The following is a 64,230-nucleotide window of genomic DNA, read 5'->3' as shown; positions in this document are numbered from 1 at the left end:
GTGGGGAGGAGGGGGATTCGAAGTCATTCGCAATGTTTTGCAACGGAGCCCGTCATTTAGGAAAGAGCCACCTGCAGAATAAAAGGCCAGCACGGCTGATCAGGGAGATGACCTGCTAGCCTACCTCTGCAGTGACGGTTTAAACCCAGCAATCCAAGTCCCTGCCCGTGAACCTGCCGTGTTTTCCAGGAACACGCCTGCCCGGGCAGTCTTTGAACCTAGCCAGTCTTGTGCCAGAAATCGGTGGCGGATGAGCTGGGTGTTTGCGGGGAGGGGAGCAGCCGGGCGTCTTTCGAAAAGAACAGGAAAAGGTTCTGATCTCGTTAAACCCATGCTGATTCTCAGATGTCCTGTAGCTCCCCCCCTCCCCTGGTGGGGATGGCAAAACCCCCCTGGGAACAACTGAGCTAACACCCCTTTAGAAGCATAAGCTAGGGGCGGGATGTTCCATTCGAAGGAGCAGCGGGGTTACCCAGAGCAGTGGGCTGGCTGGGCGAAGGCTGATCTGCTCCTGGGATGGCCACTCACCTGGGCCAAGTGGAGATGAAACGCTTCCCAGTTGGATGGGAAACCCTGGGCCCTGGTGATGGAGAATCAGGCCTGAGGGATGAGCACCCAAGGTCTGGCATGGTACCGCATAAACAGGGGTATTGGAGATGCTCTGGGTGCTCTCAGTACACCCCAGCTCTGTCTCAGCTTAGCATGACAGGGCTCTGGGCCTATTGCAAAGGGGGCACACCCCTGCCCACAGAAAGAGGCATGTGTGGCTGATCTTCTCAGAAGGGGGCGTGGGGCCAGAGGACTCCTTGCCGCAGGGATTCTGTACCCTGCCCGTGCCAGATCCCCCATGCCCCCAGCACATCCGGAGACTAGAAAGTGGTGGGGATGGGAATGTCACTGATTTGCTGCCCTTTTCAGTGCCATGGCAATGGTTTGTGTAGTTAGTACAACCGCAGCTGCCGGGTCAGATTCACGGGCGCGTCAGCCACAAGTGATTCAGCACTCGCTGCCTGGCCACATGCCTGAACATGAACCTGGAAAGCCAGGGGAGCCCACAGGCGCCTTTCCCTCCCCCTCTCCCCTTTCCAGCTTCAAGGAGCTGCTTCTAGCCATCAGCCTCTTGACTGTGCCTCTGGGAGCAGGGGGAGGGGATGGGAGCATGGGCCCATCCCTGGGGATTGCTGCACATCCACCTGAGGGGGGGGGGGTGAGGTGGGCATCTTTCAGGAGCCTGATGCATGCCGTCAGTTTTGAGGGCTGCACGTGGACCAGCAGGGAGCTCAGCCCATCCGTGAGCAGAGCATCTGGGAGGGATTAGCTGCACCCCAGGGAGAGCTTGCTCAGAAGGGAGGGTCCGGGAGAGCCGCACCGCAGCTGTGAGGGGCTCACACAGGCAGGCAGGGAGGAGAGGCAGCTGTCACCCGATCTCCTCTCACTTGTGTTCCTGCTTGAATTGTGGGTTGGATTTAAACCCCAGGCAGTTTAGAGAGCTTGCTAGAGTCAGGTACTATGAAAGCACCCTAGCCCAGACCCACAGTCTCCTGCTGTTTCCATCCTCAGCTCCCCACAATGCTGCTGCCAGCCCCGGGCTCCTCCCATGCCAGCTGCAGCTACTGATCCCCTCCAGCCAAGAAGAAAAGCGAGAGGGAGCAGCTGTCGTTCCTCCCCCCTTCCCAGCCATTCCCAGGTGGGCTGGGTTGGTGAGGACACTGGAAATACCCACAGCGGGAGGTCGTGTCCCGCTGTCTCATTTTGCTGAATGATCCCCATGACTCCAGTCCAGCATCTCCCCATCCAGACAGCAGCAGAGTTGACCACTTCCTGAAGCTCCCACTGGTTTAAAACCCAACGCCTCCCACAGAGCCTTTAACCTCTAAAGCACCAGCCTGAATCCTAGTGAGTGACTGGGCCAGTGTGGGGTGTCTCAATGCATTTCCTAACAGGACTGTGTCTGTTTTACAACCCCCACCCTCAAAGCTGACACTAGACCACTTCCCTGGCAGCCTCAGCAGAGAGGCCAAGGCTGGACTGGATCGTGGACACATGACTGCCCTCTCAAGCTTTTAGGCCGTGATCTCTTGGATAAGGCACTAGGCTTAGAGTCAGGAGATTCCTGCCTCAGCTGCTGATGCAGCCCCGGAATACTGGACATTCTGGTACTTCTGGGAACCGCCGGGGCCCACCCGCACCTGTGTGATCCCATCCATCCAGGTATGATCTCAAGCGGCGCAGGTGAGACCGGACAAAGCCACACCTGGTTTTGTCTCAGGACTGGACACGGGACAAGCCAGAGACAAATAGGGCCGCCCAGCTTACCACAGGACAAATGGCCGGCCTATTGCTGGAAGACCTTTCGTCTCGTGGAGAAAGGCAGAATGGAAGTCCAAGCCGGACGAATTCAACTGAGAAATACAGCACCGATTTGATTTAACAGTGCGGGTAATCAACCATGGGGAACCAACTCCCTTGGGAAGGTAGGTCGTGGGGTCTCTGTCTCTTGATGGCTTCAGATCAACACTGGCTGCCTTTCTGGACGAGACGCTTTAACCAACCACTAATTGTGGGGCTTGATACAGGGATAACTAGGAGAAATTCTCCGGCCTGTGTGGTTCAGGAGGTCAGACTCGATGATCTAAAGGTCCCTTCTGGCCAAAATCTATGAAATCTCTGACCTTGAGCCAATCACTTTCCCTCTCCGTGCCCCCCACCCCCTCGCAGTCTTGTCTATTTAGACTGGAAGCTCGCTGGCGCAGGGACTGTCTCTTAGACCAGGTCTACTTTGGCTGGTATGATAATGTCGGCTGGGGTGTGATTTGTTTTTAAGGACCATTTTATATCCGCAAAAGCCCTAGTATGGACAAAGTTATACAGAGAAAAAGTCCTTTTACTAGGATAGCTAATTTTGTTTCAAGGAACTGGTATAAACTATATCGGCAAAAGCACACTGCTGTCTGTAGACGCTGCGTCTGCTCTAGGATGGCTTGAGGGTACCACCAAACCTTTTTTAGGGTAGGCTAGACCTAAATCATGGCCCCCCGCCCCCGCCAGCTGATTTAGCTATGCCAGCAAAGTCTCCAATGTAGACACAACTGTGCTGACAGACCAGAGCGTCTGTTGGCTCAGCTGATGTCGTTTAGGGAGCTGGCATTGCTAAGCTAGCAGAACTCCTTCTGTCAGAGCATGCTGTATCTACACTATGTAGTGTAGACGTGGCCTAAAAACTGTATGTCCAGCACTTACCACAATAGGTGCCACAAATAACACACATGCTGTCTCTATCCTGAGGATAAATACGGGACTCCAGGGTCATTAACCCAGCACTTAAAAGCATAAAGGAGAATTTGACATTTAAAGGGCCTTGCTAGGTTTAATCCTCCTTTTGATCATCCCTGTAATACATTTCCTCCTTATCTGCAGCAGGGAAGCAGCCTGTCGCCTCTCAGCAAGAACCCTTCCCAACCCCATAACTCCCTACAAATGGCTTTTATTGTTCCCGCATCAGCATAATTGCTCGTGTCTTACCCCTCTGTAGAAACCTCGCCATCTCTGAAGCGCTGTAGGCAGGATGCGTGAGCTGGGATGAGCTGTTTTAAATACGTCCCTTTCTGTTGGGGAAAAAATGCTTCCCACAAGAAAGCATTTTTTTTTAACCTCCTTAATTGGGTAAAGATGTTCTCTTGGCATATGAAAGAAACCACCAGCTGCAGAGATATAATAATGTGGGGTTTGTGGAAAGCAGAGGAGAAATAGGCAGGAACTGTACAGGGACCTTGCTCTCCAACTAGAAGTTATTTTGTAAAAGTGATGACTGGCTTACAGGATTGGAAAATGAATCTCATCAGCATAGTTGTAAATTTATTAGAGCGGGATCCTTGTCTTTAAACCTTCCCACCCAGCAGGACCTTGGCATTACACTAATAATATTCCCTGCCTGAAAAAGCTACATTAAAAGAATGTTAAAATTTACAAATCAATGAATGCCAAAGATTGCCTGTATCTCCTTAACTCTGCCCTGGCCCCTTTGAGACCGTGTTCTGCGGCTGTCTGGAAAATGGTGCCCCAAGCTGCCATTTCTTTGTTTTGCAAATTCCATACCAAAAACTACATTAAAATAATGTTAAAGTTGCAAAGTCAAGCTCTTGAAAGTCAGGAAATCCCAAAGAGAAGGTTGCCTGTAAAACTCTGTCCATATCTATGTGCATTGTGTGATTAGGGCAGGTCAAAAGTTTGCTGCTGACAGGTTATTTTGGTGGAAAATTGGGTTTTTGATTAAATGATTTTTTTTCATGAACAGTGTCTGCTTCCCTTGGAAAATTTCATTTTTTTAAAACATAAAACAAATGTCCCCAAACCAGAAAGTTTTTCAGCCAACCCAGGAAATATTTTGATTCGGAAATACTGCTGCAGTGCTTCATGGGTTTTGTAGCCCGGATGCCTCATGTCATTATTCTCCGCTAGGGGCTGGCCTCCCCGGTAAGACAACATCGCCCATGGTGTACCAGGGCCAGGGACTCCCATCATGCAGCGAGGCGACTGCTGTGCATGCCCCAAAGAGTTTACAATTTAAGCTCAAGACATCAGATGGAGACATCCCCTTCTCATTGTCCAGCATGTGCACTGAGTGAGGCAGGAGGCTTGAGAAAAAAAATGGAATGTACTGATGCAATTAAAGATGGTCTCAGTGTATAGATCAAAATGGGCAGAGCTGAGGTTCCATGAAGGGGTTTTCACACAGGTTTTTGTATCAAATTTCTGAGGTTTTTGATTTGTAAAAGGAAAAGCACCAAACCAAAACGATCCTGCCGGGTTCACTAAACATCGCAGTAGAACAGCGTAGAAGGGACGCTTGCTGTGGTAAGGGATCCAGGCTCAGATCTGCTGCATGGCCTCAAAGATCCTATGGAAGGACAGAGGGAGCCTGAACCATGAAACAGCTGAGCTTCTCGGGGATGAGCTGATGAGAGGTGAAATGTCGCTACAACGCCAAAACCTCACCATGCTTAGGGTTACCAGATCACAACTGTGAAAAAATGGGACGGGGGTGGGGGGTAATAGGAGCCTTTGTAAGAAAAAGTCCCAAAAAACAGGACTGTCCCTTTAAAAATGGGACATCTGGTCACTGTAACCAGGCTGGGCCTTGAGGAGACCCCTAGGCCGAAGCCCATGGGCCCCTGGGGCTTGAGGTGACTCCCCCCAGCTCTGGCTTCCTGGGGCCTGAGGCAACCCTCGCCCCTGGCTGGAGCCCATGGCCGAGATGGCCTTGGGGCGGCCCAGAGTCCATGGCTCCCCAGGGCTTGATGCAACCCCATGCCCCCCCGTTGGCCCTGGGCTCTCACAAGGCTCCAACCTCTTGGCTGAGCCCCTCCCCCTCAATCCCCCCTCCAGGCTAAAACCTCCCTCGCCCCCTGACTTAGCCCCTCCCCCTCAATCCCCCCTCCAGGCTAAAACTTCCTTCCCCCCCCCCCCGGATTTAGCCCCTCCCCCTTAATCCCCCCTCCAGGCTAAAACCTCCCCCCTCAATCCCCCCTCCTGGCTAAGCCCCTCCCCCTCAAGCCAGCGGGCCCCCCCCCGGTGAGCCCCTCCCCCTCAATCCCCCCTCCTGGATAAAACCTCCCTCCCCCCTGACTAAGCCCCTCCCCCTCAGTCCCCACTCCTGGTTTAGCCCCGCCCTGAAGCCCCACCCCCTCCTGGCTGAGCCCCTCCCCCTAACTCCTCCCACCGATGAGGGCTCCGCCAAGGCCTCGAGCGAAACGGCCCCTGCTCTTGGTCAGCCCGCCCCAAGCCAGCAGGAGACACCAATGAAACGCAGGGTTCGAGGCTGACCTCCAATCAGAGCCCAGAAGCGGACAGGTTGGAGCAGGAGGGCGAGCCGAGGAGTTGACAGGCAGGCAGATGAGCCAGTGAGCATGGCCAGAGCACGGAGTCGCCGGTGAACAAATAGCTAATAGGATTAACAGGCAGGAATCCGAGCCAATCTTAGTGAAGAATTTGTTGAATGACGTTGATCTTAACCAATAGAGTGTTGGAAGCGGCAGAAGAGCTACGCGGTCAGACCAATCAACGCCCAGAGTTTATTGACTGCCGTGCAGACTAACCAATGAAGTGTCGGAAGCGGCATAAGCGTTGAGGAGATAAGCCAATCAGGATCAATGGTGTTTTGAGTGACGTTCTGACTAACCCATGGAGTGTCGGAAGCGGTTGAAGAGAGCCAATGGCTTTCGGTAGAAGAAGGCGGAGTCTGTGAAAGGTAGTGAAGATGGGCGGGAAGCCGTTTAGATAGACAGCAAGCTTAGCCAATCAGCTCGGTGGGCGGGAGGACGGACGAGATTTGCAGCCAATGGAGCGTGGTGAGGGCTATGATAGGCAGGAGAGCGGCCGAAACAGCGCGGCGGGCAGGAGATGGCTGAGCCAATGGCGACGGAGGGCGGGGTGGCAGTTGGCCAAGCGAAAGGACTGGCCAATGAGCGTCGAGTGGGCTCTGAGTGGCGTGGGGCCGGCCCAATAGGGGCGTGTCCGGGCACAGGCTCCGATTCAGGCGCCATGTCGCGGCGGCGGTGGCGGGGTCCGCAGAGCGCGGAGGGCAGCGGCCGGGGTGGGGAGATGGTGAAGATGGCGGCGGCCGGGGGCGGCGGCTCGGGCCGGTATTACGGCGGCGGCGGGGGCGCCGAGGGCGGCCGGGCCCCGAAGCGCCAGAAGACGGAGAACGCGGAGCAGCAGCAGCAGCAGCATGGCCCGGGCGGGGGCGGCGGCGGCCCCGGAGCGGCCGGAGGGGTGAGGGCAGCGAGGGGGCTGGCCAGGGGGATAAGTCCCGGGGGCGGGGACCATGGGGGGTGAGTGGGGAGGCCCCTGAGGGGCGGGGCTTCATGGATGGGGGAGGGGCGGGGGGCCCGAGGATGGGGGGGGGCCTCTGAGGGGGAGGGGGGGCCGAGCAGCGAAGGGGGGGGCTCTGAGGAGGAGGGGGGCTGTTGGGAATGGGACCCAGATGGTTGCTGGGGGGGGGGCAGAAGGGCAGGGAAGCGGGAGAGGGGAATTGGGATGGGGGGTGATGGTGGAGAGATGGTGGGGCCAGTGGGGGGGAAGGTGGGCAGGGAGATGGTAGGTGGGCAGATGGGGGACGGTGGGGTATGGGGCGAGTTCAGGGCCAAGAGGGGGACTTTGTGTCACCCTCCAAACCCAAGGGAGAAATGGGGGGTTGGGGGGAGGATCTGGGCATCTTGGTACCTGCTGTTCTTGGCAGTGCCTATAGGCCAAGACCAGACCTCCCCAAGGCCTGCAGGGGAAGCTTGTGGGGATGGTGGTGTCTGGCAGCACACAGGCTCCCTCCCTCCCTCCCCCATATACACTCTGCAGGTCTTTGTGTAGCGTTAGGTAGAGGGAAATAAAAAGATCGTTTGCCCAATGCATTGGGGGCTCAGTGCCTGGCATCCTCTCTAGGGTGAAGGCATGATGCTTCCCTGCCATGTAGGGATTCATGGGGCTGTCCCTCCGCATTCTGGAGTATCTTCACTGACCCTAAAGCAGGGCCTCAAGTGGAGCTGGCAGAAGGAGAGTGTCTCAGTCTATACGCCTCCAGCAGTCTGGTCTCTGCAGGGTTATCATCTCTGAATCCTCAAGGTCTCTCTTGGCAGTCAAAAAGGGTGTGTGTTTTCTTGTTTCAGTCAAGTTAGCTTAAAGTTCTCGAAAACCCCTTTCCGAGCTTAAGGTGCAGACTAATGCAGGTGCTTACATATTAAGGCTATAAAATGTGAGCTTTGAGTCAGAGAGCATAAAACATCTTTTAAAATACTTATTTGCCTTGTGCCTTTAGGAAAACTATGATGATCCCCACAAAACTCCTGCTTCTCCAGTTGTCCACATCAGGGGGCTGATTGATGGTGTTGTGGAAGCTGATCTTGTGGAGGCCCTGCAGGAGTTTGGGCCCATCAGGTAAGGAAAACACGTATTCATCAAGCAGGAAATTTGGATCCATGTATGATTCTTTACTAATTTCAGCCTTCACATTTCTTCTTGCATTAATTTTAGCTGGACACTGAAAACAATAGTAGTTAGTACAGTTAAATGTTAATTAGCCAGCTCTCCATTTGCTGTATGTTTGAAAGCTAACTTAAGTTCTCTCCTCCCTAGTTATGTAGTGGTGATGCCTAAGAAGAGACAGGCCCTGGTGGAATTTGAGGATATTCTTGGTGCTTGCAATGCTGTGAATTACGCAGCAGACAACCAGATCTACATAGCAGGGCACCCCGCATTTGTCAACTATTCCACCAGTCAGAAAATATCCCGCCCTGGAGACACAGATGATTCAAGAGGAGTCAACAATGTGCTGCTCTTCACTATCCTAAACCCCATCTATTCGATTACAACGGTGCGTGGTGGTTCTAATTCCAGGTTCCCTTAGTGTGACAGACCTCTCTAACCCTGGGCAATCTGAGTCCATCCTTGCAGAATGCATCATAGCCCAAGTACTTGATTGCATATACCAATGCAAGAGGAAGTTTGAGACATGTTGGAGAATTAACCCACATCTGTTTGTGGTCTTGCTTTAAGTATCTGAATTAGTTTGTGCAAGCCCGCCTAACTTAGAAATGGGATATTCTAAGATAAATGCAAGGGAATAATGATTACACTGAATCGAAATGAGAGCGTATATTGCAGATTTGGATGAAGAAAAATTACTAGCTAGCCATGTAAAATATCTATGCATGCTGTGCAAATTTTGTAGCTATAAAACCTCAATCCTCAGTTGCAGTGATCTTGCTATCCCAGTGCTTTTGAATGCAGACTGTCAGTTGTAGCCACATCTTGTGATGATGCTGCAGGAAAGGTCTGCTGCAGTCTGCTTTCTAGAGCTGAAAAGCTAGGCTGTTATTGCAATGTCATTTCTTAAACTCTTCTTAAAGTGTTTCCTATACTATCTTGCCTCTTTCCCTTCCACAGGACGTGCTGTATACCATCTGCAACCCATGTGGTCCTGTGCAAAGAATTGTTATCTTCAGGAAGAATGGGGTCCAGGCCATGGTGGAATATCCTTTTTCACATGCTCTTCAATGTTTGTCCATATTTTGCCCGACTAAAGATGATCCTAACTCAGTGTTGAGTTCAGACTGAACTGTTGAAGTGCGCAGATTCTAGCAGATTAGAAACCCTCTCACTCCAGTGCTTTCTTGTCAGAATGCTTATACTTCAAGTAAGAAGTTATTTTGAGTGTAGGCACAGGGGACTTGCATCTTGTATGTCCTTAACAAAAGATGCTTAATTTAGAAATAATATGAAAATTTACTGCTCTTATTGTGGGTGTCCCTTAGTGACTACAGCAAGCAGCTGAGAGCAAGAATGTTCTGTACTCGCTTCTACTATTGACTATTTACTCTGGACAAGAGTACTTTGATCCCTCTGCCTTTAAATCTCCAGCAACAAAAGAGAGATGATAATTATACTCGGGGGGGGGGGGGGGTGTATGGTTTGTAAATTTTATGCAAGCACAAAATAGTATATGGAGCCCTTTTAACAGCAGAAAAAAGCAGGAAGCAGACATTAGCAACCTTCATATGTGAGGCTCTCCTCATGATTGGATCAATTATCCTGCTCTTAAAGAATTGCTACGCATGTCTGTACTAAATATGCTAAGTATTCTAAAGATTTCCTTAATGTACTAAACGTTTGACTCTGTGCAGAGTGCGCAGAGAGCCAAGGCATCTCTGAATGGTGCTGATATTTACTCTGGGTGTTGCACTCTAAAGATTGAATATGCCAAGGTAAGTGTAACTGAAAACACGGATAGGTACTTGATGAGTTGTGCCTGTCAGTATGTTGGATTGAATGTAGAGCATCTTCACAAAATTATATAGCAGAGTTGTGGAAGAGCTAGCTTAACTCTCTCGAGCTCCAACTTTTTTCACAATTTTGTCCTCATCGAAAATACAGACCTGTACCTCTGTGTGGATGTAAAAATAAACAGGGAGACGTTAGAGCAGGAAACTTTGGACTCCTGTTTTCTCCTTACATCCTTGGGAGGAAGAGTTTTCTTCTAGTGGTTAGATCAAGAGAACGGGATCCAGGACTTGTGGGTTCTGTATGTGGTTCTACCACTAACTTCCCATGTGAGCTTGAGCAAGTCACTTCTCTATTTTTTTTAAAAAAATGGGAATAATTATCTAACTTTTGAGGAAGCTGTAAGTGTGAAGTGTGCTTATTTAGTGTGAAGATTGCTTTGAGATCCTTGAGTGAAAGATGCAGTAGCATGGCCATCTACTGTAGCTTTTTAAATTGTTCTGTCCTGCCTAGAACTCTCACCATGCAAAATTGAGTAATGGTAGGGGTGGTTGTTTTTGCAGCCCACACGTTTGAATGTGTTCAAGAATGACCAGGACACCTGGGATTACACAAACCCCAATCTCAGTGGACAAGGTAACCTTGATGGACTGCTTTGTAACTATACACAAACTTTGCTTGTCAGTTGACTCGCGCACTTCATATCTGACTCATGTTATGTAATGCCATTGGCCTGCCTCCTAACTTCAGGTACCTAAATTCAAACATGATGTAAGCCAATGCAAAATAGGGGGAAGAGTGCTTGTTCAGTTTCTTAAAATCAAACATTTGTCACCAGGGAGTCTCACAGGTGGCTTATGCTATGTATTTGCTGCCTAACTTCATCAGTTAAATGTTAGGAATTAAGGAACCCTATGCATAAGTGGCTTAAGGAGTTTCTGGGCAAGGGTAGTCTTCAGGGGCAAGCAAGGGCTTAGTGCCGCTGCTTTCTTACATGGGAGATTTACAGCTTGTCAACTGATGCAGCTACAGGCTGTTTGTGCCTCACTTTCAAAACTGAGCTGTGTTACTATTGCTAGTCTTTTCATTATGCTGGAAAGTAACAAAAAAATTCTCCTTGAGCTGTTGGATAGTTATCACACAGCTAAAGGATAGTGGAATGTGGGGCTGGGTTGTAATTCACAGGTGTGTGGGTGAATATTTTATACAAATGTAACTTGAACATGGAGGGAAATGCAAAAATCTGGAGAAGACTGTCTGCTCCCATCTTTGGAAGCATTGAGGAACAGATCCCTTTCCTTTCCAAATTGAGTGCTGCGAATTAGTTACACAGAATCTGTGTGATGCCGAAAGTGATATGTATTATTCAGATTGCAGCCATAGATCTCTACTTCATACTGTTACAGTTATGGTCAAAGCTTATCTAGAAACCCCTTGCTTGGGTTTTTGAAACTTATGCATACTGTGCGGAGGAATGTGAAATAAGCAGCTCGTGTTGAGTTACTGTTTGAGCAGCTCTTGCATCAGTTGAAGTGGTTGCATCTTTTATGTTTCCCTGTATTTTTTTTTAAAATGGTACAATCTGCTTGGCAGTATTGTCTTGCTTCGTGTTTTAAAACCAGGGTGTGGAGCTATTTGTGGTCCCAGCTGATACGAGTTTAGAGGGTCCCTCCAGAATTGGGTGTTTTCCCTTCAGAGAGGTTGCTTTTGTCCCCTCTAAGGAATCTTAGGAAGGCTACTTAGAACTCCTGCCAGTCCCTACCATGCTGCATTATTGCCTCAAAAGGCAGTTCTTCCTACTCATTTCATGAGACGTGCAGCCTCCAAGGGCCCCTGCACAGTGTGGCCCAAGGTGCTGAGTAAGTGCCTGGCAGGCTGGAGTAACTCCCACGTGGTGGACACCCCTGTTTTTAAAAGATGAAAACTTACTAAGATACTGAAGCAAGCAATGGCATTACATGACTTAACAAAAACATAAACAAATTTCTCCTCCAAGGTACATAACTAGAAGATGTGCAGAGCCGCAGGGGCTAGTTGCAGGGCTGTGCATTTATTTAGATGCATCTTGGCTTTCTTGACATGAGGCTGGGAAACGAGGGTGGTGTATTATCCTGGCCTTTCCCAGCTCTGAGCAGTTATTACATATAACCCTGGGGGACCGTACTACAGTGGACGTCCCGAATTGGCTGTGGCCTGCCTCTGCACATTCCTCACACCACACAGTGTAGAAATCTCACTAGCTCTTCTTGGAGAAAACATGCATCATCCTTACGTACCAGAAACAGCAGCAGATTGAGCTCATTACATCAAGAACACAACACCGTGATCCAAGAAACATCTACAAGCACAGAGAGAGAGAGAGAGAAAGAGGCGCACCATGCCACAGCAGACATTATTCTTACTAATCAAAACCAAACAAAACTCTGAACCCAAGAATGTACACAGAACTAGGAAACACAGAACAGAGGGTTCTCAAAACAAGTCCACCAGCGCATTTCGGAGAATGGAATAGATCTCAGTGGCCATCCAAGACATAGGATGCTCTCCATATCAACATGGTTTGGTTTGGGAGGGCAGTCTTTTTGTTATACTGCTTTCCTGCAGTCCTCAGCTGCCAACATATCAGCGCCAAGTGGAGACAAAAAAACCAAAAACAAACCAAAGGCACACAGATACCTAAGAGGCTGTAGCTGGGGTGTGCAGTCTGGTGCATGCGTGCATAACGGGGGCATTTGACCCAAGGCACATTCCATTACAGAGGAGACACGCACACTGGAGAACTACACAGAGCCAGAAGCACCATTTTGTTACAGCACCACACAAATTCAGGAGATGAAACATGGAAGGAACACTCTCATTTATACACCTTTATGTCCTCTTTCTTGATATCTTCTGAGGACAAAACATCTGTGAGACCTTTTAAAGATTTTACTTTAAAAAAAATTTTGTAGCAGTTTTGTGCCTTTGACTTGTATTTATGACTCTGAAACCATGTGATGCAGGGTCGCAGTGTATGTTTGATGGGACGCCATCTTTCAGAACTGTGCTAACTCACTGTTGAAGCGTCCAATGGTAAGAGAAATACAGAATTTTTATGTGACAATGGACATTGTACTGTGTACTCCTGCTGTAAGTAGCCCTTTTCAATCTTTGTAATGACTGATTGTTGGAATAAACCTGTATGAAACTCAGTTGTGTTTTAAAAAACAAAGAAACTGTACGGTTACATGAATGTTCCGCATTGTATATGATGGCTCATTTTAACTTATTACTACTGTTGCTTTGCTACCATGCTTGTATAAGTCTCTCACTTACTCCCCCTTCCTGTGTTTGGGTGGGGAGATATTTTGCCGCCTTTTTTTTTTCCATTGCTATAAAGAACTAGCAGTGTCCTGGAGGCAGGTGTACTTCAGTATTGTTTCAATCACGAAATCAACTGGGACACTCTTCCTTTTGTTTTTTTTCCCTTGTCAGTCATCCTTACTTGTAATCCTCTTTGAAACACGCCCAGCTCTCTAGTCAGGTGAAGCTGGGAAGTCCTGTATTTGTTCTAAGCATTTAACTCAGACACAGATTGCGTTACAAGATGCTGTAACTTGTCTGTGTAGGTTCAGAAATAGGAGTTGTAGTCATGACTGTGTGGCGGTAGTTCTAACAAATGAAACTGCAAATGTGTGTCCTACAAACTAACCTCTTGTTAAAATAGGCCAGTCTGGCCCATTAGCCTAGGGCAGTGTCATGTGGTAGGTCCGTGGCTGGGATCTCAGCAGAGACGGCGCTGCCCCAGCCAGAGGGGTCTGTAGTCTGTGCTTGAAGCAGGGTAGGAAAACTGGAGGGAGCTGGATCCAACCCTCCTTGGCTTTAGAGGAGAGTCAAGCCTCATAATACCAGGCCTTAGGTGAAGTGGAGGCCCTGTGGGAGAGAGGAGTTTCGTCTCCCCCTGCCAGACGAACCTTAAAATGTTGGAGGCAGTTGTTGGCTAGAAAATAGTTTAAACCTCCTGGGCAGCAGGGGTCACACTGTGATTTAAAAGAAGCTAGGGACTTAAATGACTCTGGTAGCGTACAGGTAAATCCCAGGTGTACAACCGAGTGAAGCGTTGTTCCTCTCTGGTTACATTTTTAACCCATCCTTCTTTCTCTAGGGGATCCTGGTGGTAACCCTAACAAGCGTCAGAGACAGCCCCCTCTCCTTGGGGACCACCCTGCAGAATATGGTATGGATCTGGTGTGCAAGCCAGCTTCAGTGGGAGTGTCTTGCTCTAATGTTAATGGCTCTCACGTGTTGCCTCTGCTCCCGGTGTCTCCACAGGAGGACCTCATGGTGGATACCACAGTCATTATCACGATGAGGGTTATGGCCCTCCGCCACCTCACTATGAAGGGAGAAGGATGGGCCCTCCTGTTGGTGGCCACCGCAGGGGACCAAGCCGCTACGGCCCTCAGTATGGACATCCTCCTCCCCCTCCTCCGCCCCCAGAGTACGGCCCTCATGCTGACAGCCCTGTGCTAATGGTGTACGGCTTAGACCAGTCCAAGATGAACTGTGATAGGGTCTTCAATGTCTTCTGCCTCTATGGGAATGTAGAAAAGGTGAGAGGGGGAAATTAATGGCTTGTTCTCGTGGTCTTGTGTATTCTGATATCTTTCATCCTTGACACGTGTCTGGCAGAGTTCTGGTTCCTGTGCTCGGGCTTGTGATTTCTGTTTCTAGGTAGCCTTACTTGCTTCCCACCAAGTCTGTTGGGCTTGGCTTTGAAATTGGTGTTGTGCAGTTTGGCTGTGAAACCAAACTCCTTTACTTTACTCCTTGCTCCTTTATTTGAGCAAACAGGGCTCAAATAAGCCAGAAGCGTAAATCTGTTATGCTGGGGCTATGGGATAGCTCCTTGTTTGCAAACAGTCTCTAGCAGGCTAATTGAAAATACCCCCAGCCCCTGGAGACATAAGGTTGACTGGAAGAGTGCAGTGATCATGGAAGAGTTTGCTTCTTCAAAGTGGTGGGACATGGGGATTAAGGAATGGGTGGAGCAATTCACTAAACTCAAATGAAGTGAATTAAGAAGCAGAGCTTGAAAGCTGGCTCTGAAATGGATCAGTCTGAAGCAGTTTAGTTTAAATGTGTAGAACCCAGGTTGTTTGCAGCGTTGTAGCAGTGTTGATCGCAGGATATTGCAGAGACAAAGTGGGTGACATATCTTTTACTGGACGAACTTCTGTTGGTGAAAGAGACAAGCTTTTGAGGTTACACAGACCTGAAGAACTCTGTAAGTTCAAAAGCTTGTCTTTCACCAACAGAAGTTGGTCCAATTAAAGATATTGCCTCACCCACCTTTTCTCTCAAACTCATGTGATCTTTCTAAATTTCCCCTCTAATGAATGTAAACATCCTGTGCTCACATCAAGAGTGTGTTGTATCTTAGGTGAAGTTCATGAAGAGCAAGCCAGGCGCAGCCATGGTGGAGATGGCAGATGGCTATGCTGTGGATCGAGCAATCACCCACCTCAACAACAACTTCATGTTTGGACAGAAGCTGAACGTGTGGTGGGTCTCTTTCCAGATGCTTTGTGGTCTTGATGTCTGAGATCTTAGTGGGGCGCTTGATCCCCAGCAGAAAGCTATGCATATAGTGACAAGCTGTGCCTTTCCCTGTAGTGTATCCAAGCAGCAAGCCATCATGCCTGGTCAGTCGTACGGGCTTGAGGATGGCTCGTGCAGCTACAAGGACTTCAGTGGCTCTCGAAATAACAGGTTTTCAACCCCAGAGCAGGCAGCAAAGAACAGGATCCAACATCCTAGCAATGTGCTTCACTTCTTCAATGCTCCTCTGGAGGTGACAGAAGACAACTTTTATGAGGTAAACTTTATCAGACTGTACAGTTGCCCTCAGCTCTTCACTGTCTGATTAACATTCTTCCCTCTTCTTCATGGTACAGTCTCAGATTTAAGTCTCATACCTTGTTTTTGCGTACAGTTCCTAGTTTGGTGTGGAGCTCCATCCTGATGGACTCTCCTGGGTCCTAGAGGAAAGGATACATTCAGTAATGAGCTTAGAATGTAGATATTGTTCCTGTGTGGCTAGAACATGAGATGGGACCCAGTTTTCCTGGGTAACCCTTTTCCACTGAATCATTATGACTTGCTCAGTGTCACTTCCCATCTCTTGTCTTGCCAAACAAGAATTTTGACCTCAAATGGTGGTCAAGGCTTAATTTGATGAACTACTTTGAGAACTTGAGGGGATTGTCACTCAACGAGCATGTGTACGCACCAAGCAGAAGCCTTCCATGTTGTGTCTTAGTGAGTTTTGCTCTGTGTAAGTGGTGTTCTTTCATAAGGCACAGCATGCGGGGTTACGCTGTAAATTGTGAACGTTTCCAGTGACCCATAGCGTGTGTGTGGTTTTAAAAAAAGCAAAGGTAAAATTCTCATACGATAGCTGTTTTGAAATGATGCCCAAACTAGTCAGTGGTATCTTTCTGAACTGGAAAAACTTTTGCAGCTTTTTAACTGGAGCATTCTGATATAGGTACTGTAATGAGCAACCAAAGTGTCTAATTAGTTGGAGTACATGGAAGGGTGTTAATTATTTGTATTAGCATAGCACTGAGGAGCCTGCTCATGGATCTGGATCCCATTGTGCTAAGCAAGTGATAATTTTGTAATCTATTGGCCTTGATGAAGTTTGGCTTATAGATGATTGAGCTGTATTTATGCTTTGATTCTCAAAGCTGGTGTGTTACTATCTCTGAATACTTGTCTGTCTTCCCATTAGATCTGTGATGAGCTGGGAGCGAAGAGGCCTGCTTCTGTCAAGGTGTTTTCAGGGAAAAGTAAGTAAGCCTTTAAACATGGTGAAACTTCCCTTAGGGGCTAGGGGAAAATGGTTGCTTAGTCAGAGGTGGGCTTCTAACTAAAGGGGCAACAAAATTGTATTGGGAACCCTTGGGGATGCTTGAGAGTGGCTGTTTGACAGTCAGGTCCAGAGTGCAGGTTTCAGTGCACTCTTACTCCTCCTGCCAGTAAGGTTGGGGCACAAGTGATAAATAGCGTGGTACTGCTGTGTTTGAGTGGCATACCCAGCTTTCGTCATTAAGAGTTGCAGTCTTGAACTGCAGTTTAGAGCCTTAGCCAGCAATCCTTTATTTAGCAAGCTGTCCACAGATACAGGGAGATGAGAGTGAACATGCATTAGCAGAAGTTGAATTATTCTGCTGAGCAAGCGTGGCTCCCCATGATTTCCCCGTATTACACTGCCTTTCCATTAGAGGACTGGATTAGGGGATGGGAAGAAGAATGAGTACCTGTGAACGGACCCCTGTGTGCATGATTTGGACCTGAGCATATAAAAATGGGGGTGGGTCAGGAAATGGCTTGAGTGGAACCAATCCTGTTAGACTGCTAGATTCAACCCAACAGATCCTTACTGGGTTTGGTGTGTGGGTGGCTGGGTGGTGTTGGTGGTCTGTGATAGAAGGAGGTCAGACTAGATGGTATCCCTAGCCTCTGTTTGCCAGAAGCTGGGAATGGGCAACAGGGGATGGATCACTTGGTGATGCCCTGTTCTGTTCATTCCCTCTGGGGCACCTGGCATTGACCACTGTCGGAAGACAGGAGACTGGGCTAGATGGACCTTTGGTCTGACCCAGTATGGCTGTTTAGATGATCTGGTGGTCCCTTCTGGCCTTAAACGCTGACAATTAACGCCTCCCTCCTTAGGAGCAAATGCAGTAATATGCATTTAATGGGGGTGTTACTGCTCCCTTGGAGCTGCTGTTGCATTGCATGAGGCGTCCTCTGCAGTGTTCCCAGTCCAGGTGTCAGGGGCCGATGAGAATGGGGCCCAGAGCTCTTGTATAGCAATGTGGAGCATTAGCATGTGCTGTTCTGCCTTGTCCTGCTTGTATAGTGATGTACGCACACTTGTAACCTCCAGTGTTCCGTCCAGGTGAAAGAAGCTCCTCTGGTTTGTTGGAATGGGATTCAAAAAGCGATGCGCTAGAGACCCTGTCATTCCTGAACCATTACCAGATGAAAAATCCAAGTAAGCTGTGCATGCACTCAAGTTTTGGGGGGCTCTTGTCTTAATCTGTGAGTCTGGGTTCAGGAACAGGGGACAGTGATGGAGCATATGCTTTCCTGTTCTCTTTGACAGTCATCTGTAATTCTGTCCACCGCCAGACTTGATTAAACTAGAGTTACGATTGCTGATGCTTATCGCAGCTTCCCATACGAACAACTGTAAGCATCAGCCGAGAGTCTTAACAGGATGTGGTCAGAAGCCTGGTCCAATAAATACTGTGGTTCGTTGTCATCTGAAATTGCCATGGCTTCTGTCAGAGGGAGTTCCCATCCTCCCCACTTCATGCCTCTGTTTGAACTGAAATTCGGCATGCTGCACTTAACAGACAGTGTGAGTGGGAGGGTGCATGGTCCTGCTGCCTAGGAGGGAGCTGGGACTCTCAAGGGTTTTATTCTCTGCTCTGTCATTGACTTGCTAAGTGACCTTGAACAACGTGCTTAATCTGTCCACCCATCTGCAAAAAGGAGATAATACTTCTAACCTCCCTGAGGGCGGGATGGGCCTTAATGCATATAAAGAGCTTTTAGAGCCTTCATACCAAAAGGTGCTAGACATGAAAACGTAAATCTCTGGGGCAAAAAAATAAACCTTTATCCTGTTTTGTTCTGTCTTAGATGGGCCATACCCATACACGCTGAAACTCTGCTTCTCAACTGCTCAGCATGCCTCATAAGCGCTGCCCAGGTTGGGCCAGGAGCAGGGGATTCCTTCCGTTCTTTCTGCTGCCTTTCAAAAAGTTCTTGTATTCCTTTTTTTAATGCTCCAGTTTAGTAGAGGCTACCCATAGCGAAGACCTGTCAAGTGGGAGAAGTGAAGTGGTCTGTCTCCCAGATACCTTCAGTTTTTAAAATTATTGTACATGTGATTTGTTTTCCCGTTCATATTTTGTGCTGCCTGTGTTACTGGCACATTTCAATAAAACAGTTTGGAAAATAAATGTTACTGGTGTTTGATCCTAAATATCAGAGTGGCATCAAGAGTATGTTCCCTTAGGCTCTTGAGGTTAGTAAACTGAGAATGGTCTGCAGCTTTCCCATTCATTGTAGGGAACAAAGCAAGTCATAACTGAGAGCTTCAATTTGTGACATCACTCATCAGTGTAGGTTTGACATGAGACTTTGTTAGGTTGAAACTAGCCCAAACCTTCTCCCGAGGTAACGTGTTAATATCCAGAGCACCACTTGCATGTTCTTGTTGTTCCTCACTTTGTTTTTTCAATTTTTGAAGTGCTATTACTGAGAACTGTACTGCTAAATAAAGCTCGTTTTCAAAGAGAATTCACCGTGAGTGGGAAATGGAGATTTGTTTGCCATTAGATGGAAACCTTATGCCATAACTATGCATGGTGCTTTAGGTGGAAACCTTACCTTTTAATTTGTATAACATCTAAAAGCACAATGCATACTAATGGTAAGACAATGTCCCTTTCTGAGCCTGTATGATAGAGTAACACAGACTATAAACCGCAGCCACATGCTTGCCAATTAAAAGAAAACTGGAATCTGTCTTCTAAAAGAATTCCTGAGACAGATTTAGAGTGCATATTGAATGCTTTGAAATGTAATTCATTGAGGAGGTTGGGATGATTGTTTTTCGGGATGTTACAGACAACAACTTAAACAGATCTGGTGTTAAACAGAGCCCGCACCCCCAGCCGGAGCCCTCTCACCCCTGCACCCCAACCCGCTGCCCCAGCCCTGAGCCCCCTTCCACACTCCAAACCCCTCTGCCCCACGCCGACTGCATGAATTTTATGTGCACCAATGTGGAGGTGATGTGTCACACACCACCTCCATGTTGGTGCACATAACACAATTCTGTCCCGCAGATGGGTGGGAAAAATTAGAGGGAACGGTGGTTGTGTCCCTGAACATCTTGGCTAACAGCCATTGACAGACCTATCCTCTATTAACTTCTCTGATCTTTTTATTTTAACCCATTTATCCTTTTGGCCCTTCACAGCATCCTCTGGCAACAGGTTCTACAGATTGACTGTGTGTTGTGTGGGGAAAACACTTCCTTCTCTTATTTTTATTAGATGAGTCCTGGTTCTTGGAATATGTGACAGGATAAATAATTCATTTTTGTGATACCATTCATGGTTTTATAGACTCCTGCCGTATCCCCCCTCAGTCCCGGCCTTTTTAATCTCTCCTCACATGGAAGCTGATTCATGCCCCTTAATCATAGACTATCAGGTTTGGAAGGGACCTCAGGAGGTCATCTAGTCCAACTCCGATCCCCAATTTTTGCCCCAGATCCCTAAATGGCCCCCTCAAGGATTGAACTCGGAACCCTGGGTTTAGCAGGCCAATGCTCAAACCACTGAGCTACCCCTTTCCCTAAATCATTTTTTGTTACTCTTCTCTGTACTTTTTTCCAATTCTATCATCTTTTCTTTTCTTTTTTTTGAGATGGGGTGACCAGAACTGCATGCAATATTCAAGGTGCGTGATTTATACCGTAGTAATAGATTTTTGTCTTTTCTATCTCTTTCCTAATTGTTCATAACACTGAGCTTTTTTGACGGACGCCTGCATGTTGAGCAGATGTTTGCAGAGAACTATCCACAATGATTCCAAGACCTTTCTTGAGTGGGAACAGCTAGTTTAGATCCCATCATTGTGTATATGTGGTTGGGATTATGTTTTCCAATGTGCGTTATTGCCATTTTAGAACAGAACCATGAATCGAGATGCTTTATCAGGCACTGTAAAAGCTTTGCCAATGCAAGAAAATTCTGCCTCATTAAATGCTTTTTAACAAGAGTTGCACCTTTAACTTTAAATGTCTGCTGGGGATGTTTAATTTAAGACCATTAGGAACAGGTTTAAATTAAACTGCCCCAACTGTTGGGGCACAATAACACCTGTCTAATATTGTGCCCTTTAATTAAACAAGCTGTCCCCTTGTGTGTTTAGGGGAAGCTAGACTGTGGGTTGGGGAAGGCCTCTTTGTGTCCTCAGCGACTGACGGAGTCAGTGTTGAGTAAATCCTTACTTCCCACAGCTCAACAACTGCAGCCGGGAGTCACCAGAACCCAGGGCCCGCCTTGCTCCTTGGTCTGTACGGTGCCACCTAAAATAAACCTAAAAGCCCCCTGAAAGGGGCAGGGAGGGGGACAGAGGCACCGTCCCTGCTGCCCAGACGAGTGGGGAGGTTTATGGGGGGCTGACAAAGGCTGGGTTCTTTTGGGCTGAGTGGGATGCGGCACCGGGGGGTGGGCAGCAGGGAGTGGGATGGGCTGGGGCAGGGGTGTCAACCTGGAGCAGTGGCTGGGCCCTGTCTGGGGTGGGGGGGAATGGGAGAGATGAGGCCTAGGCCTCCCATGCTGCAGGGGCTGTATGGCACCGCCACCTCCACTCCCCTGGGGAGCCTCCCGCAGCTTCCCCCATGGGCCTCTGTAGCAGTTGTTGGGTGCCACTTCCGCCTGTGTAGGTGTCATGGCGGACTGGCGCCCTTCCGCCTCTGTAGGTGTCATGGCGGACTGAGCACTTCCGCCTCGCTGGGTGCCATGGCGAAAGGAGGGGGGCTGAGAACGGGCCGCCATCTTTCCTGCAGTGTGCCATTAGTTAAAATGGCGGCGGGGGCGGGGCTTCGCGTCCAGTGACGCAGGGCGGGGGCGGGGCTCGGCTGCTGCGCTGCCCCTGACGCGGCTGGTAGCGGCCGGAGCGCGGGAGCCTTCGATGGCGGCGGCGGCGGTTGCTGGCTCCGTCCTGAGGGGGCTGCTGAGGAGACGTGAGGGACCGGGACGCTCTGACCCCTCCCTGACCTCTGATCCCCCCTCGCACCCTGACCTCTGATCCCCCCTCGGCGTGTCAGTCATGGGGGGCGAATCCCCCTCATGTCCAGCCCCCCCCAGGTTAGGAGCCCCCCCCACTTCTCAGCCTGGGGGGGGCCAGGGTCGCCCCCTCCTGGGCATGGCATGGGGCCTGCCCCCCCTCCCCGAGCATCTTGTTCTTTCCTGCTGCCCCCCCCCCGATTTCATGTAGCCCCCCCCAGCTGCCGGTCCCCGGGGGCTCGAGGCGCCCTAGGGATGTATGTGTCCCCCCCCCAGTGAACAGGTAGGTGCGTCTGACCGAAGCAGTGGGGAGCCGGTGGGGTGGAGCCCAGGCCTGGGCGACCCCGCTCCCTGCCTCGGTTTCCCCGCCTGTAAAGCGGGCAGAAGGCCCTCGGCCTGCGGACGCGGCGAGCTGGAGCTGTAAGCGGCCCGGGCGGACTCGCTTCGAAATAAGTCGGCGGGTGTCTGCGTGGATCAGCTGGCGGGTCTGGGCCCTCGAGAGGAAGGACGAACCAGTGGTTAAGGTGCTGGGCCGGGCCTTGAGAGATCTCGGCTCAGTGTCTCCCCTCCCACCCCGCTCCGGTCCCCCTGTGTGATCTGGGGCAAGTCCCTTATTCGCACCGTTTCTCGGGCCTGGCCTGACGCTAAAAACTTAGGTCGACCCCCAGCTGTGTTGCGCAGCGGTGTGAAAAATGCCCACTCCCCAAGCCATGCGGTTACACTGTCCTAACCCCCGCACCTCCCCATATGTAGATAATTCGTCAGCTGACCTAGCTGCCACCTCTCGGGAAAGTGGGTTGCCTACGGGAGAACGTCTGCCGTTGGTCGTGTCTACGCCGAAGCGCTGCGGCTGTGCCTCAAAGCGTTTCGAGAGTCGACAAGCCCTCGGTGTTCCCAGTTGTACAATGGGAATACTAGCCCAGCCCTGCCCTCGCTCACTGCAGGATTGGGCAGTGCTCAGATTTAATAATTTTATTAAGATGATGTTGAAGTAAAAAGAAAACGGTACAGAGTTTAAGCATAGAAGTTTCTGGTTATCAGGGAATAAGGTGCAGGTTATCAAGGGGTGCGAAATTCGGTTTAGGAACGGGTGGCGTAAGGAATACATAATCTGCAATCTCCCCGATTGGGGGTAAAAGTTTAACGGGTCAAAGTACAGATGTTGAGATATGGGGGTATGTTGTCCATATAATGGCTGCGTTCAGATGCGGAGTATAATGAGTGGATACGATGATGAGGATGGGTTTACCCTCATTTGGTGGGATTTAATGTTCAGTGAGTTTATGGTTCCAGTTCATATGGTCCAATGGAAAAAGTCTCTCAGTCCCTTTCCCATAGTTGCTGCACGATGTCGTACCGGCTCACACCTCCTGGTACTGTTGGTGGCTGGTGATATGTTCGATGTAGATTCCCTGGACCATCGGATGGTGTCCAAGACCATTATGCGAAGGGAGGGCATGGTGGTGGCATAGAATTACTGAAGATGGCTAGATCGGGACCTGCTCCAATTCCCAGGGCTTCTGCTGGGTGCACGTGTGTGGGAATCTTTCTGGAGAAAACATTTTCCAAACAGAGGCAAAGCAGGGTGCCCTGAGCATCCAGGCTCGGCCCTGGTGAAAGACTTGGGCAAGGAGTTACCTGTTGCCCAATTGCTTCTGAGTGCAAACAGATCTGAATATCTCTCTCCCCCGCCCCTCCAATGTGAACATGCTATTTATAAGCCAGACTCCGAAAGCCTGGTCAAAGGACACTAGGGGAAAGGTTGTGTCTCAGATAGCACCGCACTGATGTGCAGCGTTGAGTATTGTCCCAGGAATGCACGGGGTGTTCAGGGGGTTTTATGTCCCCCTTCTCTTACCTCTTCTGTCCAAACATCCTAAAGCCCTTTGTGGACACAAGTGAATTCAGCTTCACAGCCCTGTGAAGTAGCTCAGTGTCCTTGCTCTATAGTTGGGGAAACTGAGGTGCAGAGTGGGGAAGGGACTTGCCTGAGGTCACAGCACAGGTCGGTGATAGAACTGGCCCTGATAGGGATGGTTAGAGTGGAGGGCAAGGAGTCAAGCCTCCTGGGTTCTATCCCAGCTCTGGCAGGGGCGTGGTGTGTAGTGGTTAGAGCAGGAAGGGTGGGAATCAAGACTCCTGGGTTCTGTCCCTGGCTGTGGGAGGACAATGGTGTCCAGTAGTTAGAACAAGGGGGCTGAGAGTGGAGACTCAGGTTCAGTTCTTAGCTCTGAGAGGGAGTGTGTTCTAGTGGTTAGAATCAAGGGGGGTGTGGGGCTAGGACTCCTGGGTTCTCTTTAGTCTCTAAGGTGCCACAAGTACTCCTTTTCTTTTTGCGGATACAGACTAACACGGCTGCTACTCTGAACCCTTTCCAGATGTTGCAAGTCACTTCCCACCTTTATGCCTCAGTTTGCCCAATTTGCCAAATGCAGCTAAAATTGCTCCCCTGCATGTGGGTGGTGAGGATTAAGGCACTGCAGATGAACAAGGGAGCAGTCTGCTCATTCACATACAAATAAAGCTGCCCAAGCTCTGCAGGTTTGAGATCCCCTAGGAAGGACTGAGAAAAGTCTGGGTGTTTTTTTCTGTGATAAAATTGGGGGAGAGGGACCACTGCGTAAATAGAATTGCATAATAAATTCTGCACCTAGAGGAAGATTTCAACAAGCACCACCTGGAAAAATGTAACCCACCCTCCTCCTTTTCTCAAACTACACCAGCTTCCTTATGTGCTCTGTGTTGCTCAATCTCCGTGTAGCCCCCTGGTTAATTATTCTTCCAAACCCTCGCCTCTGCCAAGATGCATTGAGCATTAGAGGCAGCACTGAACTTTAATCTTTGTGTGGCAAGGAAAACAGAGGCTGTGACACTGTAACTTGGGTTCCACCGTTTGGGCTGTGAAATTCTGACTCAGGCACTGACTTTCAAAAGGGCCAAGCCCAGAGCAGCTCCCACAGCAGTCGGTGCTGAATGTACCCTTAGGCCCCTTTGTGCTGTGCAATATGCAGAGAGTCTCTGTGTCGGAGTTTACAGATGAAATAGACAAGGAGTAGGAAGGGAAACTGAGGTATGGGGGAAAGGGATGTGCTTGAGGTCTGTGGCAGAGCCAAGAACAGAACCCTGTGCCCTAATTCATTGGGCTGTACTGCTCCTCTTACGTTTACCAGTCTCTGCCCCATTTAATAGTGCAGCCCAGTACCCCCTGGGAATTCTCCTTTCCTGGGATCCCTGATGTTAATGGGCCGTGTTTCTCTTTTCCCAGAGCTGTCCGCTCAGTTTCAGCCACTGCTTAGCTTCAGAGCCATGTCGTCAGCCCCAGAGCAGCCCCATGCATCTCACAGCTATGAGACTCTGAAGGTGTCCAGGGTGCGGGAGAAAGTGTTCCATGTGGAGCTGAACCGGCCGGACAAACGGAACGCCATGAATGCAGTGTTCTGGAGGTAAGCCTAGGAACGCTGGGCTGGAGGAGCCGTTGAGAGGTCCTCTAGCGCTCCCCCTCCTCCCCGCCCCCCCCCTGCTGTGGCTAGATTGTATCCCTAGACAACAAGAAACAAGCAAGGGAAGGGAAGCAGCCAGTTACTGGCTGTTCTTGTGGTGTCGATGGCACACGTTGCTCTGCCAGGTGGTGGGTGAACTGGGTCAAATCTCAAACAGATTTCTGCCCCAGTGAGCCCAGAGCTGAATGTGACAGCATCAGGGCGGGGCAGCGTTGGAGAGCAGTGATTCTCAACCATTCTGGGATTAGGATCCATTTGTAAACCTTGATGGCCTGTCGTAACCCGGTAAATAGCCGTAGTGCTAAAAAAACCCCACATCTGGCTTACTACATATTTCTTACCCTTGCTGTAGAATATACACACCAATGTGGTACGTACTAAGTACACCATGCACACCTCAGCAGTGGCTCTTGTCTCAAAGGGCTGGCTCGGCTGTGCTCCCTGTGTGGCAACCTGTGGTACGGGGATGCAGCACCACTCAGGTTTGGCCCAACCACCCCTTTGTCATGATGGAGGGGTGGATGGGCCAAACTTGCAACAGTGTGCACCATGTAACAGCGCTCGGAGTGGGGAGCCGTGCCCAGCCAGCCCCACGGGACTGGAACTGCCATTGTGGGATGCGTGCATGGCAAGCTCTGCAACCCTCCCACCCCACCCTGGGGGCAGGACACCCTCCCTCCCCCCACAGGCCTCCCGCCTGGCCATTTGACACATTCTAACCACCCAAGTTGCAACCCGTGGGTGAAACCCTGGAAAGAGGGGATGTGTCATGGGAGGAAGCTGTATTGGGAGAAGCCACAGCTGATTTCCTGAAATGGCTGGGAGCAGTCTTGGTGAACTGGAGAGGTCTGGTGAAAGGAGGGTTTATGGTTAGAGGCTGGGGCCAGAAGACCTGGGTTCGATTCCTGGCTCTGCCGCGGATTCCTTTTCCGCACAGCTGGCCTATAAAGCCCTCTGCTAAAGCAGCATGTTTCCTGGTGAGGTGCTGCCGATAAGATGTTCTTAGCTGGGGTCGCTGATGCTTTACCATCCTCACCCTGAGCCAGGATGTTTCCATGTTCTCCCCCTGTTTTAACCTGTCTCTGATCCCACAGCACCCAAGAGATCAAGAACAAAGGTGGTTTTGATTCTCTTGCGCTCGTGCTGTGCCATCCTCTAAGCCAACTGTCTGCCCCGTAAGAGCCTTGTCCCCAGCTGACATCCAACAACTTGTTGGAGCTGGTTTTGTCTCAGCCTGGTGCCCGGTGGGACTGATGTCTGGATCAGCCAATGGGTCTGAGTCTGAACTCCCTTCTCGCCCCTAGGAGCTGGGGCGGGTGTGCCCTCAAGAATTAAGGGTGAGGGTTTTTGTAATTTTTTTTGGGTTGGCTGAAGTAACTGTCCCTCTAGTGAGAGCCTGGCTGATCTCCCGTTGCTCTGATCCCTGCAGGGAGATGGTGGAGTGTTTTAACAAGATCGCCCAGGACTCAGACTGCCATGCGGTGGTGGTGTCGGGTGCCGGGAAGCTATTCACTGCCGGTAAGGAAACCCGAATGTGCTGGACACAGGTGGAGCCTCGGACGAGTGGCTTATGTGTTGTGGAGATGGGGTGGGTTTCCTGCCAGCCAGAGGCCAGCTCCCGGCTTGCGATAGTGACCAGTCACTATGCAAGAGGTTCTTTCAGCGGACATTGTTGGGCTTAGGAGCTGCACTGGGCCAGTCCCAGCATCGCCTCCCCCTAGCAGGACTACTCTGGTCTGAGCCAGGAATCACCTCCTGCTGGGTCGGGCCAGTAGAAGCCATCCTGGGCCAGTCTCTGTGCATCTCCCCTGGGTGGGGCAGGTAGGAGCAACATCAGTTTCGGGCATGACCTCACCACTAACAGTCAGTGTCTTAGCAGCTGAGTGTCCAGATCCCTAGATTTGGGCATGCAGGAGTACGGGGAGGTTGATCGTTACTCTTGTGATTGAAGTAGGGGTGTGTGTGATTTTTCCCTCCTACCCCCATCTCCCTGCCATAGGCATCGACCTCATGGAGATGGGCAGCGTGTTCATGATGGTGGAAGGGGATGACACGGCTCGCAAGGCGTGGAACACACGCAAGAAGATCAGGGAGTATCAGGAGAGTTTCACTGTGCTGGAGAGGGTGAGGTAGCTCGGCAGGGACACAAGCACCTGTCCTGCCAGGAAGCTGTTCTTGCCTGGTGTGGACTAGGAAGGAAATGTTTGCTTATGCTAATCAAGTGTGTAGGAAATGCAAGTAGAAAGCAGGCCTTAAAGCCTAAACTTCAGGCTTCAGACTAGCTAAAGTTAAGTGTGTTAGGAGGAGTAAATAAAAAGTATAAAAGTATAATAAACTCCAGCCACAACCTTGGGTCATGGTCATCAATATGTTTTCATTTTAACAAGTGGTAAAGGGGAATTTGTACATGGTTTGCAGAATTTGCATTGATGCAAATGATGATTAAAATAACATTAACAACAGCCAATAACATCTCTGAGTACAAAAATTAAATATAATAGCAAAAAAAGTAAATTTAATATTAATCAGTTTAGAATTCATTATAAATAGGGTAGCTTCCCATTTATAGAAAGCTTCATGCACAGCTGAAGAAAAAACCCTTTATCCATTTCTTCATCAAAAAAATGAATTGCCCCTTAATGTTATTTCATCTTAAAATGCAAGTATGAATATAGAATTATTATGCTGTAAAGTCTTTTGTGCATGCTTCCTTTAACATGATCATATAATACATTCTTAAATTTCATCACTCGTCGCTTACAGTGTTGTTGTAGCCATGTTGGTCCCAAGATATTTGTGCGACAAGTTGGGGCAATGCTACTGTAATACTCCTAATAGTAATACAAATATACAGCACCTGGCACAATGGGAGCTGGGCCACGACTGGGCACCTGGGTGCTACCGTAATATACCTAACAGCAATAAAAATGTACAGTGCCTAGCACCATGGGAGCCTGGTTCATGACTAGAGCTCATGGCCCTACGATAACACAAATAACAGTAACATGTCCAGGATCACCAAGAACTGCATCCCAGCATCTTCCTGGCTCTACCTCCCTGGCCCCTGGCTAGCACTGTAGCTCCCTGCACGAACCCTCCTTGGGGGAGTGTTTCCTGCCCTTCTGTGTGGTGTACACCTGCCCTTCTCCCATTGTATCAGGGCTTCCCTGCAACCCCCAGCTTCTCATGGCCCCACTGTCAGCCCTGAAATCAGGATGTGAGCAAGAACCTGGCCCATCTGGACAGAGCAGGGCTTAGAAGGGACTGGAGCCCCGATGAGCCAGGGTCCCTGCTACCCTTAGTAGTGGGTTTCTGAGCTGGGCAGGGGCTGATTTGCTTTGGCTCCTCTGTGATGAACGTCCTCTTGGCTTTCTTCCAGTGTCCGAAGCCCGTGATTGCCGCTGTCCATGGAGCCTGCATTGGGGGAGGTGAGGCCCATTGGATTGGGAATGGGACAGGGCTGTGTTAGCTCAGGGCTCCTCATGGGCGTGAGATGGGCTGGAATCAGCAATAGGCTGCAGAGCCTTTCACCTCTTAGATCCCTGTTTCCAAACTGGCACAGACCGTGAGGGACCGAAGGCGCTGGCTGTTCCGTAGCCTGAGTGCGATGAGGGTTCGACTCCCAGTAGAGTGGCGTCCAAACTGCCCTGAGAACTGACACTCGTTGGGAGCCTCACAGCAAGGCGAGGGATCGATTCGGGCCATGGAGAAAGCCAGCAGTTATATCAGTGAATCAGTAGGGGGCACCCTTCCCTCTGAAAAAGTGGCAGAGAGTCCTGTGGCACCTTCTAGACTAGCAGACGTATTGGAGCAGCAGCTTTCGTGGGTGAACACCCACTTTGTTGGATGCATGCAGTGGGTGTTCACCCACGAAAGCTGCTGCTCCAATACGTCTGTTAGTCTATAAGGTGCCACAGGACTCTCTGCCGCTTTTACAGATCCAGACTAATACAGCTACTCCCTGATACCCTTCCCTCTGAGTTAGTACTGAACCCTGTGCAGCACTAGGGGGTGCCATGCACCCATCCGTATAGGGGATGCCCCAAGGGGAAGCCTTGTCTGAATCTCCCTGGAGACTCCTGGCACCAGAGAGAGGGAGAACAAGGACAGGGAAGTGGAGGTGTGGGAATGTTATGGCAAGACCAGAATGACTGTCGGTTCCCTTTGCAGGTGTAGACCTGATCTCTGCCTGTGATATCCGGTATTGCACCCAGGATGCATGGTTCCAAGTGAAGGTATGTCCAGGGCCCTCTGCCGCCCTTCCCTTGAGGGCAGAAATCTGATTGTTGCTGGCTTTTTTAGCAAGTTTTGGGGCATGCTGGTGACAGCAGTGTGCTTTTCTGGCTCTGTTACTTGTAACATGCCAGCAGCACTGCTCTGTGTTTTCCACACCGCGGAATATAAGGCATTTACGCAGCTGTGCAATTATCCTCCAGAATCCGAGCTCATTTGATGCTTCCCAGGGGTATCCAGGATTTTCAGGCACCTTGCTGCCAACTGCCTTTACCATGAGGCAGTCTGGTCTGTGGATCAGCGCCCTGAAACCACCAGCCTCTGGCCCTGCTCTCTCTGTACAGGTAGTGATAGGCACACGTTAACTTCTGAGCCCTCGGATCATCCCTCTGGAGTCCCCAGTCCCTGCAGCACAGAATGCTTGCAGAACTCTCAGATCCACTATTCCCAAAAGAAAAATACACTCCGGCTTGTAAAACTCAGTGCAATTACGTAGAGTGAGAATAAGTTTGTCAAACAGAGATTCAAGTGCTAGCAAGTCAGAAGATTGGAATACATCTACGGTTACATATAAAACAAAATTATAAGGCTTCTTAGAGCCTCTCTTTCACTAACAGGGCATCCCCCTGTCTCCTATAAGATAGCGTAACCCCAGTGTTTTCAACCAGTTTACTTCGTAGGTGAAAGATGCCAAATATACCAAAAACAGACCTGTGATGTTCACCTCAAAACAGGGCACCTCCTCTCTTCCCCCGCTGTTTACCTCTTCTTGTTAATTTCCTTCTGTCATCTCTGCCAGCTCTTCACTGGCATTGGCATGCTAATAGACGCCTATTGTATGACACACAGTGAGAGAAGAGTCTCCCATCCCCTGTCTGGAGACATTTGTCTCAAGGCACGCTACGTTTGAGTGACCAGTTTACAACTACAGCCCAAAAAAACAGAATTTTCAGCATATATATTTAACTCCTCACTATTTTCTGTACCTAAATCTTGCAATGATTACAATAAACAGTGTGACGCAGGTGGCATCAAGCGGTCCCTGAGTTACAGTTGCCTTTCATGGTTCTGCCAAACCCCTTCGGGATTTGAACTGATGCCTGAGTATGCTGAGAGCCTGAACCAGTAGCCCAGAGAACCCATTTATGTCAACTCTGTAGCTTAGTGACGATGCATTAGTTATGTTAGTGGCATACACACGCAGAAGTTAAATAAAAACACACAATACTCTCGCTGGAAGGTTGCTGCAAAACACTTTATTTCTTAGACTTTACAACCCTAACACACCAGCGTCCCAAAACAGAGCAAGACAAAGCAGGCTGCCCTCTGAGGCAGAGGGGCTCAGCTCACCCTAGTTTGCTCTGAGCTGGCTCTTCGCTGACTGAGTCTGATCTCATGTTTTCCTACAGTGCCCCCCTGGCCTGCCAGCAGGACCAGGAAAACCCTAGAACATTTAAAGTGACAGATCACAATTGTAACCCACTTTTCAGTCCATCTCAGGATTGTGGTACCGGGTGCTGGACAGATATAGCGAGACAGTCGCTGCTTGGAAGAGTTTATGTTGTCAAAGGCAAAAAAGGGGGTGGCTGATAGAAGCAGTGATTGGCTGGCAAATGTGCCATTTCCCTCTGCAACAATTACTACAGCTGCCTTCCTTACCCCAGCTCCACGTGGCTCCCTCTGATGGTGGCTGGGCCACATATGTCGCCTTCTGCAGCCCTGGCCAGCAGACCTGGGTTTTTTAGCTGAGGCAGAAGAGTTTTGTGGTTTAAGACCTGGGTTCCGTCCCTGCTGCCGTTGTGTAGCCGGGCCATTTCCCTGCAGATCATAGTAACAGAATCACACACACCCTGCGCCCCCGCCCCCCCCCCCTCCCCCCGGCGCAGCTCCCTTGTGTTGTGTGGCCCAGTGAGCTGATGCCCCTTCTGCCTCGCGTCTAGACATGAGGGTGTCTGATCCCTGCCCTTCTCTCCCCCCTTGCAGGAGGTGGATATCGGGCTGGCGGCAGATGTGGGCACGCTGCAGCGCTTGCCCAAGATCATCGGGAACCAGAGGTATGTGCCTGCAGCCGGTTTCAAATGTGGGGATGGGTCAGAGCCTGAATTCTCCCCAACCCCATTAAAAGGGGCAGTCAGTTGATGGAGAGCTGGCAGATCCGTGGGTAGGCTAACAGCCCTGGGGGTTATGTTGTGTGCCACAGAATCTGAGCACCAGTGCCTGGAAAAATGCCTCTTTCACGCTCCTCCGGGCTCACGCTCCATCATGGGGAGTCGTTTCCACCTTTGACCCCATCTTTGCCTTGCAATTCGAGCATCGCTGGCTTTGCCTGGCCAGGCTCCTTTAATTGAATTGGCCACGTTCTAGGCTGGCTCATGCGTCACCCTGTGGCCTTTGCCCACGGGACCTTGCTGGGGAGGGGAGTGGGAACAGCCCAAGACAGAAATGGCACCTCGTGGCGTTTAGAGAGACTGCAGGGAGCTCTGGCCCAGCTGAAGAGCAAGAGGATTTAGGATCCATTCTCCCGCACCTAGTGGTCCCCACTGGCCGCCCAGTGCCCCTGGAAGCTGGCTGGGTGTCAGGGAGTAGCTGTGTTTCCGGCAGGGCAGGGCTGCAGGCTTGCTGTGCTGGCAGAGGCAGAGGGGAGACATGGGGGAGGGATCTGTACAGCATAACTGGCAAGGTGCAGCCTCTCCCAGGGAGGGAGGGAGGGAGGTGTGTGTGTGTGTCACACCCACACCTGCCCCTGTGCTCTCCCTCCCCAGCCTGGTGAATGAACTGGCCTTCACCGCCCGCAAGATGATGGCTCCAGAAGCTGAGAGCAGCGGCCTGGTCAGGTAGCTGCCCCCATGAGCATGTTACCCAGGGGAGCGAATGCCCCCCTCCCCGCCTCCCAGAGGAGAAGCAGCCTGTGCCTCCAGCACACAGGTGGCTAAAGGGAGGCACAGAGAGGGGTTGGGGGCTTCTCCTAAGTCTGGCAGTTTTGGGAGGAGACCCAGGAGTCCTGGCTCCCTGCTGCCCAACTACTAGATCCCCCTCCCCTCCCCTCCCAGAGCTGGGGATAGAACCAAGTCGTCCTACGTGTGACTCCACCTTCGCCCAATTCCTGAGCGCGTGAGGAGTGGGGTCGTGCTCCCGAGAGCAGACAGGCCCACGAGGCTGAGGGCTTCCTTTCCCCCCTGCATGGGTCTATGGGGTAGAGCCACTGGGAGGGGTCTGGGCCATGCCCCCGTCGTGATGTGCACTGCGATTGGCTGGAGACCCTGCTGCTGCGAACTGGTTCTGTCCCATCCGCAAGGTGGGGGGTGTGGTGTCCCTGCTCCGGGGGTCGGAGCACCCGCCTTAGCGTCGCATGGCTCCTCCCCTCTCTCCAGCCGGGTTTTCCAGGACAAGCAGGCCATGCTGGAGGGCGCCTTTGAGCTGGCGGCCGACATCGCTGGCAAGAGCCCCGTGGCCGTGCAGGGCACCAAGGTCAACCTAGTGTACTCCAGGGACCACTCCGTGTCTGAGGGCCTGCGGTACATGGTGAGCACCCAAGCTGCTGCCCCCTAGCCCTGACCCACAGCTCTGCGGATGCCCCTCATTCCCAACCCCAGCCCCTCGGCTCCCCACGCACAGCCGTGCCAGTGCCCCTCAGTCCAGATCTCCAGCCTCCTGGGCTCCCCACCTACAGCCCTGCCGGTGTTAACCCTGACCTGCACCCCCAGGCTCCTTATCCACAGCTCTGCCAGTGTCCCTCATTCCCAACCCGCAGCCCACAGGCTCCCCACACAGAGCTCTGCCGGTCCCCCTCAACCCCAACCCGCAGCCCCTGCTATCCCAGCCCCTGAGACGCAGTTGTGCCCTGGAAATCTGCCTGCGGCCTCCTGTGGCTAGAGGGGAAAGGCCCATTGCATTTCCCTCCCCTCAGTGGCTCTCCTGCCCCCCCTCTACCTGCTGTGCCTCCCCCAGGCCACCTGGAACATGAGCATGCTGCAGACTGAGGACCTCATGAAATCTGCTCAGGCTGCCATGGAGAAGAAGAGCACCAAGGACATCGTGTACTCCAAGATGTAGCTGCGGCTCAATCGGACTGTTAGCCCACAGTGCCTTTAGGGTGACCCCCCTTTCTGGGTCAGGCCGCGGGGTCTGCGCTGGCCCCTAAAGCTTGTTTCGTAGCAGAAAAAGCCACCAATGAGATGAACCCAGAGCTGAGTTATTAATAAACTGAAATCAAACAAACCTGCCCTCTGGGGCTCACTGCCGAGGGGTCCAGGGTTTGAACTAGGCAGCATGGGAGAAAGGGAGCCCAAGGTGGCGGCTGGAAAGTGGCAAGGGGCAGAGGCTAAGGCAGGGAATAGCCACCCCAGGTGGTGGAAGGGGAAGGTGGGACCTCAGGTCTACGCTAGGCAGAGGCTGAAGTGGGGTGTGAGCGATGCTGCCCCTAGGAGGGGGTATAGATGGGGGGCACCAGCCCCAGGGGAGCAGTAGGGCTTACCCTGCCCTGCCCTTGGCCATACAACAGGTGCTCTCTGCCCCCTTGCTGCTGGCTCAGGCACCAGAGCTAAAGCGGGGGGCTGGTGGGAGGGGAGCCGTTGAGGGGAATGGGGGTTTGATGCGTCCCAGAGTACAGAGGCAACTCGCTCCCACCTGCCCTTAGCATGAGGGAGCCTTGTGGGTCCTTGCCAGGGTCAGTTCCCTGCCTCCATGGGCCACACAAGCGCTTCCCTCGCCCCACCCCGGCCAGGGATGGGCACTTCACAAACTCTCAGCGTCTCCTTGGAGTGTCCAGCCCCGGGCTGCTCACAGACCTACCATCCCCACTCTTCCCACGGGAACAGGTGCCAGCCCTTGCTCCTTACACCATCGAAAGCCGCACCCCTGAACACAGTGAAAACAAGGCCACGTTTATTTAACAAACGGCTTCAGTGGCAAGTAAGCCGCAAGCTTGGCAGCAACGAGTCCATATACAAGCCTAACACCAGCTCCTCCGCCCACGGTCCTTCCACCAGTGTCAGCCACGCCTGGCGGTGAGCCCCCTTTCACGAAACGAACCCAGTAACCAGCCTGGGTGAAGGATAACGGGGGGAGGGAAGAACTGCTGCCCACCCCCCAGGTATAGCTCCAGCAGTTCATTGGCTTTACTCCCTGCAGTTTTGCTTCGCCTGGCAGCGGGTGGCCGTTGTGAAATTGGGAGAGGAGCGGCCTGAGAGCGGGACGGGGGCTGTACCTGAGGCCTGACCGGTGTCTGTGCACCCCAAACGCACAGACCCACAGCCAACACGTCTCGCACGTTTCCTGTACGATGCCCCATCTGCCACAGGCTTTCAGCCGAGACTGTAAGCGACCGGTAGGGCAAGCCCAGCGCCAGGGAGCCCTGTGATGCACCCGCTGCCCCTTGGCACGGAGCGCTCCTGGACTCCCACTGGTGCTGAAGTCCGCGAGCCATCCAGGCTGGCCCTGCCCACGTGCACTGTGATCACCAGAGCTGGCGCAGCTCTGAGGTGTCCCCTTGGGGGTGACCCACCAATTCGGGGGGTTGACCTTTTGCTGCATTGAAAAGCTTTAAAAAGCTTCAGGGCAGCAAAAATATTGAGCTGGTTTTTTCCTTCTGTTGGAAGCAGGGGGGTGGGGGGGGGGTTGGCTTGCTTGGTTTAAACAGGAGGACGTGGCAAATGGAAGCGATTCACCAGCCTTTTGGGGGGAGTGGTTTTTTTCACCCCAACCCATCTGGCGAAACTGACGCGAATTCCACGGTCGCCAAATCTGCATTTTTGCAGCTGAAAATGTTCTCTCGGCACCACCGCTCCCCGATGTCGCAGGGGCCTGTAAGGCCGACTCCCGCACACCCGCAGACCCTGCCCTAGTCAGCTGTGACCTTTGCTACCCTCCCACCCAACCTAACGAGCAATCAGCCCATAAAACCCAACTCCTCGGAGAGCTCTGGGTGGGGAGGGGACGGGATGGGGCACAGAGCCAAGGGGCGCTGGCTCTTCCAACCGCCCCACCTCTGTTGGCCTGTCCTCTGGCCCATTTAAATTAGCTCGGTGGCACTGGCCTGCCGGCGGAGCAAACAGCAGTGAAGGCTAGGACGAGGAAAGGCTATTGGGTTCGGTGCCTGGGGGACAGCTGAGGTCAGGCCAGTCACCCTCCTTCCAAGGTGGCTCCCTGCAACCGGGGGCTAAACTTCCTCTGGCCTGGGCTGGCGTGATGTGGCTCCGTGGCACCGTCCCATCTGTACCTCTTCCCCTGCTGTGGGGGAAGGCTCAGCCCTCGCAAGAGACTCTGACCTGTGCCAGCCTGCATGAATGGTCTGGACTTGGTCGGCCCCCCCACTCCAGCCAGAGCTGGGGGTGGGGAGTGACCCAGGGCCCTGGTCTTCCCCCCCACCCCCACCCCCGCAAGCGGGCTGAGAGCATGGGACTTAATTCTCACCCTGCCCACAGGGAGGCAGTTGCCAGCACTGGGAATCAGGACGCCTGGGGTCTATTCATGCCTTGGGCAAGTCACGTCTCTCTGTGCCTCAGTTTCCCCTCCCCTTCACTAATGATTCAGACTGGGAGCACAATGGGGCCCGGATTTCACCTGCTACCGTAATACACACCATAAGCACAACACTCGTAACGCCAGACCTGACCCCCGTCCCTCACGCTGGGTCTTTGCAGCGCCCGGCCCAATGAAGCCCCATTGTGGGAAGGGTGGGCCCCAGGTGCTGCCCTAACACCAGTGCCAAGGCCCGTAGGAACATCGCCCCTGGGGAACTGGCACAGGACGGCTGGGCTTCCCGGCTCCCCGCCCTCTGCTCAGCCTGCCCCGGTCTGAGCAGAGCTTGCAGATCCCAGCGCAGCTCCGGGGAACTGGCTCCGTGGGGGAGCGGGCAGGGCCCGGGATCTGGCCTTGGTAACCACAGAATCCGAAACACAAATGCCACAGCCTCCCCCGTGCACAGGGTCGAGGGGCCCCGCCACAATGCTTAGGAATGAGGAAGCCAGTCCCTCCCCTGCCTGCTGCACCCCCTCTGCCCCCCTTTTTTGCTTTCTGCCGTGCTGAGCCAGCCGCCCACGGTCAGGCAGGGACGCGCCCCTCCTCAGCAAACAAAGCCCCAGGCTGGCACCCATCTGTCATCTGGGCACGGCTCTCTGGAGAGCTGCACCTCCTGGGGGAAAGGGCACAGGGAGGAGCCGTGCCCAGCCCTCCCCTGGTCTCCTGCAGCGAGTCCCCTCCTCTGCTCCCCCAGACCCAGATCCCCTGCCTTATGCCAGCACCCCAGCTCCAAGCCAGGTCACCTGCTACCCATGTGCTGGCTCCAATGATGGCTGGACCTTCGCCTCCAGCTGGACATGCGGCCCAGTGCCCGGCCCTTTGCCTTTCCTAAGCTGCAGGTCCCCCCTGAGCCCGGGACTCTGGGATCAGCTGCTCTCATGGTGGGGGAGAAATGTGGGTACGGAGAGGGAAAAGGATCGGCCCAAAGCAGGGCTGCCAATTTTGGCTGGACGTATTCCTGGCGGTCTCGTCACATGCCATTAAAGGTGACCCTAATTCCTGAAGACTCCAGGACAATCCTGGAAGATTGGCAACCCTAGGCCTAAGCCAAGGGGGGTGGCGCAGCTGAGTCCTGCCCAGCGCCACCCCCATTCCCCCAATCTAAGCTGTCAGCCCTGGGATTGGGTCAATGGAAAATCTGTGAGCAAGAGCTGGGGATAGAACCCAGGAGTCCTGGCTCCTAGCCCCCCTGCTCTAACCACTAGACCCCCCCCATCCCCACCCCACTCTGCAGGGCCCAGTCACCACAAGGGGGATGTCACCAGGAACGCGAGGGGAAACCAACTGGCCCAGCTCCATGGTTACAGAGTGCATGTGACACTGGACAGGGGATCTGCTCCAGTCACGTTGTGGGGTGAACAATTCCAGAATAGAACCCAGGAGTCCTGGCTCCAGCCCCCCACCCCGCTTTAACCACCGGACCCCAATCCCTCCTACAGCTGGGGATGGAACCCAGGAGTCCGGACTCTCAACCCCTTTTGCCCTAACCCATCTCCTACCAGACTAGGAATGGGACCCAGGAGTCCTGCCTCCCAGCCCTCCCCGTCCCCAGCTTCAACCACTAGATCATCAGAAATCTGGCTTTGCCATTTCCACTCAAAATGAGGATTTTCCACGGAGCTGGGTGCGGCTGGGCAGGGCGACACCTCTCCTGGGCAGGTGGGCGGAGGCCGGCCGAGTGGCCTGGCCGTCCCGCCTCCCAATCCAGGACTATAAACCCCCTTCCCTCCGCTTGCTCCTCTCCCCGTGCTCCGCCCTGCCCATTCGCTGCACAGGGAGAGACCCCAGTGCCCCGATGGCCTACGTCCCTGCACCCGGCTACCAGCCCATCTACAACCCGGTAAGTGTCACCCCCCCACACACCCCGCAGCATGGCTCTGGGCTCCCCCAGGCTCCCCGCAGCCAGCCAGGAACAAAGCAAAGGAAGGAAACAGCTCCGAGCGGAGGAGAGAAAGTGGCGGGCCCAGAAAGATTTCCACGCTGCTGTTTGCCTGAGCTGACCTGTTTGCCCGCTGGGAGCACGGCATCGCTTGGAGCCATTTCGCACCCCAAGGTCAAAGTCTGTCTTTTTAACGCCCTCCTCCCCCCCGGAACCCCTCGTTTCAACCACTTCGAATACGGACCCTCCCCGGGCCCCAGCCCCATCTGAGCAAATTTCGGGCCGATCCGACTCCATAGGTAGAGAATTTGCTTCAGCCTAGCTCGGGGGTGCCAGTCGCACCCACTGCTCCCCAGAGACAGTTGCATGGCCTCTTAACGGAGGTACCCAGCTCTGGCCGAACCCGCCACCGGAGGGCTCCACTGAGCGGGTGCAAGGTCGGGAACCGGGTGTGACATTTTTCACACAAACCCTACGTCTGGCCCCGCAGACACGGTTGAATCTCACTAGGCCCACGGCCCTGCGCGTCCCCTCGTTCACCGGCCCGTTGGCCAAATCTCTCCTAGGCATCGTGAAACGGCAGCAGCTCAGCTCAGTAAAAGACGCACAACGAGGCTCACGTTCAATTTAGGCGCCTGACTCCTTTTGAAACCCATGGGAGTTGGGCACCTAAATAACTTCGATCTCCATTACGACCGGCACAAATCCAGTGGCGTCTCCAAAGCGGGTGGAGTCGCTGCAGGTTTACACCCGGCTGGCCCCTGGATGGACGGTGGCTACTGATAATCCAGCAAGACAGCCCTCCCCCTCCGCTAGCTGCACCCGGCCCCCCTGCCCCCTAATGCATGGCTGGGTCTTGGGGTCGCCTGGCTGGTGACGCTGGAAAGTTTCCCAGCTGGCTGGCGGCGAGCAGGGGCCTGATTCTGCTTCCCCGCTCAGGGAAGGCACCCCTCGTCTGGCACTCTGGTTAGTTGCTGGCCCCATCTCTTGGTGGGTCAGTTACACCATGGGAAAATCCCCCAAACTGATGTGTAATTTACACCCTGCGCCGAGATGCCGACAGACAGCAGCTGGCAGGCATGGGCAGCCGGGCTCGGTACCTGCCCGAGATCTAATGCCACCAAGGCAAAAACAAACAGGGGCCCCCGTGGGGGTGAGGACGCTGGGGCAGATGAGCTGCAGGGGGGTCTGGGGTGGGAACGTTCTAGACTCACCCCGGGGACAGGTTGCTCAGCTCACCAAACAGCAGAGATTCCCATAGCCTGCCGTCGGACACCGGTTCTGCTCGGATCCCGTCCCCGCCAGCCAGCCGGCTTTTCCCCCGGGACCTGGGGGATCCGCTCTGGAAGGCACCTGGCTAAGAGCCCAGGGCGAGGGGGGTTAGGATGGGGCGAGGCCCAGGGCATGGGAAACCCGCCCGATCCCCTGTGTGTTTCTCAGCCAGCCCAGCCGGAGCCCTGGGCGGTCCCATCCAGTTCACCGGTGGGATGGGATCCATTAATAACTAACGCACGGTCCCTCCATGGCTCCTTTCCCCGAGGATCCCAAAGGGCGGTACAGATGCCCGCTAACTAGAATCAGCCGCAGAAAAGGCAGAGCTTGCAGGCTGGGGTGTGTGTCCCCCCCCAAAGTTGGTTTGGGGTGGGGGGAATGCTGCTAGCCAAGGAGCGTGTTAAAGGGGCCATGTGTCCCCCCAGACTCCGCCTGCAAAGCGATCAGTTTCCCCAGGCCCTGCTGCGGCCTGGAGCCCCGGCCTGGTTCCCAAAGGGGCTCTGGTCAGATCCCAGCCCCAGGGCAGGCAAATCAGGGAGAGGCGAGGCTGGAGGGCAGTGGAGGGGGGCAACCCCCCCCCCGGCATTGCTAAAGCAGCCAGGAGCGGGCAGTGGGGAGGGGACAGGCACCCAGCACTGTGTGTCTACGGGTTCAGCAGTGTCACCGGTCAATTCCCCCCTCAGCATCTTCTCTCCTTCCCCATCTCTCAGCCCCTCCCTCATGCCACCCCCATCGTCGGGGGGCTGCGGCCCGGGATGTCCATCTACGTTCAGGGCACGGTGCCCCATCACACCAAGAGGTAACACTTCGGGCAGTGGGGGAGGCGAGGGGGACAGCTGGGCTCATGTGGGGCACGGGGGCTGGTTATACAGGGATCTCTCCCCCAGTGCAGAGATGCAGCCGCCTCTGGGGTGGAACAGGCAGTACGGAGCAGAGTCACCCAGAGGAGGGGCTCTCGGGAGGCAGACGGGTCCAGTTTGGCCAGGACGCAGCAAAAAGCACGGCGGGATGTTTAACGAGGGTGATGACCTTGGGCTTGTGGCTCATTAAACCCGAGAAACAGGAACCTGCCGACAGAGGAATGTGGGGGAAAGGCCCGGCGCTCCTGGCCGAGCAAGGAGGGGAGACGGGGTGAAAGGGGATCGGATCCGAGGGCCTGCACCAGAATGTGCAGCGTGTACACCTGACACACCCCTACGCTGGGGGGGGGAGGTGCCATTGTCATGGCAACTCCAGAAAGTCACCCCCCCAGGACCCATCGCTGCTCGGAGCTGCTGTGGCCTAGTTAGATCTGGCTACCGGCCCCTGGTTTGGGGCATTCGCCTCACATTGCCACCCCATTCCCTCTTTGGGGAGAGGGAGAGGTCCCTTGACCCCCTCCCTGCAGCGACTGCCCCTCCCCCATGGGGGGGAGAGGTGTGGATCCCTCCTTCACAAGAGGGTGAACTCCTCCCCTCATGGGAACAGGACTCAGCCCCTCTCCGCTCCAGCGCCTTGAACTCAGCAGTATAGGGCCTATGACACACAGCCCAGCAGCCCCGAGTCCACCCAGGAGGGGTCAGCAGTGCAGCTAAATGGCTAGAAACCTTCTGAATTTCCAGCTGCAATTTTTTGCTGGGCCCATTTCCCCTTGAGCCAACCCTGGGTCTCAGCCGCTCCCCCCACCCAGGTATTGACAGCCAGGGACCCAATCAACGCCCCCCCCACCCGCCCCGCAGCCTGCAGCTGGGCCAGACTCCCCCAGCCCTCTCCATCTCCTCAGCAGTCCGCTCCCCGCAGCCCAGCCCCCCTGGGCGGCACCCGTTCCCCGCCTGCCCACGCCCGGCCGGCGGACGAGGTCCCCAGCGGGGCGCCCCGCTCTTTGTAAGAGCTGCAGCCAGGCCGGAAGGGACCGCGGGGGTCAGCTAGTCTGACCCCCCGGGATAACCCAGGCCAGAGGTAACTCCTGGAGCAGATCCGTTAGGAAAACAGCCCGTCTGGATTTAGACATTCGACGCAGGGGGTGGGATCCGTGACCCCCACCCCCCGCAGCTCGCTCACCCCCCCACCCCCCCCCAGGTTCCGCGTGAATTTCTCCTGCGGCCCGCAGAAGGGGGCCGATATCGCCCTGCACTTCAACCCCCGCTTCGACAGCGGGGACAAGATCGTCCTCAACAGCTTCCAGCAGGGCAAGTGGGCCAAGGAGGAGCACGAGCACAACATGCCCTTCCACAAGGGGGAGCCCTTCGAGCTGCTCTTCACCATCACCCCCGAGGGCTACCAGGTGGGGTGGGATGGGGGGGAGGGGCACAAGGGATATCGGGGTGGGGGGAAGGGGTATGGGGAGGCCTGTGGGAGGCACAAGGGATATTGGGGGGCAGGGGGGCCTGTGGATGGCCACATTCTGAATTGGGGGCAGAGGGATAATACGCCATTGGAGGGATCCCCCATTTGTGGCAGGGGAAATGTGGGGGGTGGGGAGAAACCCATGGGGAGGGTGGGCCCCACTGGATCAAGAGGATGGGGTCAAATGGGGGGGGCATGATACCCCATCTGCAGTTGAATGTTCCAAGCCAGCGGGCTGGGGGCTGCTCCCCAAAGGCCTGGGAAAAGGGGTGGGGGGTGACACCCAGCTCCCCCCATGTGGGTGGAATCAGATGGCTTTGAAAGGGGGAATTGTTCCCCCCAAAACACATCCCAACACCTGCTCTCTAAAATGGGGGGCCAGGAGGCCTCACCCCCAATTTCTTGACCCCCCCAGTCTTGCCCCCCCACCTGCGAGCCGGGCCCTGCCAGCAGGGGTCAGAAGGAAGCCAAAGGGGCTGGGGAAAAAAGACCCCCCCCCAATTCCTACATCAGCAGCTGATCCCCAGAGTCTGCTTGGCAGCCGTCCCCCCTGTGTTCCCAGGGTAAACCCCAAGACATCAGGTCTCCCCTCCCCCACCCAGAGTGGCTCTTCTGCTCCGCGAGGGGTGGGGTAGGGGGCCAGGTCCTGATGCTGCCCGTCTCACACCCCAGATCATGGTGAACAGGACCCCCTGCTACGAGTTCCGGCACCGCATCCCACCCGAGCGCGTGCAGGTCGTCGAAGCGGACGGGGACCTCGAGTTGCAGTCGCTCAATGTCATCGGAGGGGGCATGATGGGGGGCGGGGTGAGTGACCAGGGGGTGGGGGCGCACGTGGGTGGTGGAGACAGGGGACAGGCCTTCCCCAGGGAGATGCGGGACTTTGACACTCACGCACAGCGCCGGCCCCGCAGCCAAATCGCTAGCGCATGGGTTGGTTCCGGGGAAAAGCTGAGAGCTTGGATGGTAGGAGGGCTGGGGATAGAACCCAGGAGTCCTGGCCCCCAGCCCCCTCTGCTCTAACCACTAGACCTCACTCCCCTCCCAGAGCTGGGGATAGAACCCAGGAGTCCTGGCTCCCAGCCGCCCTGTTCTAACCACTAGACCCCACTCCCCTCCCAGGGCTGGGGATAGAACCCAGGAGTCCTGGCCCCCAGCCCCCTCTGCTCTAACCACTAGACCTCACTCCCCTCCCAGAGCTGGGGAGACAATCCAGGAGTCCAGGCTCGACAATACCTCTCCCCTCTCTGTGCCCAGTGTCACACTTGTTTCCTTCCTGCAGGGGATGTATTACCCGCAACCCGGGATGCTTGTAAGTACCCAGGAGACCCACCTGCCCGGGGCTGGGGGAGATGCCAGCTCAGGGTGGGCAACTCGGGGGCACCCAGTCCACTATCGCAGCTACACGCCACCCCACAAGCCAGCAGGGCTTCGTTGGGCCCCCTCGCAGTCCCTCGCCTGCCACAGTGTGACAAGCCCAGAGGGGATGACCGGGGGGCCTGCACGGGGTCCTTCCCCCCCCACACACACACACAAAGAAGAGTCACAGGGACCTTCCCTCTGCTGAGCAGCCACTTCCCCTGGGGAGCAGAGATCCTATGGGCCCCTCTAGCCAGGATCCCCGGCCCCACTCCTCCCTGGATCAGAGCCATGGCCCCAGCTCGCCCGGGCTTCTCTAAGGAGAGCAATTCCAACCCTGCAGCCTCAGACCCTGTAACCCCCCTTATATTGTCTCTCTCTCTCTCAGGGCATGCAGCCAAATATGCCTCCGCCACCCACAAGCCTGCCGGTAAGTACACTGGGGCCCAGGGAGGAAGAAATTCCCCGATAAACGCCCTCTTATTACTGAGAACGGTTTGTAAAGCCCAGCGCTGAGATGCAGCCACCTCTGGGGTGGGGAGCAGCTACCGTTTAACGGCTGCCCTGCAATTCTACACAGCAGTTTAAGACCGGAAGTGGAGGCGAATCCTGTATCCAACTGGCAACTGCTGGGCTAGGGAGGACTTTAGCTAAGGAAAGGCCAGATATTTCCTGGAAAACTAGAGAGGAGCCATCAGGTGACGGCCAGTTCTGTGGACCGCAGGGACGGAGACACCCCCAAGGCCTTAGGGAGGGAGGTTTGGGCCATACCACGGCTGGCCAGATTAATAACTCCTGGATTTCTCTGCCCCACAGATGATGGCTGGCCCTGCTTCCTTTCACCCGGTAAGTGCGGCAGACTTGGGGTTTTCTCTGCCCTTTCGCACCTGCAATGAAGCCACCTTATGGTTTCTCCCACAACTCTTCCCCCAGCCCCGGAGTGCAGCCACCTCTGGGGTGGAACGTGCCAGCTGGCCAAGAGCCACACTGAACGAAGCTGGTGGCAGGAAGAAAAGAACACCCCTCCCCCGCCCATCTCACTTCCCCCGTTCAGCTGGACCTGCCGGGGGAGGTTTGGGAGGCAGGATTACCTGGGCACCGCGTTAGCACCCCTGTATCCAAATCCGGGGCCCCACCAGCACCCTCTAGTGCTCCACGGGGGTCTGCACTGACTCTGAGGGGAGAGCGCCCCCACTGAGCCACTTCCCTGCCACACATCTGGGACGCTCCTCACCCCAGCACCGGACACGACCATTCTAGCCGGGAGGTCTCCATTCTCTTGCAGCAAGTCCCCTACGTGGCTAACTTTCCAGGCGGGCTGACATCCAAGAAGACAGTGGTGGTGAAAGGATTAGTCCCGCAGGGCGCTAAGAGGTATGCAGCTATGGCACTGCTGTCAGCAGGAGAAACTGAGGCACCAGCAGGGGGGGAAGTGACTTGCCCCACCCCCAGGTCTCATGGTGACTCTGCACAGAGCTGACGATAGAAGGATAGAAGTCAGGAGTCCTGGCTCCCAGCCCCCCCTGCTGTAACCACTAGACCCCACTCCCCTCCCAGAGCTGGGGATAGAACCCAGGAGTCCTGGCTCCCAGCCCTGTGCTCCAACCCGGAGGCCGTGCTTTCTAGCCCAGACTAGGCTTCTCCCATCCAGGTGCAGTAGCATTGTATATCTGGCTACAGGCTCAGCTGGCTTGTATGTCCAGCCCTGCCCGCCTCCCCCAAAGCCACACCCCACTCAAGGGCAGATGACCCCCGTCCCCCCACCCACTAGCCTCCAACTTCACCGGTTCTCTGCCTCCCCAGCTTCAGAATCAACTTCAAGATGGGCTACTCCAAGGATATCGCCCTGCATATTAACCCTCGCCTGAACGAGAAGACCGTGGTCAGGAACAGCCTCCTGAACGGGCAGTGGGGCTCAGAGGAGCGAGAGCTGCCTCACAACCCCTTCCAGCCCGGCCAGTACTTCGATGTGAGTAAACTTCTCGTCTGTGTGTCATACACCCTTTCCTGCTAGCAGCGAATGGGGATTCTCCTTTAGCTCAAGCCCAGGGTCTTCTAGAGCAGAGAGAGAGAGTGCGCGCGTGATGCTGCCCTCTGCTGGATGGCATCAGAACTGCATGTCTGTGTCTCATAGCCCCTATACAGTTAGCAGCTAATGGGGATTCTCTGGCAGCACGGTCTCCACTAGCCCATGTTGCCTGCCTGGTCCCATAAAGGGTCAGCTCCTTTACGGCTGTCCCCGTTGGGTCCGTCTCACAGCCGCTCTTCCCCTCCTCCCCAGCTCTCCATCCGCTGTGGGAACAGACGTTTCAAGGTCTTCGCCAACGGGCAGCCGCTCTTCAACTACAACCACCGTTTCCACAACTTCCAGCAGATCGACACGCTGGAGATCAACGGCGACGTGGTCCTGTCCTACGTCCAGTTCTGAGCCCGGCCCCGCCGCCCAGCACGGGAGGGACACACAACGCTGCCCCCCACCCCCGGCTGGCATCGCAGACCCAATAAACTACTCTGGTTCACGCAACGACGCCATTGTGTCAGCTGCCTTCCCCTCCCCACACCGCCTGCTGCGGGGTGGAATCGGAGCCTCTCCCCTGTGTGTCATAGACCCCCCCTGCTCACAGCTGCTGGGGACTCTCCTCCAGGTGGAGCTGAGTTTGAGGCCTGCGCAAGGAACAGTTCTGATGGCCTAGAGATGTTATAATGACCCTCTGACCCCTCCCTTTCCCAGGCCGCCCACTCAGAGCCTGGCAAACATCACCAAATTAAGCCTCCCAGTCTACCCCCGACCCCTCCTCTGGTACCAGGAAACCCCCTCCCTGATGCCCCACAGCAACCCTCCCCCTTGCCAGAAGCCCCCCAGCTGCTCACACCCTGCCCAGCTGACGTGAGCCACCCTACAGCCAAGCCCTACAAACCCCATTCCCCAGCCGGCAACCTCACTCCCCCACAGCCTGCCCGCCCCACCTGGCTCTCCCCCCCCACGCTTTGCCTTTGGAACGGGTCGGGCTGCACCAAGCCATCGGGGTTAAAAACAGGAGCAGGGACGCCCAGGTGCCCTGCTCCTGCCTCCCCCCTATTTTAGCAGCCTGCAGTCCTGCACTCACCAGCTCTGCAGCTCTTCTCAGGAGCCGAGCAGAACCATTTCCAGCCGGGGTCACCTCCGTCCATGGGTGGAGATGGGGACTTTCTGCTCCACTGGGAGCCCAGACCAAAAGCCCCCCGCCCCCATTGCTGCAGCTCTGGGGCCCAAAGCTCAGCTCCTGGGAGCAGCGAGGGGCTGAGCTCTGGGGAGCTGTAGGACGAGCTGGAGGCAGCTGGGCCCCATCACCTCGTCAGGCCGGGGCGGGGGCGGGGAAGGGAGCTGGGCTGTTTGTACTGGGCTCTTACCTTGGCTTGGCCCAGCTCAATCACTCGGGAGCTCACTGGCACTTTCTGAGCACTGGGCAATCTGCCTGCTCCAGCCACGCGGCCCCCGCAGCTGTTGGGGCAGGATCCTCCTCCTCCAGCTTGGAGCCGGGGAGGGACTTGGACAAGGTTACACAGGGAGTCAATGGCAAAACCATCATTAGAACCCAGGAGTCCTGGCTCCCAGCCCCAATCACTAGACCCCACTCCTCTTCCAGAGCCAGGGAGAGAACCCAGGAGTCCTGGCTCCCAGCCTCCTGCTCTAACCACTAGACCTCACTCCCCTCCCGGAGCTGGAATAGAACCCAGGAGTCCTGGCACCCAACCTTCGCCCTATTCCTCCAGGCCATGCTGCCTCTTGGGTTTTTCCCCCTTAACCCTTTGCTGGCTGCTGCCCAGACACCGAGGCAGGACCCGCAGGAATCCAGAGTCTGAGCTCCACCTTGCACCCAATGCTCGCAGGCGGAAATGTCGTTTCCTTGTGTGGTTAGCAGGGCAGGGCTCAGGGCGGCCTTCAGCCCCACCACACTCTCCACACCACCTGCCAACCCCAGTCCCCACGGCCTGCCCCACCCAGTACCAGAAACCGCCCCATGCACCGCCTCCCCCAGCCTCCTCCTTGCTGCCCGTTGCACCCCAGCTGGTGGAGATGGGAGGGGGTCGCACGTGTTGAGATGCAGGAGGGCGGAGGATCAGCAAACCAGCCCCCCAAAGGGGTGTGACACTAACCAAGCCAGCCTTGGGTCTGCCATAAACTGCCTGGCCTCTGGCGGGCACCTGGCTGGCTCCAGGTGGAGCTAGCATAGCAGGCTGGTAAGATTTGGGCAGCTCCACCCCTGACATGCAAATTAACGCTCATTAACATCTTAAATCCTTGGCGTGGGCCATGCATTTCGGCTGAGGGCCGGCGCGCCCTGCCTGCTGCGGGGCTGGGGCGTCGGTCCAGGCGTGAGGGGCACATATCATTAGGGGGGTGTGCACCCAGGGGATTTGATTTTGTTTTGTTTTGAAAGGCGAGCATTTATTGAATACTCAGCCATAAAGGGCATCACTTTTATTCATCAAACTAACGAAAGAAACTAACACTGAACTAAACTTAATTTTTTTTAAATGAACAACTAAACTTTACTTACAAAATGAGACACAAAATGCCAAATGTTTGCTGCCGGGATACCCAGGCGTGGACAAAGATACAGTCACTTTTCATGATCTTTATCTTTAACCAGATAATGAGCTAACCCAAATTGCCCAAACCAGATTGCGGTTTCTTCATCTTCCTGTCCCAGCGAAGGAGACGTCGCTCACCAGGTGTTATGGACTTAAATGCCTCAATCCCGTCATTGCAACGAACTGATGAAGCCAAGTCTTGTTCAATGTACAAAGTGAAGCGTGAGCCGAGGCGCTGTTGGGACATTGTTCCGCTCTGTTTGTTTGTTCCATGGGCTGGTTTTGGAAAGGCTCCTTCACAGGACTGGCTTGCCTGCTCCTTTTCTTAGCTTCCCAACGAACCGATCCATATTTTAAAATTGAAAGGGGGTGTCATACGGCTGAATTAAAACGGGAAGCCGCGGTCTTGTTCTGCTATTTCAGTAGCGTACACGAGACAAAGATTACGAACACTGGAGACCCCGTGCTGGGCACGCCTGACGCGGCCGCTTAGCTAGCTCAGAGATTTTCCAGACTAGTAGTCGGAGGGGAGGGGAGGACCGCGCGCGACCGCGGGCTGTCTAGACAGAGCGTACCGTGCCATTCAATTAGCCACTTTCTTTTCGAGACATTAGGGCAGGCGGGGGCAAGCTTTTCGGCCCGAGGGCTGCATCGAGGTTCCAGAATTGTAGGAAGGGCCAGGTTGGGGAGGCTGTGCCTCCCCAAACGGCCTGGCCCCACCCCCTATCTGACCCCCACCTGCTTCCTGCCCCCCGACTGCCCCCCCCCCCCGAATCCCCGACCCATCCTGTTCCTTGTCCCCTGACCACCTCCCCCGAGACCCCCCCCAACCACCACCCTGGGACCCCACACCCCACCAACCCCCCCCCCCACTCCCTGTCCCCTGACTGCCCTGACCCCTATCCACCCCCCCCCACCTCCTGACAGACCCCCGGAACTCCCACGACCCAACTCCCCGTTCTCCGGCCCCTGACTGTCCCCCACAGAACCTCTGCCCCCATCCAACCCCCCCCCCCCGGCCCTGGGACTCCCTGCCCCTTATCCAACCCCCCGGCCCCGGCCCCCTTACCACGCAGCTCCGAGTGGCAGGAGCTCGGGTCCCGCCGGGGCCACGCCGCTGCAGCACTGTCCAGGGCCGCTCCTGGACACGGCACGCTGAGGCTCCGGGGGATGGGGGAGGGCAGGGGCGGCACCGGGGGGAGCCTCCCTGCCCGGGAGCTCAGGCAGGCCGGGCAGGACGAGCTTGCCCACCCCTGCACTCGGGTGTGCCTAGGCACACCCAACACACCCCGTATACACGCCTATGGGCCTAGGGCTGCTGGGCTCTGCAGGGATTTATCCCCCACGGTACCCGAGTACCCTGGGAGTCATTTTGAAGGGTCGCGTGTGTGAGGGAGGGTCCCATTCACACCCACGCCCAGCCCTGAGCGACTCCTTCCAAAGGGCATCGGGAAATGTCCAGCACAAACTCCCCCCGCCCCAGGAGCCGTCCCCAATCTCCAGCCTCAGCAGCCCCGAAAATCTGGCTTGCAAGCCGCAGTCACGTCTGGGGGGCTTTTTGACCCTGAGTCCTGAGGGGCAAGAGACACTTGAGGACGTCCGGGCAGGTCACTGAAATTCTTGGCCAACGCCAGTTCCCAGGATTCAGCGGGCATGTGACATAATCCGAACAGCCGGCCCTCCCCAGCCTGTGCTGATGCTGAGCTCCGACGCTGTCCCTGGGAATCAGGCCCTGCGGCATGAGGGTTATTAGCCCTGGGCTTTGGAGGAGGCACCAGTGGGACTGAGCTGGGGGACGAGGGTTTTGACTAGAAGATCCTGAGAGGGGATTTGCTACCAGCACATCCTGCCAGCCTAGGAAGCAGCATCTCTGCCAATCAGGCCCTGCATGTGCTGTGCTGAAGGAGCAGGGGACCCCTGCACATCATCCCCACCCTGAAATGCAGCCACCTCTGGTGAGGTGTGTGGCAGCCAAGCGCACAGCCGTGGGAGAATGGGAAATCCAGGTTGAGGATGCAGGGACAAATCCATCTCTTAGGAAAGGAGGCCCATGGGTGCGTTGATATCTAGACCGAGCTGGTGGCATTTGAAGCTTGAAGGTCTCTGTGGGGAGAGCCACGCACAGCAACGCCCCTGGGGCTCTGGTTGCTGGACAGAGCCAGAGGGGCAGGCAAAGCCGAGCGGAGCAGCTCAGTTCTTATCAGAGACGTGAGTGGAGAGGGTGGCACAGGGAGATACCGCAGACAGAAACAGCAGGTGGGATTCCCAGTTCCCCCATCCTGTACTTGAGGTGGGGATGGGGGAGGTGGCCACGCACCTGATCCACCCCGTATGGGCCTGGGGGGGGGCAGGGAATAGCCACAGCGCAGTGCACTCTGGTCATGCCCCCGATACACCCCCTATGGGCCCTGGGGGGCAGAGAATAGCCACAGCTCACTGCACCTGAGCGTGACTGAGAATTGGGCCCATCAGGCCTGTTCTGAGATCCCTGATTTGGGCCTCTTCACACTTCAGTCAACACATGGGTGCCCTCTAGTGCCCATTTGGTAGGTAACAGACACGGACAACTTCTCCAGGAGCGTCCTTTTGAGCAGTTTGGTTGTTAATGAACATCGCATCCTGTGGATACTGACCGTTCTTCCCACTCCTCTGGCCGACTGGGCCCCTCTCAGCTGCTGATTCTTCCCTTCTCCCGACTTTCTTTCTTTCCTCCACTGAAATCTCCACAAGCTGCCCCCACCCATCACCTCCCACCGCTGCCTGGGATGCATTTGCTCCAACCCCGCAGACAGAGACAAACACCTACAGAATCTCTATCTAGCGTTCTTACAACTGCAAGACCCACCTGGGGAAGTGAAGAAACAGACGGACAGAGCCAGAAGGGTACCCAGAAGTCACCTACTACAGGACAGGCCCAACAAAGAAAGTAACAGAATGCCACTAGCCATCACCGTCAGCCCCCAACTAAAACCTCTCCAGCGCATCATCAAGGATCTACAACCTATCCTGAAGGATGATCCCTCACACTCACAGACCTTGGGAGACAGGCCAGTCCTCACTTACAGACAGCCCCCCAACCTGAAGCAAATACTCACCAGCAACCACACACCACACAACAAAAACACCAACCCAGGAACCAAACCCCGCAACAAACCCCGGTGCCAACTCTGTCCACATATTTATTCAAGGGACACCATAGGACCTAACCACATCAGCCACACTATCAGAGGCTCATTCACCTGCACATCTACCAACGTGATATATGCCATCTTGTGCCAGCAATGCCCCTCTGCCATGTACGTTGGCCAAACCGGACAGTCGCTATGCAAAAGAATAAATGGACACAAATCTGACATCAGGAATCATAACATTCAAAAACCAGTAGGAGAACACTTCAGCCTCTCTGGTCACTCAGTAACAGACCTAAAAGTGACAGGTTTAAGTGGTAATTCTTCAACAAAAAAACTTCAAAAACAAACTCCAATGTGAAGCTGTAGAACTGGAATTAATTTGCAAACTGGACACCATCAGATTAGGCCTGAATAAAGACTGGGGGTGGTTGGGTCATTACAAAACCTAAATTTAATTTCCCCAATACTAATTTCTCCTTATTGTTACTCAAACCTTCTTGTCAACTGTCTGTAATGGGCCACTCTCTTACCACTTCAAAAGTTATTTTTCCTCCCTTGGTATCCTGCTGTTAATTGATTTATCTTGTTAGACTGACCTCACACTTGGAAAAGCAACCCCCTCCTTTCATGTATTTACACCTGCTCCTGCATTTTCACTTCATGCATCTGATTAAGTGGGTTCTAACCCACGAAAGCTTATGCCCAAATAAATGTGTTAGTCTCAAGGGCCACAAGGACGCCTCGTTATTTTGACTTGAGGAGCGTGTCCCTGTTGACGTCACAAAGTTGTTATATGAAATCATCCCCTCATGGATTCAGAGTAACAGCCGTGTTAGTCTGTATTCGCAAAAAGAAAAGGAGTCCTTGTGGCACCTTAGAGACTAACCAATTTATTTGAGCATGAGCTTTCGTGAGCTACAGCTCACTTCATCAGATGCATACCGTGGAAACTGCAGCAGACTTTATATATACACAGAGAATATGAAACAATACCTCCTCCCACCCCACCGTCCTGCTGGTAATAGCTTATCTAAAGTGAGCATCAGGTTAGGCCACTTCCAGCGCAAATCCAGGTTTTCTCACCCTCCACCCCCCCACACAAATTCACTCTCCTGCTGGTGATAGCCCATCCAAAGTGACAACTCTTTACACAATGTGCATGATAATGAAGTTAGGCCATTTCCTGCACAAATCCAGGTTCTCTCACTCCCTCACCCCCCTCCAAAAACCCACCCCCATACACACACAGACTCACTCTCCTGCTGGTAATAGTTCATCCAAACTGACCACTCTCCAAGTTTAAAACCAAGTTAAACCAGAACATCTGGGGGGGGGGGGTAGGAAAAAACAAGAGGAAATAGGCTACCTTGCATAATGACTTAGCCACTCCCAGTCTCTATTTAAGCCTAAATTAATAGTATCCAATTTGCAAATGAATTCCAATTCAGCAGTTTCTCGCTGGAGTCTGGATTTGAAGTTTCTTTGTTTTAAGATAGCGACCTTCATGTCTGTGATTGCGTGACCAGAGAGATTGAAGTGTTCTCCGACTGGTTTATGAATGTTATAATTCTTGACATCTGATTTGTGTCCATTTATTCTTTTACGTAGAGACTGTCCAGTTTAACCAATGTACATGGCAGAGGGGCATTGCTGGCACATGATGGCATAAATCACATTGGTGGATGTGCAGGTGAACGAGCCTCTGATAGTGTGGCTGATGTTATTAGGCCCTGTGATGGTGTCCCCTGAATAGATATGTGGGCACAATTGGCAACGGGCTTTGTTGCAAGGATAAGTTCCTGGGTTAGTGGTTCTGTTGTTTGGTATGTGGTTGTTGGTGAGTATTTGCTTCAGGTTGCGGGGCTGTCTGTAGGCAAGGACTGGCCTGTCTCCCAAGATTTGTGAGAGTGTTGGGTCATCCTTTAGGATAGGTTGTAGATCCTTAATAATGCGTTGGAGGGGTTTTAGTTGGGGGCTGAAGGTGACGGCTAGTGGAGTTCTGTTATTTTCTTTGTTAGGCCTGTCCTGTAGTAGGTAACTTCTGGGAACTCTTCTGGCTCTATCAATCTGTTTCTTTACTTCCGCAGGTGGGTATTGTAATTGTAAGAAAGCTTGACAGAGATCTTGTAGGTGTTTGTCTCTGTCTGAGGGGTTGGAGCAAATGCGGTTGTATCGCAGAGCTTGGCTGTAGACGATGGATCGTGTGGTGTGGTCAGGGTGAAAGCTGGAGGCATGCAGGTAGGAATAGCGGTCAGTAGGTTTCCGGTATAGGGTGGTGTTTATGTGACCATTGTTTATTAGCACTGTAGTGTCCAGGAAGTGGATCTCTTGTGTGGACTGGACCAGGCTGAGGTTGGTGGTGGGATGGAAATTGTTGAAATCATGGTGGAATTCTTCAAGGGCTTCTTTTCCATGGGTCCAGATGATGAAGATGTCATCAATATAGTGCAAGTAGAGTAGGGGCGTTAGGGGACGAGAGCTGAGGAACCGTTGTTCTAAATCAGCCATAAAAATGTTGGCATACTGTGGGGCCATGCGGGTACCCATAGCAGTGCCGCTGATCTGAAGGTATACATTGTCCCCAAATGTGAAATAGTTATGGGTAAGGACAAAGTCACAAAGTTCAGCCACCAGGTTAGCTGTGACATTATCGGGGATAGTGTTCCTGACGGCTTGTAGTCCATCTTTGTGTGGAATGTTGGTGTAGAGGGCTTCTACATCCATAGTGGCCAGGATGGTGTTATCAGGAAGATCACCGATGGATTGAAGTTTCCTCAGGAAGTCAGTGGTGTCTCGAAGGTAGCTGGGAGTGCTGGTAGCGTAGGGTCTGAGGAGGGAGTCTACATAGCCAGACAATCCTGCTGTCAGGGTGCCAATGCCTGAGATGATGGGGCGCCCAGGATTTCCAGGTTTATGGATCTTGGGTAGTAGATAGAATATCCCAGGTCGGGGTTCCAGGGGTGTGTCTGTGCGGATTTGATCTTGTGCTTTTTCAGGAAGTTCCTGACTTCCTGAGGAAACTTCAATCCATCGGTGATCTTCCTGATAACACCATCCTGCCCACTATGGATGTGGAAGCCCTCTACACCAACACTCCACACAAAGATGGACTACAAGCCTTCAGGAACACTATCCCCGATAATGTCACGGCTAACCTGGTGGCTGAACTTTGTGACTTTGTCCTTACCCATAACTATTTCACATTTGGGGACAATGTGTACCTTCAGATCAGCGGCACTGCTATGGGTACCCGCATGGCCCCACAGTATGCCAACATTTTTATGGCTGATTTAGAACAACGGTTCCTCAGCTCTCGTCCCCTAAAGCCCCTACTCTACTTGCGCTATATTGATGACATCTTCATCATCTGGACCCATGGAAAAGAAGCCCTTGAGGAATTCCACCATGATTTCAACAATTTCCATCCCACCACCAACCTCAGCCTGGTCCAGTCCACACAAGAGATCCACTTCCTGGACACTACAGTGCTAATAAACAATGGTCACATAAACACCACCCTATACCGGAAACCTACTGACCGCTATTCCTACCTGCATGCCTCTAGCTTTCACCCTGACCACACCACACGATCCATCGTCTACAGCCAAGCTCTGCGATACAACCGCATTTGCTCCAACCCCTCAGACAGAGACAAACACCTACAAGATCTCTGTCAAGCTTTCTTACAATTACAATACCCACCTGCGGAAGTAAAGAAACAGATTGATAGAGCCAGAAGAGTTCCCAGAAGTTACCTACTACAGGACAGGCCTAACAAAGAAAATAACAGAACTCCACTAGCCGTCACCTTCAGCCTCCAACTAAAACCCCTCCAACGCATTATTAAGGATCTACAACCTATCCTAAAGGATGACCCAACACTCTCACAAATCTTGGGAGACAGGCCAGTCCTTGCCTACAGACAGCCCCGCAACCTGAAGCAAATACTCACCAACAACCACATACCACACAACAGAACCACTAACCCAGGAACTTATCCTTGCAACAAAGCCCGTTGCCAATTGTGCCCACATATCTATTCAGGGGACACCATCACAGGGCCTAATAACATCAGCCACACTATCAGAGGCTCGTTCACCTGCACATCCACCAATGTGATTTATGCCATCATGTGCCAGCAATGCCCCTCTGCCATGTACATTGGTCAAACTGGACAGTCTCTACGTAAAAGAATAAATGGACACAAATCAGATGTCAAGAATTATAACATTCATAAACCAGTCGGAGAACACTTCAATCTCTCTGGTCACGCAATCACAGACATGAAGGTCGCTATCTTAAAACAAAGAAACTTCAAATCCAGACTCCAGTGAGAAACTGCTGAATTGGAATTCATTTGCAAATTGGATACTATTAATTTAGGCTTAAATAGAGACTGGGAGTGGCTAAGTCATTATGCAAGGTAGCCTATTTCCTCTTGTTTTTTCCTACCCCCCCCCCCCCCGATGTTCTGGTTTAACTTGGTTTTAAACTTGGAGAGTGGTCAGTTTGGATGAACTATTACCAGCAGGAGAGTGAGTCTGTGTGTGTATGGGGGTGGGTTTTTGGAGGGGGGTGAGGGAGTGAGAGAACCTGGATTTGTGCAGGAAATGGCCTAACTTCATTATCATGCACATTGTGTAAAGAGTTGTCACTTTGGATGGGCTATCACCAGCAGGAGAGTGAATTTGTGTGGGGGGGTGGAGGGTGAGAAAACCTGGATTTGTGCTGGAAATGGCCTAACCTGATGCTCACTTTAGATAAGCTATTACCAGCAGGACAGTGGGGTGGGAGGAGGTATTGTTTCATATTCTCTGTGTATATATAAAGTCTGCTGCAGTTTCCACGGTATGCATCTGATGAAGTGAGCTGTAGCTCACGAAAGCTCATGCTCAAATAAATTGGTTAGTCTCTAAGGTGCCACAAGGACTCCTTTTCTTTTTCCCCTCATGGAGTAACTCGGCGTGGCTATGGACTCCACCATTTGCGGACACAGGCTAAAGCCCCTACCAGACAAGGGGCAATGGAGAATCGTTAACCGCAATGATAGTACTCTGACCAAACAATGGGTATGCTAACGAGGGTGGCTAAATAAAGGTCATGAAATACTTGTACAACTTATTCATGACAGAGGAATCAAGGTGAACTCTTCATTCATTCATCGATAGAACCGCGCCTTTTTAGAAAGAGACACGTCATGCAATTAATACATTTCTAAATAAAGCTGATTAAACAACTACACCAAGGTCACAAAGTATTAGCGATAGAGAGAGAAACTGGAAGTACAGAGCTAGCTCCTTACTGGAGGGGACAGCCACCTGTCAGAGATGACCAAGAAAGTTGTAAAATGGTAAGAAAGGAAAAAAGGCTGATTCTCCACCAACTGTTCCTGGTCAAATGACGGAAATCCGCGTTGGCCCCTTGGCTGACCCCTTTCTTTCACCATGGTGCTTCTCGGGGAATCAAACGTCCTAGAATATTAAAATGTGTCACACTTTCTGGACTCAGCTGGAGCACACCAATTTAGCGATGTATTTAGCGTTCAGACTGAATCCCCCCCTCTTCTCCTGAGTCGCTCTGAACACAGCACTTTACTGAAGCGTATTAAAATGTCAAGTTGACCTAAAACACCAGTCAAAAGGCACATGCCCTGTCAATTGCTTTATCAGGCTGTTTACAAAAGCTGGGTCAATTTTGCAGACAGCTGGATTTGTTTTTAATTCCCTCCCCAGAACCAAACTTCCTCTTTCGACATAAGAACATCCACCGTGTGTCTTTAAAAAACGCGAGACAGATCCAACGCCTAACTTTGAGACCAATTTCCTACAGCCCATGTGTGCAAAGTAATGTATTTCTTCACGGCCTTTTCTATTGATTGGTAATTAGAATCTATTGGCTTTAGCTGTAAAGAGGCCCGTTAAGTTAAGCCCTGTTTCACCTGTTCGCAGGCTACCCTTAGTAAAGTGTGAAGGTTTCGGGGGCAGGATAGTAATCCCCATCTTTTACAACACAGGCGTTTTACAATAAAAAAAAAAACAATAAAAAGTTTCAGAAGACAAGCTCTACTTCTGTGAGTGCATGAAGGAGAGAGATTAAAACTGGCCCCCTCCAACATGGGTATCTGAAGACACATGTCCCCCCAGGCCCCTTTCTCCTCTCCTCTAAGACGCAGGTTTAGCAAAATCATATTTCATCATAGGGTTAAAATTAAATACAAGGCGAATAGAAATAAGGCGTTTCCGAGCTATACTGTCCCAACCTTGAAAAAACAACACACAACGCTTTAACCCTGGATCTGTACCTTACACCAGGGGTTTTCACCCTTTTTGTCATTTGCGAACCCCTAAACAATTTCAAATGGAGGTGGAAATCTTAGACGCAGTCTGCAAACCCCAGGGGCCCGTGGACCACAGGTTGAAAACCACTGCCTTACACCCTGGAGAGGCCAAGAACGGGAACTTGCAAGATTTCCTTCCCATTTGTAATTAAATACTTATCATTTTTCCAGCAGAGAGACAGGCCTTTGTTATACCTCATGCGTAGCAAAGTTTGGCCAGAACAAACACATAGTATGCAAATTCCCTGTAAAACCCCCCACCCACTGCTAGCAATGTAGGGGCTATGACACACGGTAAGGTGGTTCTGAGTCCAAGCTGACAAATACCAGCGCATGACAACATTTTTGGTGATACCAATACAGAGATCTCTGATGCAATCCTGGGCCGGATGTGCAGGCAAGACAACGCTTCTGGGCAGGACCAGCCCCACCTCTCAGGGGCCAGCCCAGCACTGTACATAAGGTGCTGCCTCTGACCTGGGCTTTCCATCCCCTGCACTGTAGCAATGGCTCTAATTCCGGACAAGCCGGTGAGTTCCTGGCTCCCTGGAGTCGTCTTTTCCTCTCCTGCTGCTGCCCCCAGGGCAGATCTGTGACGTGCCCAGGGCGGCTTTCTCCCTGGACGCGCCAGGGACATTCAGCAGCCGGGCGCGGGAAGGCTTGGTGGCTGGCAAGTGGGGGATGGGAAGTGAATTGACTCTGTAATGTGGAGCTGGGGGGGTGGCGGAGCGGTTAGACCAGAGGGTGGCACAGCCGGAGCAGCTGCATTGGGGTTTTGGGATTAACACAGAGCAGTTTTGTGTCTAGTTTCTACATGTAGAGGCTGGTAGGCCTGCAGACAGAGGCAGCCGCACATAGACACCCGCCCTTTCCAACACCCAGGGGCGCAGGTGCACACCCACACAGACACAGACCCACACACAATCCCCGACACACACACAGACCCAAATACACAATCCTACACACACACACAGACCCACACACACTCCTCTACGCACACACACAGACACAGACCACCCCCACCACAATCCCCTACACACACACAGACCCGAATACACAATCCTACACACACACACACAGACCCACACACACTCCTCTACACACACACACAGACCCAGACACACACAATCCCCTGTACACACACACACACAGACACAGACCCGAATACACAATCCTCCACACACACACACAGACCCGAATACACAATCCTACACACACACACAGACCCACACACAATCCTACACGCACACACACAGACCCACACACACTCCTCTACACACACACACAGACACAGACCACCCCCACCACAATCCCCGACACACACACAGACCCAAATACACAATCCTCCACACACACACACAGACCCACACACACTCCTCTACGCACACACACAATCCCCTGTACACACACACACAGACACAGACACAGACCACCCCCACCACAATCCCCTACACACACACAGACCCACACACACTCCTCTACGCACACACACAGACCCAGACACACACACACACACACAATCCCCTGTACACACACACACAGACCCAAATACACAATCCTACACACACACACTCCTCTACGCACACACACACACAGACCCACACACACACAATCCCCTGTACACACACACACACAGACACAGACCACCCCCACCACAATCCCTTACACACACACAGACCTCCCCACAATCCTCCACACACACACACAGACACACAGACCCACACACACTCCTCTACGCACACACACAGACCCAGACACACACACACAGACCCAAATACACAATCCTACACACACACACACAGACCCACACACACAATCCCCTATACACACACACACAGAGACCCACACACACAATCCCCTCCATAAACACACACACCCATCTCCTCACGCACACACTCACAGAAGCGCTCCTAGAAAATGATCTGACTGCCCCAGAAGCAGGCTCCTTCCATTCAACCCAAGGGGTCACTCCCTTGTGAGAAGCGAGTACCTGGACTTGGTGCTGGCAATGCCAGCAGGGGTGGAGCTGCTGAAGGGGGAGGACAGCGGTCTCTTGCAGGGGGCTATCCCTAGGGAGGGCGTGCAGCATGCAGGCGGCTGGACAGCTGTGGGGCTGTGATGGGGGAACAGCACCCATCTGCCCCTGGGAGACGGTAGATAGAAGGAGTGGACATGAGGAGGGATGGCTGCACAGCCAAGCTATGGGGGGGTCTCCCAGCAGGAAGTCGGAGCCCAAGACTGGGATTTCCCCAGCTCTCTTCCCAGGGCCCTGGTCCCTCCCGGCCCGGGCGTGGCACTCACCCAGCAATCTCTGTCTGTCAGTCCATCCCGTACAGCACTGCCATCCCAGGAGGACTCCGCCCGCACACGTGGGTGAAGATTCAGGGCTTGGTGCCAGAGACGAGCACAGGGTGAGCGACCAGCTCCTCCGTACACGGGGATTCCCCTTGGTTCCCGGGTAGGAAGAGGGGACGCCCCCAAGGCGGCGAGACGCCCTCAGCCCCATCCCCCTGGCTCTGATGCAGTGTGAGCTCCCGCTCTGTGCACCCCCCCCCCCCCGCCCCACCATGCACGCCCCCGAGACAGTGCCTCTCCCCACACTCGGGATAGATCACCCCACCCAACGCTCCCCAGAGCAGATGGGAGCGACCTGGCTGGAAGGAGTGGAGCCCCGGGTTTCCCTTCCTGGCACACATCCCCAGCTCAGTCTCCAGCCACCAGGCCCTTTGCAAAACCAAGGTGTGTCAGGGCCAGGGTTGGTTACAGCTGCTCAGGCCACGGGGCCCTACAAGCAGGAGAGAGGATCCCTAATGGGCCGGGAGCGCGGTCCCTGAAGCTGGCTCTGCACTAAGCCTGTACCATCTCCACTCCAGCTTCCGGGTAAAGTTCATCTACGGTCAGTATGAAGGGGCCAACGTGGCCTTGCTCTTCAACCCCCGCTTTGAGGGCTCCCCCCACATCATCTTCAACAGCTTGGTGGAGAGAAAGTGGGGCCAGGAGGAACGGAAGGAAAACATCCCCCTCCGCAAAGGGAAGAGCTTCACTCTGAGGTTCACCACCACCACCAAGGCGTACGAGGTAGGTGAAGCTTGGGGAGGGGACACCCTTTCTCCATCAGGGCTCTGGGGGACACCCTACCTCAGTCATCGGGAGGGCCAGGACTGCATCCAGCTGGATCAGAGAAAGCTGCAACGTCACATCCCCGGGTTCATCTATGTGGGGCGTAGTGCAGTGATTGCATACACATGGGACAGCTGTGTCCCGTTTCAATCCACATCGCTGCGTACACCTGACGGGGCTTTGGTGCGTAGTGAGCGCGTGGCCTTTGGGACAGACCTCCCTGTCTCCTTTGCTTCGCTGCTGAGGCGTGTTGGATCAGGAGTGGAGCGGCTAGAGCATTTCCTCGCAGAATGCCCATGTGTCGAAATGGAAACGCTTTGGGGGAATGCACCAATTTCAGTGACATTTAATATGGGGGGGGGAGGAAATTGAAATGAAGCATCAAAACGTTTCAAAACGACTTTTCAGTTAGAATTTTAAAAAGATTTATATTATAATATATATAATATCGAGAAATGAATAATAAAAACCCCGCCAAAACAAAATGTTCCCATTGACCCAAAAGCAAATTTGAGTTTTGGAAGTTTTGAGTTTTCCAACTGATTCGGAATGGGTTTTTTCTGCCCCCAAAATGTCAGAATCTCCTGCAGAACAGAAATTCCATGTTTTGACCGGCCATAGTCAGGAGTCGATCATAACAAGGTTTTCCAGCCGGGGAAACTGAGGCACGTGGCGCGGGAGTGACTCGCCCAAGGTCACCAAGCAGGCTAGAGTGCTATACACTAGGCTGCACTGCCTCCCAAATAACTTTTGGATTGTGAAGCCCTTGCTCAGGCAGGGCGAGATGCCCACCCTCCCATCCTCGTTGCTCCCTGGATCCCTGGGCAGGGACTGGATGAAATTGTTCATGTGCAGAAGGCCAGCCCCATTCTCTGGAGGGAGTAAGTGGGACTCAAATGGTGCCCAGGCCTCGTGCTGGCCGCTTTGCTGGGGGTGAACTGTCCTCTTATTGTAGGCAAGGCTCCTGGCTCAGTGGACTGAACCTTCCCTGCCTGCACGGCAGCCCTGGGGGGAGCAGGGGCTCAGTGGGACGTGACCCAAAAACCCACTCAATGCTGGACCCTGTGGGGAACAGGCCCCGCTTTGCAAACGTCCAACAAGCCCCGGCCGTAGGCCCCAGCCCAGCCCCTGCTGCCCTGGAAAGACGTCCTCGTCTAGGGGGCCGGGGCCCCCGCCCTCTCGTCTGACGCTGCCCGTTCCCTTCCAGGTGACCCTGAACGAGCATCACCGCTACGAGTTCCGGCACCGCCTCCCGCCGGACCGCGTGCGCTTCCTGGAGGTGGACGGCGACGTGAAGCTGGAGGCTGTCAGCTGGGAAGGGGGGGGCAGTTACTGGAACCGCTTCCCGCCGGTGCCCCGTTGGGGAGCCTCCCGCGTGTATTAGATGGCGCACCCCCCCCCCCCCGACCCGCCCTCAAGAAGAGGGTGTGATGGTGCCTCCCATAAGGCTTTATGGAGATATGCTTATGAATGTATATAGGACATAATTATGCCATGTAACATATCTCTGTAAAGGTTATGATCTACTGAATCTATTAATTTGTATGCATGTTTCATTTTTGTATTCAAAGTTATGAATGCTGGGTGTGTACTGGCTTGATTTTTAAGTAGCCTTTCTGAAGCATTTGGTCAGCTTCTTGAGAAAGGAATGTGCAAATTAAGTGCCCAGTCAAGAAGCACTTAAGGGACAACGGATCTTGGAATGCTCCAATCCACATAAGACGTCTACTTGAGGGCGGTCAAGGTAGCATGTGACCCATGGCTGCTACCTATAAGTTCTGAGTCATGCATGGATATGTGACTGGCCCATGTGACTCCAAAACTCCATTTTGTAGCTGGATTCTACCCAGGGGGAGGGAGGGGTGTCCACCCACACGAGAAAGTCTATTTAACCCCCAGGGAGACGCCTCCATTTGGTCTTCAGCTGGCTAAAAAGAGAGCCTCTCCACCCCCAAGGCTGCTGTGCAGGCGGGGAAGGTTCAGTCCAATGAGCCAGGAGCCTACCTGAAAGAAACTGGAACAAAGGACAGTAACTACAGGGGGTATGTGTGATTGCTGGACTCAGACGAGAAGGAGACTAGTCTGTAAAAGGAAGCTTACTGGAATTCCTGTAAGGGTGAGGTTTTATCTGTATTCAGTTTTCTTAGACATAGACTTGAGTGTTCTATTTTATTTTGCTTGGTAATTCACTTTGTTCTGTCTGCTATTAGTTGGAACCACTCAAATCCTACTTTCTGTATTTAATAAAATTACTTTTTACTTATTAATTAACCCAGAGTATGTATTAATACCTGGGGGGAGGGGGGGGGCAAACAGCCGTGCATCTCTCTCTATCAGTGTTATAGAGGGTGAACAATTTAGGAGTTTACCCTGTATAAAGCTTATACAGGGTAAAACGGATTTATTTGGGGTTTGGACCCCATTGGGAGATGGGCATCGGAGTGTTAAAGACAGGAACGCTTCTTAAGCTGCATTCAGTTAAGTCTGCAGCTTTGGGGTGAGTGGCTCTGACCCTGGGTCTGTGCTGGAGCAGACGGGCGCGTCTGGCTCCGCGAGGCAGGGTGCTGGAGCCCCAGGCCGGCAGGGAAAGCAGGGGCAGAAGTAGTCTTGGCCCATCAGTCGGCAGCCCCAAGAAAATTTCTGTGATCCAACCTGTCTCAGGCAGCAAACACCGAGGTCGCTGAGCTGGACAATGTGCAGGAAGCCACCATGGGGAGGGCCTGTTCCCCCCAGTCCCTGAGCCCCGCAAATACCCGTGTGTGCGTTGATCCTCACCACCCGTTGGAGAAGGAGGGACTGTTCTCCCCGCTGTACGGAGGAGGGAAGGTTATCAACAGCACACATAGGAGTCAGCTGCCCAGCGACTTTCACTAGGAACTGAACTTCCGTTCCAGAAAAGGAGCAACTAGGAACCACTCTGCCGCGCACAGGGCCTGTCTGCTTATCCTAGGTGTCACCGACCGTCACCTGCGAGCTGAGCGCGTTCCATGGCCCTCTCCGTTCATGTCAATAAGTTCTCTCTATCCCCACCCTAAGAATCTCTCACGCCGGGCTCCTTGCCAGATGTTAAAAGGAGCAGATGCCTTCATTTGGGGACCCCGAGATCCCAAGGCTGGAACTCCCTGAATGCAGTGGCCCCTTGTGTGCATGCTCCCTTGTCACACTGAACATAGGGACTCCATGCGGTATGGGGAGCTACAGACCTACTCCTACTCCAGCTCCTCTTGGCCCTGCTGGTATGAAGACTCAGGCCTAGGCATCTCCTCCTCCTCCTCCTCCCCTTTCAGCCATTTCTGTTAGCTAGTTAGCTTTTGGGGTGGGGGTAGTTATTGGTGTTCAGTATTAAAATCCCTACCTATGCCTAGGGCCCTACCAAATTCCCGGCCATAAAAAATGCATCACGGACCATGAAATCTGTCTCCCTCCATGAAATCTGGTCTTTTGTCTGCTTTTACCCTACACTATACAGATTTCATGGGGGAGACCAGCATTTCTCACATTGGGGGTCCTGACCCAAGAGGGAGTTGTGGGGGGCTCACAGGTTATTTTAGGGGGTCACGGTATTGTCACCTTTCAGAGTAACAGCCGTGTTAGTCTGTATTCGCAAAAAGAAAAGGAGGACTTGTGGCACCTTAGAGACTAACCAATTTATTTGAGCATGAGCTTTCGTGAGCTACAGCTCACTTCATCGGATGCACGCAGGGGAAAATACAGTGGGGAGATTTATATACATGGAGAACATGAAACAATGGGTGTTACCGTACACACTGTGAAAGCAGAATGGATTATATTTAAATTATAATTCATTAAAGAAATGCATCTGGTGGGTTTGTTGAAATATAGTTGTCAGGAAGAGAAACATTAAGGAGTGTGAGACAATGGGTCCTCAGACTAATTAACTTAGAGCTTCTACTGAGCTAGGAGATTGGTAAATGTTAGTATGCAAATAAGATATGTATGTATATTTGTCAGTTTCTGCTTCCTTTTGTCTCTTATGTTAAATTGGCTTTGGCTTATCTGTATAAATAAGTTAGCTTGAGCTTTTGCAGAGGGCTCACATATCTGGGTGCATTGGCAAAGTGCTTTGCTAATAAACAGAGTGGTCTGACAAATTCTGTAACTGACTGAACAATCAATTGAGATAACCCACTACCTTCAGACCAGCCTTGAATAATCAAGGTGGGCCATTTACAGCAGTTGACAAGAACGTCTGAGGAACAGTGGGGGGTGGGGGATAAACATGGTGAAATAGTTTTACTTTGTGTAATGACTGTACATTGAGGTAATTTAGGTCAATTTAATTTTGTAGTGTAAATATGTCCTGAAGTTCTGAGGAACTGAATTTCTG

General features: G+C 53.1%; 4 protein-coding genes across 7 annotated transcripts; all 4 read left to right on the top strand.

Annotated features, from left to right (window-relative positions):
• Positions 1–6,569: 6,569 nt before the first annotated feature.
• Positions 6,570–19,128, top strand: HNRNPL (heterogeneous nuclear ribonucleoprotein L). 2 transcript variants are annotated; one of them, XM_077840257.1, is made up of 13 exons: positions 6,570–6,771; positions 7,808–7,926; positions 8,125–8,362; positions 8,935–9,020; positions 9,656–9,752; positions 10,332–10,404; positions 13,913–13,984; positions 14,080–14,360; positions 15,191–15,312; positions 15,424–15,625; positions 16,544–16,601; positions 17,705–17,812; positions 18,466–19,128. In XM_077840257.1, the coding sequence occupies exons 1-13, from the start codon at positions 6,601–6,603 to the stop codon at positions 18,522–18,524; spliced, it is 1,686 nt and encodes a 561-aa protein (XP_077696383.1). In that variant the 5' UTR covers positions 6,570–6,600; the 3' UTR covers positions 18,525–19,128. The 2 variants fall into 2 exon arrangements, with proteins under 2 accessions (XP_077696383.1, XP_077696384.1); XM_077840258.1 differs by having other exon boundaries at positions 6,571–6,771; positions 17,717–17,812.
• Positions 19,129–21,478: 2,350 nt separating this feature from the next.
• On the top strand, positions 21,479–33,583 carry ECH1 (enoyl-CoA hydratase 1). Of its 3 annotated transcripts, none has more exons than XM_077840263.1 (10): positions 21,479–21,589; positions 24,898–25,075; positions 26,562–26,650; positions 27,132–27,256; positions 28,512–28,560; positions 29,303–29,367; positions 31,349–31,419; positions 32,128–32,199; positions 32,737–32,887; positions 33,314–33,583. In XM_077840263.1, exons 1-10 carry the CDS (start codon positions 21,538–21,540, stop codon positions 33,416–33,418), a joined length of 957 nt encoding a protein of 318 aa, XP_077696389.1. In that variant the 5' UTR covers positions 21,479–21,537; the 3' UTR covers positions 33,419–33,583. The 3 variants fall into 3 exon arrangements, with proteins under 3 accessions (XP_077696389.1, XP_077696390.1, XP_077696391.1); XM_077840264.1 differs by having other exon boundaries at positions 21,575–21,713; XM_077840265.1 differs by lacking the exon at positions 21,479–21,589 and adding an exon at positions 21,953–22,156.
• A 4,096-nt stretch (positions 33,584–37,679) lies between these two features.
• Positions 37,680–45,147, top strand: LGALS4 (galectin 4). Its single transcript, XM_077840754.1, has 9 exons — positions 37,680–37,724; positions 39,746–39,834; positions 41,094–41,298; positions 42,033–42,167; positions 43,108–43,149; positions 43,536–43,565; positions 44,005–44,093; positions 44,523–44,688; positions 45,001–45,147. Exons 1-9 carry the CDS (start codon positions 37,680–37,682, stop codon positions 45,145–45,147), a joined length of 948 nt encoding a protein of 315 aa, XP_077696880.1.
• Positions 45,148–57,268: 12,121 nt separating this feature from the next.
• LOC144279262 (galectin-7-like) lies at positions 57,269–61,266 on the top strand. The gene is made up of 4 exons (XM_077840753.1): positions 57,269–57,292; positions 59,085–59,173; positions 59,636–59,840; positions 61,090–61,266. Exons 1-4 carry the CDS (start codon positions 57,269–57,271, stop codon positions 61,264–61,266), a joined length of 495 nt encoding a protein of 164 aa, XP_077696879.1.
• Positions 61,267–64,230: the final 2,964 nt, after the last annotated feature.

Source organism: Eretmochelys imbricata, chromosome 23 (assembly GCF_965152235.1).
Source record: "Eretmochelys imbricata isolate rEreImb1 chromosome 23, rEreImb1.hap1, whole genome shotgun sequence".
Taxonomy (NCBI): Eukaryota; Metazoa; Chordata; order Testudines; family Cheloniidae; genus Eretmochelys; species Eretmochelys imbricata.
The sequence above is the reverse complement of the archived record's forward strand: the minus strand, read 5'-3'. Positions and strand labels throughout refer to the sequence as shown.

Bases quoted from the DNA above. Each gene is read 5' to 3' on its own strand.
- HNRNPL (XM_077840257.1), top strand. From the start codon at position 6,601: ATGGTGAAGATGGCGGCGGCCGGGGGCGGCGGCTCGGGCCGGTATTAC. The intron at 14,361-15,190 runs GTGAGAGGGGGA...GTTGTATCTTAG, and splicing joins TCTATGGGAATGTAGAAAAG to GTGAAGTTCATGAAGAGCAA. The intron at 15,626-16,543 runs GTAAACTTTATC...TCTTCCCATTAG, and splicing joins CAGAAGACAACTTTTATGAG to ATCTGTGATGAGCTGGGAGC.
- ECH1 (XM_077840263.1), top strand. From the start codon at position 21,538: ATGGCGGCGGCGGCGGTTGCTGGCTCCGTCCTGAGGGGGCTGCTGAGG. The intron at 25,076-26,561 runs GTAAGCCTAGGA...TGATCCCTGCAG, and splicing joins ATGAATGCAGTGTTCTGGAG to GGAGATGGTGGAGTGTTTTA. The intron at 31,420-32,127 runs GTATGTGCCTGC...CTCCCTCCCCAG, and splicing joins AAGATCATCGGGAACCAGAG to CCTGGTGAATGAACTGGCCT.
- LGALS4 (XM_077840754.1), top strand. From the start codon at position 37,680: ATGGCCTACGTCCCTGCACCCGGCTACCAGCCCATCTACAACCCG. The intron at 42,168-43,107 runs GTGAGTGACCAG...TCTCTCTCTCAG, and splicing joins GGGGCATGATGGGGGGCGGG to GGCATGCAGCCAAATATGCC. The intron at 44,094-44,522 runs GTATGCAGCTAT...CTGCCTCCCCAG, and splicing joins GTCCCGCAGGGCGCTAAGAG to CTTCAGAATCAACTTCAAGA.
- LOC144279262 (XM_077840753.1), top strand. From the start codon at position 57,269: ATGGCTCTAATTCCGGACAAGCCG. The intron at 57,293-59,084 runs GTGAGTTCCTGG...TCTGTCTGTCAG, and splicing joins CTCTAATTCCGGACAAGCCG to TCCATCCCGTACAGCACTGC. The intron at 59,841-61,089 runs GTAGGTGAAGCT...GTTCCCTTCCAG, and splicing joins CCACCACCAAGGCGTACGAG to GTGACCCTGAACGAGCATCA.